Source organism: Arachis ipaensis, chromosome B8 (genome assembly GCF_059453495.1).
Source record: "Arachis ipaensis isolate K30076 ecotype BB chromosome B8, ASM5945349v1, whole genome shotgun sequence".
Classification (NCBI taxonomy): Eukaryota; Viridiplantae; Streptophyta; class Magnoliopsida; order Fabales; family Fabaceae; genus Arachis; species Arachis ipaensis.
In genome coordinates this window covers 7,395,649-7,467,433 of record NC_142443.1, presented here as the reverse complement: position 1 = coordinate 7,467,433, position 71,785 = coordinate 7,395,649, and the positions used below count along the sequence as shown (strand labels likewise).

Below are 71,785 nucleotides of genomic sequence, written 5' to 3'. Positions count from 1 at the left end.
CTAAATTATAAAAAAAAATATAATATATATTAATTAAAATCAACAGTTGAAATACCGAGAATACCAATATTTACAGTACACTAAAAATTTTTCCCATCATTTAACTAGTTGAGCTACTAGTGTGTATGTCAGCCAAAGAAAAAAAAAATCAAATGAAAATAGTGGCAATCAAAGGAATGGCATTTGAATGATACTGAAAAGACCATTATATTTAGTAAGTAATTTTTCTTTTTGCAATTCTAAAAATATTTTATTATTTATACACCTGTTTAATTTAAAAGCTGAAAAGTGAATAAATAAAATTGAATATAAATCACTATCTAATTAAATAGTGACAAAATGTGACATCCACACAAAAACATTATATATAACTTTGAGTATTTTAGTTTCTTAGTTAATAACTTTTTTAAATTTTAGAATAATAAAATTATTTTGTACTATTTACAAAAATGATATTCTAATAAAAAATAATTAAATACCAATAGAGAAAATTTCATTTATAAATAGTAGATTACTTTCTCATAATAATAATTGTCTGTTATATTTTTTAGATTCATTAACAACTTAATTAAAGAGACATTATTATATGAAGAATATATAATACTGTCTTTTACACATGGGAAAGGGAACATTACTATATTGCATTGTTAATGATGGTGATGCTGTATGCTTTTTGGTTTTGTTCTTTTCCTTAAAACGTTTGACAGATGCTGTGTGCATACCCATACCAAACCTTTTTTTACAACTTAGCTTCTCCTCGAACCATGATGTTTAATTTCTCCCTAGGACTATTTTCTGTCTAGGTTCAATGAACATGACACTTCTTTTTCTTTTTTCTTTTTTCATATTTTCTAACTTTATGGTTATATAAGACCAATGCTCTTTTTTCTTTTCTCAGTGAGGAAAGGAGCTGAATTAGATCTTGAAGGGACAAGTGCCAACCCACTTTGTTTCTGAACTCATGAAGACATGAACTTGGCTATGTTTTTAGCCTTCATCATCTGCTTCATTCTCTGAGTGAGTTCATTGGTATGCTTCTTTATTTTTTTCTTCTTATTCATGTTGTTGATTCATTCCATATATAATTTTATTATGGATTATGTATTCTCTTCTTTTCGGTTCTTATTTTTCATCTAAATAAAAAGATATGAACTGAAAATATAAATTTTAAGTGGCTTATTTTTATGCTAATTATCACTAAGAAATGGCTTAGATCTCTTAATCAAAGGACTACTTTTGAACCTGTGAAATTCCAAAGCTACAAACTTTTGTATGTTGGCATTGATGGGTAAACTCTAACTTTGATTGATCCGATCCAATACATGTTTTATTTATAGGTTTTCAAATAAAGTGACCCATGATTATTCTATCAATCAATAATCAACTTTGACAGCTATATTAGCTGCATCCTTCCGAAACTCATCATAACCAATACAAATGGCTTATTTGTTATTAGTTGTTGTTGCTTTCAGATACTTTTTTATGCTCCTTTTCAATTTCTGTGATTCTATGAATATTCCTCTTGTATGCCAAATTTCAACACTATTAGATTCATATTTTAAGGGTTTTTTTTTTTCCCTTTTATCTTTTTGAACCTCTCTCTATTTGTGGTTATTTTAATTTGGAGAATAATTACTCTGAAAATTCAATTTTGGAACTAATGAAATAATAAAGCAGCACATAAGCCAGGAGATAGTTTCATAATAACCACTCGGTGTGGTATTTTTGGATCTAAAACATATTAATTAAGATGCTTAGTCATTGGTGGGTTTTAGATTTTGTGTACGGAGATGCCATTGACTAATGTTGTTTTCACATCTGAAAACTGATTATTTATCATGAAAGTAGCCAATGAAATTGCTCAAAACATAAGAAATCAAAATATAGAATATAGGAGTAGTACGGAAGAACAACCTTATCTTCAAATTGGAACTGGAAATCAAAGCCTTCTCCAATCACTGGTGCCGATCCTCATAAGTTTTGAAAAATGCTAAATTTGGGTAATTAAAAGAAGAGTTTAATTTTAATATACTCATAGAATAAAACATTTTATATAGACGTCTTTTGGATGATTATTTATTCGATCGATATAAATAATAGTTATTTTTTTTAATGTAACGTTATATAATTGAATATACTTATAAAACTACTTTGTATTAATACGGCATCAAAATTAAATTTAAAAAAATAATAATAACTAAAAATTTCTTATGCAAGTTAGGAACTAGATAGATTTTGACACGTAGCATAGTGGTTGCTAGTTGCTACCTTGCTAGCACTATACTACTACAACATAATATTAGAATGTTTTAAATGTATATGACATATTGGTGTTTTAGTAATCTTAACTGTCAATTTTAATTAATATTTATATATTTTTTTATAATTAAAATCAACAAATAAAATTATTAGAACACCGATGTACCTGACATACTTAAAATTCTTCTAAATATTTAACTAAAAAGTTGTAAATAACTTATAAAATTGTCGGGCCAACTTTCCAATAGAATATCTTCAACTGAAAATGGATGTATATTATATGCTTCTTAAGGCAGAGAAAGTATAACTTTATAAAGAATTTGCAGTTCCAAATATGATTGCGACATATCAAGGGTTATTTTAGTAGATGATTCTTGGATATATCTTGATTCGAATTCCAATCTACTTAAAATTTTGTTGAAGAAATTGTTATTAGGTTTTAAAATAATTTTTCTATTTTTATTTTTAATATTTTGTTTTCAATATTTAAAAAAAATGAAAAAAATAAAATTGTTTTATGTGTTTACCTTTTTTCTTAATAAAATTTAAGAAATAAAGATCTTTTGTGCAATATATATTGTACAGGAGGCTATGGCAGCAGAGAATGGCACAGTTGATGATAAGGAGATGATCATGACCACCAAGAACTTGGGATCTTCCATCTCATCAAATTCATTCACAACAATGATATATATGGTGCAGCTCCTGTTTGTGTTGTTGGATTTGACAACACATTTATATGGTTATGAACTGATCAAGTCATGGGATCAAGAAAATATTATAGACCCTCTTGTACTGGACAAGGATCTCAAATCCAACAATTGATGATTCCTTGTTGCTTATGAGATCCTATATATGTTCTTGTACTGCTCCTCATCAAGAGAGTTCCCCTTCTCAACTTCAAAATATTGGACACTGTTTTAATTATATTAATTAATTAATCGTTTTCTTAGCATTAAGCCTCTTTTTGAACGAATTCCACCCTTGTCGTAATACTAGTTAGTACACTACATGAGTTGCTATGCCGCATATATAATGTAATAAATTGAAGTTTATTAATGTTCTTTCTTGCATAACAGTTTCCTAGATTTGAATTCCTTAAGCAATTTTAATAATATGATGAGTTATTATTTTTATGATGCGGTTAGTGATAAGTTATTAATTTTAAGGGTCTTACTATATATCTAAGTATTTTTATCAACTAAATCTAATTAAATTTGTCTAAAATCAACAAAAACCGCTTAGTGAAATCACACTTATTTTTGTTTACGTGAAAAATAGTATCAAAATTTCTTAACTATAACACAATTTTTTTAATTTTAACACCTAAATTTCCTAAGGTTCTAAAGTTTCTTTTAACATTTTTTTTTGTTTATTGTTAAAAAGGATAAATAAAAAAAATGAAAGAACAAAGTTGCATAATTATTCCTTCTTTTTATTTGGTTTTTTTAATTCTTCGTAGAGGGTGAAACAATAAGAATTATAAGAGTGTGAAACAAGAAAATTATGAAAATAATAAGAAAAAGGAAGAAAATGAGTTGTTTGAAAAAAATATAAAAAAAAAATAGTACCAAAATTTTTTAACTGTGACTTAAAATTTTCTTAATTTTAAAATCGAAATCTCTTAGACGTGACACATAAAACAGAATGCTACAGTTTTTTTTTATTCTTTTTTGGAAGACGACGACGACATTAAAGAAGAATCGTGTAAACGCATAAAATAGAATGATGCATATTTTTCTTATTCTATTTTGAAAGAAGAAGAAGATGACGATGATATTAAAGGAGGAGGAGAAAGAGGAGGAGGTGGATGGTGATTATAATAATGAAAAAGGAAGAAGAGGAGGTGGAGAAAGAAGGAATGATGATGATGACGACGACGATGACGATGAGAAAGAAAAAGAAGAAAAGGAAGAAAAAGAATAACATACAAAAAAAATGCTTACTAAATGCTAACTTGGTTGGACTTGTTAAAAAAAAGATTTAGTTGTCTAATATTTCTATAATTTTAAATGAAAAGTTTTTTTTTCTATATTATAATACATACATGTAAAGTTAAGATATAATTGTGAAAAAAAAATCAAAATCAATTTGGATACAAAGTGATTAAATTGTCACTTTATAAAAGTAATAGAAGTTTGAAAAATGATCATTGGTCAAAGTTGTTCAAATAAATTAAGAAAAATCAAATCATAAATAGTTAAAGGAGTTTGAACATGCATGGTAGTAACAAAAGAATTTGAATACAACATCTTTAGAAAGTTGAACTTTGATGGAGCGAGCAATTTGTTCTTTGGTTATGAGTATTCAAATTAGAGTTGATGAGTTCATATACATATGATTGGTGGTTTGGTTGCATTCAAATTAAAAATTTACTGTTTGAATATAATTTGAGTGTTCACATACATATATATTGCAACAAGTTGAAACTTGCATATTACATGGATATGGTGATCGATGGATATTTTGTTACTAATTTTGTTCACATTAGCTGACTATATAAATGCTAAAGATTTGGTACCTTAAAGATGTGCAACTTCATAATGTAAGACAAGAAAGTTAAAAGGATATCTGTGTTAAAATTTAGTATCTATTTTGTTATTGTTTACTTCTGATTAGTTTGTGTTTGATCATCACTTTAGTATCTTATTAAGTGATGAAATTATGTATGTTAATTCTCTTGTGGCAATTTTATTTTTCTAACATCTTTATATGGTTTTTTTATATAAATAAATATGAAAAAAAATTTATTTACCAAAATACACAGCAGGAGAAATATTTTTCCAAATACGCAGGGCCAATTCAGGGGGACGCCCGCGAAATGGAGTTGCACTCCAATCCAGATCCGGCGGCCACGAAATGGGCCTAAAAAGCAGCAGGAGGCATGCAGCTCCCCAAGTCGCTCCTGGCATGCACGAAATGAACCATCTCAGCCCTGGCGCACACGAGTTAGACCACCTCAGGGGCAGCGGCAGCGAATTCTTTGTCTTGCAAGGTTCAAGTTTCCAAATCTGGGTCTTGCTCATTTGTCCTCGTCTGCCTGAGTTGCGAATTCTTTGTTCCTCTCAGGGTCTTCAATTTTCTGGGGTTCTACTGGTTTGAGGCTTTTGAGAAGATAGTTATGGAGGTTGGGTGAAATGAGTGGTGGAGGGTGGTTTTGGAAATGGGTTCCCCCTTTTAATGAATACATTGTTAGCACACTGTTATCACTTGTAGCTTCATGATTGTTAGGTTAGGGTTTCTAGTAGCTGCTCCAATTGCAACCTTTAAAATTCAGCAGCTGAATTTGAATAACTCCAAATCAGGTATTTTGTGAGTTTTAGTGTTTTACCTGTTTATTTGTTTGAGAATTTTTTATAATTATACATACTAATCATTGTACAGAGGTTTTTTCTACTTGTTTCATATTATGTTCAATCCTATAGTATAACCTTGGTCTTTATGTTAAACTCCATTATCAATATGCCACAGAACATGGCCAAGCAAGGATTAGAGAACATCAAAATTTTGCTTTATGGCTATATAGTGAAACAGGAACTTTCTCCTGAACTTTGTGGTATGATTTGACATTGTTGCAGAGGGAGGAGGAGGAGAAGAGGAGGTTAAGTTAATTAGCAATATAATCAATCAGTATAATAATTTTGAAGATGATATTCTACCTAAATTTGAACGTTTTCTATCTGGGGAGGTTGAGTTTTCTTGAGTACTATGGTTTGAAGGAGCAAGAATCAATTGCAGATTTACAAAGGCAGATACAAAATAAGATGGTGGAAATAGATATGCTTAATGTAACCATTGATTCCTTGTTGGAAGAGAGGAAGAAGCTACAGAGCTTCAGCCAAGGACGAACTTGAGGTGGCTAGAAGCAAGATCAATTCGCAGACCATCGTGTGCGCCACAAACGAAATAGCCAATTTGCGGACGCCGCCGACGAGATGGACCCAATTCGCTGCCGCTACCCCTGAGGTGGTCCAACTTGTGTGCGCCAGGGCTGAGATGGTCCATTTCGTGCATGCTAGGAGCGACTTGGGGAGCTGCATGCTTTCTGCTGCTTTTCAGGTCCATTTCGTGGCCGCCGGATCCGGATTGGAGTACAACTCCATTTCGCGGGCGTCCCTCCTAAATTGGCCCTGCGTATTTGGGAAAATATTTCTACTGCTGCGTATTTTGGTAAATAAAGTTTTTTTCATATTTATTTATATCAAAAAGCCTCCTTATATTCATTCAATATTATAAAGGTTTTATATGTTTGACACATCAATTATGTAAAATGTTTCTTATTAAACTTATTATCAAAATATCATTCTTTTCAAACTATTATTTAAGTTTAATTTTATTCTTATAGCTAATTTTTTTCGTATCTGATGTAACTAAGACAATTAGACTTAGCTTCTAACTATTCTTTCTTTGTTAAAATATGTTTACCTCCAAGGTGTGCTTGTATTTTGTCGGATGACTTGGAGGATTGACATGCACCAAGAGCACCACCACCTGCGGCCTAAGTGGGAAACGAAGAACCATGGAGAGGAGGGATGGGCGGAAATGGAGCTAGATTAACTTTGAGGGAGGAGAAAAAAATATATATAATTAACAAAAATTAAAATAAAAATTTTAAGGGAGACTAAACTAAAATTTATGTATAATTTGTAAGAAAAATTTGATGGTTGAAAAAAGTCATTGTCCTCTTGTGATGTATGAGGCTCCGCCTCTGGAGATAGGTGAGGGCTAAGGTCAGAGGTGGACGGAAGTTGAAGGGTCAAAGTAGTTTGCACTTTGCACCACCTAATAAGCTAAGGCTAGCTGTACCACTGATGGATGGTGAATATAAGGATGGTGGCAACGATTGTGGTGATGAAGAAAAATAATAGCTCCGTAATAAGTCTAATTATAGATCAGGCTGCAATTAAGAAAATTGGGCCAACTCACGAAATTGAATCAGTGCAAACAGCAGAGCACAAACCAATGAGAACCAGAAAAATTTCATCTTGGATGAAGGACTTTGTTAGTAAGTGAAAAATAGGGTGCAAAACAAGGGATTATTTCTCAAGGCTGAGCTGGAGAATTAGTTAGAGGGATTTTATAGAGGAGAGGAATCAATTATATTACGTAAGAAATGTATTTGTGATATTGTTCATAAGGAGTTTATCCTTGACTTGAAAAGAGAATTATCTTTGACACTCACTCTTCCATCTATTTCCATTTCCATTCAGTAATAATCATAATCTATACACTTCTACAGCCTTAATAATTACATTTCTACATTACTCTGCATTAGTCATTGGTTGTCTATCTTTGTTGCTCTCGTTGAGAGGGAACATGGCCTCCGATGAACTTTGGCAATAGGAAATCGCTGCTCTGCAACGGAATCATGTGGAGGTCGCAAGTCACGTCTCCATGACGGCATCGCATATGGACAGACTGGAGGGTTTGGTGAGAGAAATTCGAAGCATGCTGTCTGAAGCACTCAAACTGAAGCAAGTAACCCCGATCTGTGATGAAGGCTCTTCACATCTTCGACACCAACAACAATTCTACCAACCTAGAGGTACAAAAGTTAATTTACCCATTTTTTTATGGTGATAGTAATGTGAATGAATGAGTTTTTAAAGTAAAAGAGTATTTTGAATGGTTTGTGGTACTTGAGGAGATGAGATTAAGAATAATTTCCTTCTGTTTGTCAGAAACTGCCTATGCCTAATATCGTTGGAGGGTCAATAATAACATTGCATATACTTGGGAGTCTTTTTTGGATGCATTACTTGTCAGGTTTGGACGGAACCAGTACTATGATCCCAAGGCTACCCTCAAAGAGTTGAAGCAAACAGGTACCATAGAAGAGTATTAAGGACAGTTTGAAGATCTTACCAATTAGGTTACTAGACTCAGTGAGGATTGGGTGGTGTCATTATTCATTGTTGGCCTTCAAGAGTACCTGAAATGCAAAATTATTATTAGCTAAGCCGATATCGTATATTCATGCAGTTTCATTAGCAAAGCAGTTTCATTAGCAAAGATATATGAGCAGAAGTATACAGCCAATTCAAATCCAAAATCTATCAGCCACACATCACCAAACCTCATCAAACCTATCCAAACTACTCCAATAATCCCTCCTTAAATCGATACCTGACAAACAAGCGATCCAACCTTAGTCCCATGTCTTTCTCCCACACACAGCCAAACACTAATACTAGAAATCCCACATCAAACCCCCTTTTAAGAAATTGTCAGTTGCTGAAATTAAGATGAAGAGAGACAAGGGCCTCTGTTACTACTGTGAGAAAAAGTGGTCACCAGGACGTAAATGTAAAATTTTTTGTTACTTGTTGATTGGAGAGGAAGAAATGCACGAGATCCTTAAAGAACCTGAACCTAAATTGATTCAAACTTTGGGTGCAGAGATGCCGGTTGTAGTGTATGTCGTGCAACCAGAAATTAGTTTGAACGCCGTGGTAGGTCAATACCAGCCTACCACCTTTCGCGTGAAGGGCACGTACAATGGGCAGCCGGTTATGGTGTTGATTGACGAGGAAGTTTCTATAATTTTGTGAAAGCAAGTGTGGCGGAGAAACTCCACTTTCCGATTCAGCAGACCACGCCACTTCAGGTACTAGTAGGCAATGGAGATGTAATTGGTTGTAAGGCGTATTGCGAGAATATTCCCTTGGTAGCAGAGGGGTACTAATTCTCCATTAACACTTTTGTGTTGGATCTTCAAGGGGCTGATATAGTTCTCAGAGTTCAGTGGCTGATGTGCCTCGGCTATGTTACCACACATTATGGATTGCTTACTATGGAATTTGTGGTGAATAACATCACGGTAAAGCTACAGGGTGAACGGTTGCTTCAAGCTGACACTATGAGTAACAAACTATTTCAAAAGATGCTTTCGTAGGAGGTTGTCACCACTCTGCCATCTTAAGGTGGTGACAGAGGATAAGGAAGGAGACACTCCGGTGCAGCAAAAAATACAACGAGTTTTAGAAGAGTTCGAAAAGGTTTTTGATGAACCAACTCAGCTGCCACCCAACCGGGACATAGACCATGCTATCACCCTACTGCCAGGGTCACAACCAGTGTGTGTTCGACCCTATCGGTACCCTTATTTTCAGAAGGAGAAAATTAAACATTTGGTAGCAGAGATGCTAGAGGCGGGAGTAATCCGAGAGAGTCAAAGTGCATTTTACAGCCCTGTTTTACTAGTTAAGAAGAAGGATGGGAGCTGGAGATTCTGTGTCGATTATAGAGCATTAAACGCTATTACTATTCTGGAAAAATTTTCCATTCGGGCCATTGATGAGATACTTGATGAACTCTTTGGTGCAGAATACTTCTCTAAGATTGATTTGAGATCCGGTTACCACCAAATCCGAATGAATGAGGATTCGGTTCACATGACGGCTTTTCACACCCACCAAGGGCATTATGAGTTTGTAGTCATGCCCTTCGGTCTCACTAATGCCCCTTCAACATTTTAGGCTACTATGAATAAGGTTTTTCAGCCTTATTTGAGAAAGTTTGTTGCTATTTTTTTATGATATTCTTGTCTATAGCAAGACTTGGGAGGACCACTTGCACCATCTCAGACTGACCTTTACTGTCTTATCCCAGCACCAGCTGTTTGCTAAGAGATCAAAGTGCCTCTTTGGTCAAAAGCAAGTGGAGTATTTAAGTCATGTTGTTGGGGCAGATGGAGTGAAGGTTGACCCGTCTAAAATAGAAGCAATTCAAGTATGGCCAATGCCAAGTTCTCTCAAACAACTTAGGTGCTTTCTTAGATTAACGGGGTATTATTGCAAGTTTGTGGCTAAGTATGTCCAAATTGCTCATCCCTCGACTGAGTTACTTAAGAAAAATAATTTCCATTGGGGCGAAGAGGCGAATAGAGCTTTCGAGCAGTTGAAGGGTGCAATGATTCATACCCCAGTCCTAGCGTTACCAAATTTTTCTAGGCCTTTTCTGGTAGAGATAGATGTATCCCATAAGGGCATTAGTACAGTGTTAATGTAGAATGGACATCCCCTAGCCTATTTTAGTAAGAAACTGACATAGAAAATGAGTCTTGCTTCAGCTTATATCAAGAAGCTTTATACAATTACGCAATCTGTGGCTAAGTGGCGCCACTATTTATTGGGAAAGAAGTTTATTATCAAAATTGACCATCAAGGGTTAAAGGAACTAATGTCGAAGGTGGTTTTAACGCTAGAACAACAATACTACTTGGCAAAGTTGTTGGGCTATGAGTTTGATATTGAATACAGGGCTGGCAGATTGAATCAGGTTGCTGATGCTCTCTCCCATCACCCTAATTCAGAGTCTCAATTCGTATTTTGTAGCTTCATTATGGTTTAAACGGATCTGATGGATTCTCTCAAAAGGGCTAATGCTCACTGCCCTACCATACTACAATTACATCAGCAACTTAAAGAGGGCAAGCTTAGCACGGATTATGGGGAACGGGATGGACTGCTCCTATATCAGGGAAGGCTCTAGGTTCCTGATTATAATGGGTTACAAGAATTACTCCTACATGAGTTTCACAAGTCAATACGTGGAGGTCATGGCGGACTACTCAAAATGTATAAATCAATGGCGAAATTATTCTTTTGGCCTAGAATGCAGACTGCTATCCAAAAATTTGTTGAACAATGCTGGGATTGTCAAATTACCAAGTATGTTCCTGCACGTCTCCATGGACTATTACAACCACTTCCAGTGCTAGAACATCCGTGGGTGGAGATCTCTCTCGATTTCACTGTGCAATTACTAAAATCTGCTGGGTATACTGCGATATTAGTGGTGGTGGATAGATTTATTAAGGTGGGACATTTTACTGCTCTTAAACCAAGATTTACAGTGAAGGATACAGCCAAGGCATTCATCAATTATGTGGTCAAGTTATATGGATTTTCGGTTACTATGGTTTTGGATAGAGACCCTATTTTCCAAAGCAAGTTTTGGAAAATCTTGTTCGAGTTTAGTGGTACCAAGCTTAGCTATAGCACTGCCTATCATCCACAGAGTGACGGTCAGACTGAGGTAGTCAATCGCACATTGGAGCAATATCTCAGAGTCTTCACGCACTCTTATCCGAATTAGTGGTCCTCTTTTCTCACCTGGGCTGAACTCTGTTACAACAGCTCTTACCACTCCTCTCTTACTATGTCACCACATGAGACACTCTATGGGTTTCCGATGAGAACCCTGCCTGGATACTATCCAGGGGCCACCAAAGTCCTTGCCGTGGATGAATTTTTGAGGGTGCGCAAAGCACTACATCGGAAATTGCGTTATTCCCTTCAACGTGCACAAGGAAAAATGAAGAAATAAGTGAATTAACACCGCTGGGAGAAAAGCTTCGATATTGAGGATTGGGTTTTGTTGAAAGTTCTCCTAAGAAATTCCTAACCCACAATACCCACAATAAATTGCAGAAGTGTTTCTATGGTCCATTCCAGGTCACCCGATGTTCCATGTCGCGGTGTTGAAGCAGTTCCACGGGGATCCTCCAGTTGAGCCAATCACGGTGCCATATCTCCAATCGTCGCTGCAACTGCGTCCAATCGCCATCTTCGATAGTCGTTCCATGGCTTTTGATGAGGGTGTGCAAACTCAAGTCTTGGTGGATTGGGAAGGGGCTTCCAAGGACGAGACCATGTGGGAAGACTTGGAGGAGTTGACGAGGTTATTTCCTGAGATCAACCTTGAGGACAAGGTTGTGTTGGAGGATGGGCTAGTTGATAGCTCCACAATAAACTCAATTATCGATCAGGCTCCAATTGAGGAAATTGGGTCAACTCATGAAATTGAACCAGTACAAACAGTAGAGCCCAAACCAATGAGAACCAGAAAAGCCCCATCTTGGATGAAGGACTTTGTTAGTAAGTAAAAAATAGGGTGCAAAACAGGGAATTATTTCTCAAGGCTGAGTTGAAGAATTAGTTAAAGGAGTTTTATAGAGGAGAGGAATCAATTCTGTTGCGTAAGAAATATATTTGTAATATTGTTTGCACGGAGTTCATCCCTGACTCGAAAAGGAAATTATCTTTGACATTCACTCTTCCATCTATTTCCATTTCCATTCAATAATAATCATAATCTATACACTTCTTCTACAGCCTTAATAATTATATTTCTACATTATTCTGCATTAACTATTGGTTGTCTATCAAAAAATAACTATTTATATAGTTAACCACAAATAAATACTAATATGATTCTCAAATATTTTTATTTATTTCGAAGGAATTGTTGAAATTGAAGATATTTAGATTGTTAGACAACTTGTTAGTTGGGTCCTATATATATGTCTATAAAAAATATTTGATAATAAAAAAATTAATAAAAGTAGTCAAATTTGTTTTATTTAACATTCATTAATTTAATAATAATTAATAAATATTAAATAAGACAAGTTCTTTTTATTTTTTATTTTTCTAGTATTATTGTATTCCTATATATCCTATAAAAATCCTTTAAAAGAAGGTTCATTAAGTACTGGATTTTTCACATAGCAGCTCTTAGGTTCATTCAAATTTTTCATGCGTGCCTTATTACAAGAACATCCCGTTTGTATCTCACTTCTTTATCATCTTTTTTTCAGTTTATCTTACATTACATGTACACACACCAGTGCATATTATTTGACTTACTATCACACATATGTATCGAGACAAACAATTTTCTGATATACTCATTGCAATCTACATGTGGTCATTTCAAATTTAAAAATCAGTGAGTCTTTATCATATAATATGATATAATAATAAATTCTATATATTTATTTTTTCCTCTATTAAATATTAGGTATACTTTATATAATAAATTGGAATTAGAATTAGAATTAGATTAGATACTATATTATATAATATTATAGGAAATATATTACATATATTATATGATTATTATATGATTATATAATAATAATAATAACATTATACGAATGATGATGATGATGTGAAACCTAATGCACAATAATAATGATTAATTCTATGCTTATATATGTTGACCCATTAGCTTATAAGGCAGAATTTGAGCCTAACTCAAGTATTAATTTTATCCCATTATTTAAGTTATATAGATAGAATTTAATAATTTGGTAGGGATAAGATTAAGAAACTATGTTAGAATTAATTACTAGAGTTTTGATCTAAATTTAGCATAGAGTTGGTATGTAATTAAGCTTTTAAAACTTCTAATTAAAAGTTTAATTTGTGTTAGTGTGTGCAATGAAAGTTATGTGGAAAAAAATAACAAGTTATCAATACTTTAAGATACAGAATTATTAATTAATATTGATTACTATTTATTTATATAAAGCATGGCCATGTAACCTTTTATCGTAGCATCACCATCAGTACAATTTATCATGATATCATCGTACCGTATATCACAAATAACTGTAAGTAGCTACATATACAATATAATAGAGATAAGAGATCACCCAAGTTTGTAAATACTTCGATATCCGTCTCACTTTTGAAATATCACTCCGAAGGACTTTGTTTCTGGGTTGGCTTCCTTCCAATAAGGTTTTCTTCTCACTACAAAAAAATATGATTAAAATGGCACTAATATTAAGGCGGTTTAATATAACCGCCGTATTATTCCCTCGTTTCACCATTTTTCTCTCATGCCATAATGCCTATGTTAAAAGTGCTACATTTTGGCATTTGTTGTACCCGCCACTCTCTCCATTTATTTTATTATTTTATTAATAAAACTAAAAGAGCAGATGAGAGTGAGAGAAAGTGATGCTTTTAAACATATGAGAGTGAGAATACGAAACCCTAACAATCGCGCTACCATTCATCTCCACAGCGAAGCCATTGTTGCCTCCGATTGAGCTTTTGTAACTTGGTTCTTTGGTCTCGATCTGATGTTTGTCACCGCCATAAGCGATGTCGTTGTTGCTGGCCTCCGATTGTGCTTCTGCGATTTGGTGTTTCTTCTTTGTGAATCACTAATTACTAATTCGATCTACTTCATCTTCTTATTTGAATTTTTCTAATTAGATGTTCATATTTTTTGATCTGGTTCATGTCTATAAAGCTGACGAATTTGTTGCTAATATATTCCCAGTCGCAGATTTTTAGTTTTGTAACTGATTTTTCATTTGATTATTAGATCTCTGTTTGTAACTGATATTTTGTAACTGATTGCTAATATTTTTCATTTGATTTTTAGTTTCGTAACTGATATTTCGTAACTGATTGTGATATTTGAATTATTAGATCCATTTTCTAATTCTCAGTTTTTGTTTCAATGTATCGATTAGCTTCCAAGCTAGCCTCCTCCATCACTTCATCGACCTCAAGGAGCGTTGTATAAACAATTACACTCTCCTTCTCCATTCTTCTTTCTTCCGTTTATACGAATTACAATCTTCATTTTTGTTTGTGTTGCTGGAACAGATACGCTGCAGGGTTATTTCAAGTAGAAACTATACGAGCAAAGACATCAACTTTGGCGTTGGAGCTCGTGTTGCAATTCTTCAGGGTATTCTTGAGTTTGTTTGGGATTGAATAATGAAATTGACATGATTAGTGTGAAAATTTACTTTATTTAGTTATTTTTTTAATGTTGTTTTTTGGTTGGTTGAATTAGGGTCGTAATGTGATTATTGAGAAAAGTTATGGGAACCCAAGGATCACAAATGATGGTGTGACAGTAGCTAAGAGTATCAAATTTCAGGATAAGGCTAAGAACATTGGTGCTGATCTTGTTAAGCAGGTTGCCAAGGCTACCAACGCTGCTGCTAGAGCTGGTGAATTTACTTTTCATTAAGGATTTGTGTTTTCTTTGATGATATTGCTTTAGTATGAATTCTAGCTGAAGCAATTTTGAACTCAGAAGGAATTATTTTCGATCATGAGGCATCAAGTTATTTATTTATTTTTAAAATAAATGTCAGAATGTATTTTCCATGATTGTTCAAGTATCAAAAAATTTTAAGGTATTTTTCCATGTTGTTCATAACTTAGATCTATTTATCTAACAAGTATATATTTCTTATGTGATTCCAGGTACAACTTGTGCAGGCAATACTGACAGAAGGTTGCAAATCGATTATAGCTGGTGTAAATGTCATGGATTTGCGTAATGGAATAAATAAGGCAGTTGATGCTGTAATTACTGATTTAAAAAGCAGGGCAGTAATGATAAGCACACCTGAAGAGATAACCCAGGTACAAGCGTCTTTCAAAAAAAATTCCTCTTTCTGAATGAATTTTTGCTTAAAATATTATGAAGTATACTCTTATATACAAACTGAAGTATACTCTTAAAATATTATGGAATTTTTGCTTTCTTTGGAAACAGATAATTCTTGAGATTATGTTTGTAGAGCAACTAGAATTACTATTGTGGCTGAAAAAGAAAATTAAGATGCATGTTTGTACTCTGAGTTCAAGAGTATGTTCTTCCTTCTTAGACTGAGATCTTTTCTTAAGCATAAAGTGTTCTAATTGTTCTTGTTTCATGGTTGACAGTGTATTATTTTGGTAGGGAGAATGAGTTATGTTACCAAATACTAGTGAGTTCCTTCTTGTATATATCTATCTAGCCAGTTTTATTCATGATTGTATTCTTACTATGATCTGTCTTTCATCTTCTTCTTTTTCAACTCTATATCTGTCTAGCTAGCTAGCTACATTTGATTTATTATTAATATTGTACCCATTCTAATAATAATATATATAATACACATTCTCATGTCCATTTACCTTACATTTTGCAAGATCTTTTTACCCAACATAAATTATCTCTTTGTTAGGACTAGGGTGTGTTTGATTTTATACAAACTGAGGTCCGTGGTTTAATCTTGAACTATGCCACATGGTTTCTGGCATTTTCTCTGTCTCATGAATAAATGTTTGTGTTCTCTGCTGACATTAAACCATTATAAGAGTCAAACAATGGACGCAAGGTCAAGATAGGAGTTGGAGTTGGAGTCTCAGTTGGCGTATTATGTGGCCTTCTCTTAGCATTCTGTTTGATATGGAAAAGACGAAAAAGGGCCACTCTGAAAGGTAAGAGTTCTCTGCTTTTCTTGAGCATAAAGTAACTTCTTGAATTATTATAATTAAGATTAATTAATAACTTGTCTTAAGATCATGTAGAGACTAATGCAGCATTAAAGGATCAGTCCATGGAAGAACAAGAGGAAGATCCAGAGGTTCCATTATATGACCTAACAGTTATAGCTTCTTCCACTGATAACTTTTCACACAAAAATAAGCTTGGAGAAGGTGGTTTTGGACCTGTGTTTAAGGTAATTAGACATATGAAGCCACTTTTCTTTTTAACAATCTTAGAATAACAAATGAAATTCTCTTGTGTCTCTTACAATATTTGAAATTGATAAATGGCAGGGAACATTAGAAAATGGGCAAAGAATTGCAGTTAAGAGACTTTCAGCTAGTTCCGGACAAGGGATCAAGGAATTTAAAAATGAAATTGCCTTGATAGCCAAACTTCAGCATCGTAATCTTGTAAAGCTTTGGTTTCTAATTTTGTGTTTTTCTAACTGGTTGTCAACTGTCAAGAAGGCTTAGGGTGTTCGTTAGTGGGTACCTTCTTGAAATCACTTGTGAATGCATCCCTGGTTGCCAAGAAGGTTTTCTCTCTCTCTCTCTCTCTCACTCTCAAACACACACACACTCTACTTTCTCTCTCTAAATATTGTTTTGTTTATGAATGTGCATATGTGTTATGTGAGGGTTAGTCTTTTTTTATATACATATTTAAATTGTATGTTAAATATATGTGAATGCTTTTTTGGATCTATATAGTCTTTTTGTAATTATATACTTCTTTGTATAATTTTTTCAAGAATTCCATCAGAACAAAATCTTCCAACTAAAATGAAGGTATTTCAATCACATAGGCTGATCTGCACATAGACTGTAAGAAGTTTTTTAAATTGCAATCACATAGGCTGATCTGCACATTTAGCTGTTTATGACATTTAGCTCCGAGCCACCAGGTGCTCATATCCTTTTGTGAATTTATAGTGATACCATTCTTTGCAGGATGACATCAGTTCAGGAGCAAATTTGTTAGCTTCAGTTGAAATCCTTGTGTCTGGAGTATGCTTCTTGAAAGATTTTGTGAAAGATTTTGTGAAAGATTTTGTGTTTCCATCGTTGTAAATTCCTTGATTCTTCATAAGCATCAAGTGGAGTTTTTGTGTGTGCTTTTTTCTGCAGCCTATTGACAAATAATCTCTACTTGATTCTGGGATATTTTGCTGTCTCATTCATGTTCTAAATGCCCTTCTAAATCCTGATGTAACTAGTCAACGAGCAAATACTGCTATTGATGATGAAGAGCAGTTGGTATTGCAAAAAGATTATAATGGTGATATTGGGGAAGGGCGCCGACTTGAGGTTCCTTTCTCTCCGTACTATATATATTTTATGCGTGTTTTGTGTTTCAATGCACGAATGGGTGGTATCTAATCATGTTTTAAAGATTTGAATTTTTCTTGTGTGTGACAAACTTAGGCCTAGCAGCCTTTGTTAATTTGTTGAACAATGATTTGGGCACTAAATTCTAATTGCTATTGCAGCACAAGGCATAATCACTGTATTGCAGTAGTTCGTATAGCAGTTCCTTTATCTATAGAGCATTAAGCATAAAATATAATAATACTGATAATGGATTATTGGGGACAAAAATAAAAGAAAAGTTATTATTAATTACCCGGCAGCATTACAGTGAGGGTAGCACTTGCTTGATCTTCATTCCATTCATAAAATGGTTCAAAATCTTGATAAACATGGTTAGGTGCTACTGATGATTGTGCCATCTTTTATTTTTTTATGATAATTTTTGCTATTAGATTGTTATGTAATTATGTTATTATTATCTCTTATGTTGGAGAATGAAATGAAAGCTCTAAGAATCGTTACTTATAAACACTTGAATAAATGGATATAATGTAGATTCCTCTGATCCATTTTTTTTAATAATTATTATTACTTTCTTTTCTTACAATCCTTGCGTGACTTTTTGTATTGGAGATGCTAAAACCTCTGAAATAAAATTGGTTAGCTTGTTTTCTTAGGTAAAAGAAACATTTGTCGTATATTATTTTTTATTTGTGCACAATCTCACTTAATTTCAGTTTTGAGATATCTTATATATAAACAAATACTGATGAATCAATTTAGGTTCTGATTCTTTTTAGTTATTTTTAATATTGAATTGTCATTACTAATTTTTTTTGGTACTTTTCCTTGGCAGATTACTGATAATAACTTGGAACAAAGATTTTACAAGGATTTACGTAATGAAAACTTGGCTTCAGTGAACATTGTCTTGTGTATATATAAAAAATTGTTATAGTTGTAAATTTATAGTTAGAAAATCATGTTATATTTGATACTTTGTATACGAATTATTATTTTTTATTTCCAATACTAAAAAATCATATATTATGTTTAATACTTTGTTTATGAGTTATATAATATTTTGTTTATGAATTATGATTTTTTGTTATTGTGAAATTTTAATAAAAAAATTATTTGTGTAACGCGATAAAAATGACTGTAAAAATTGCCTTTTAAACGATAAAAATTGTCACTTTTATCCGGTAAAAAGGGCAGTTTGTAGCTGCCATTTTAAACAGCATGAAATGTCATTTTAATTCGGTAAAAATGGCGGTTTCAAATGCCATTTTAACTAATAAAAATGCCTTGTCAGGGTAAAAATGGCGGTTCAAAATGCCGTTTTATCCTGGTAAAAACGGCGGTTTCAAACGCCATTTTAACCAACCAAAAATGTCACTCTACTAAGGTAAAAATGGCGGTTCATAAATGCCGTTTTAACCAGCAAAAACCGCCGTTTTATCCTGGAAATAACGGCGGTTTGAACCGCCGTTTTAACCAACAAGAAAATGCCATTTTATCTGGAAATAATGGCGGTTTGAACCGCCGTTTTAACCCAACTCAAAAACCGCCGTTTTATCCAGGTAATTGTGGCGGTTTTTCGAAAACCGCCGTAATAACCAAATGGCGCTTCAAATTATGGCGGTTTTTCTTGAGCGCCATTCAAGGTAATAATGGCGGTTCAAACCGCCGTAATAACCCTAAAAAACCGCCGTAATTACCAAGTTTTTTTGTAGTGTCTCCGGTCTTTCTTCTCCAGGAAATTATTAACATTGATGATAATATAACTTTTTTTTAAACATTTCTTATATTCTTTTGAGCTAATTTATATTTAATATTCTTTTGATTTTAAACTATTCTTTTATTGTGATGACAACCAATTAGTTATTCGAATTTCATTTGTTGACCATACCATACATTGAGTTTCTGACAACATGGATAGCCTCAACTCTTACTATCAAGGACGATACTTTTATATGGAGGTCAACCCCAACTTAGTATGTAGCTACCTCAGTGAATAGACAAAATTTTCATTTTTTGTATCAAGCTTATTTTGACTAGCATCATATTGTATCATACATTTAACGCTTGATACCTTCTCTTTTGAAGGAGATGGGTGAAATTCCTTCGACATTCTATAGGAGATTTAAGGATGCACTACCAAACTTGATGACATTTTATGATTCTACTAGCAATGAAGTTGATGTGGTCATTGAGAAGTTCATTGAACTGCTATAATTGTTACCGGCTACAATAACCTTGCCGCGATTTATGGCCTCAAAGAATGGAAGTTGGTTGAGTGTCTGCTACGTTGGCCAAGACAAATTCCTCATTGTTGAAGTGAAGGACCACAACATGCGAACCAAAGAGCTGTGCACCCACCGTTGAAGCTGAGTGTGGACATCAAATCATCAATACCTGTTTCGGGGAATCATAGAACTATCTGATGATGAGACTAATGCGACTCCGCGGCTTGAAACTTCTGAACCTATCCAAGTTTCACATATAGTATACCAATAACCTGATGTAGCTATGGATAATTCCAAGTGGGATGATGCCATTGACCAACTCCAACATCTTCCAGAATCTGTGTTGAATCTATTGACCTGCATTGACCCTTCCACATATTATGGTCTCGAACCTTACTTTAATAACTTGGAACCCATTGTCAACAACGAGGATCAACATGACCAATTGGATCCAACAAGACCATTAATTTTGCTTCCTGCATTCCTGGCATCTCCATTTTTAGATGTCCCACAGACAAAAAATATATCCTCTGCAGTGACCAAGGAAACAGGTGATAATTGTAACATTAGTGCTGATATTGTTTCAACTAAAAATGCAGGGTTTCCAAATGGTCACAGCCCTCCACCACCGAATCCTAACAATGGCCTTTCGCCACCATGTTTTCCAATCATGCAAGACTTTTATTCGGTTGTCAGGGTGATATCTGAGTACTAGTCAAAACACTATTCTATGGTATGTCTCTGCAATTCATAAATATTATACTTGCTCATATTGAATGAAGTCAATTTCCTTGCATCTAAGTATCTAATAGCCCACCATTTTATACCACTTTCATTTGGCAGCTACTTTCATATGCTTTCTCTTTGCTTGCGTTTCCTTCGAGGCCTGATTTTGTTCGCGTTAGAGGGTTACACAAGCCACCAATCATCATGAAACTTCGATGGAGGAGCCTTAAGTCATCAGAAGCCTTTCTTACCAGGGGTTGGAGAAAATTTTCAGTCGACCATGACCTAAAGTGTGGAAGTGTAGTTCGTTTCTGCATTCCCATTAATAAAAAAATTAAAAGTATTTTAATCAACCAATTATGTGAAATTGAATTTAGCAAGTACATATGCAGCATGATAAGAATCGTAAGAATTTTTGTTATTTCAATGTACAATAAACTGATGATTTTTGCATCGAGGATTCAAAATGTTATTACATTTCACATGTAGTATAGCCTTAAATTAATTACATGTGGTAAGAATTATGTGCAGATAAGTTCATCGTAAACACAAAATATTTTGGTCATGAAGTTTTGCTTATGAGGTAAAAATGGAAGCAAACATAGAATTTGACAGAAAAAAATCCTGAATTTAAATTTGAAAAAATGCTAAGATTGTAGAGTTGCTAAGTTGGATATTTTTTGTAGAACTAAATGAAACAAAACAAAACATTAATTGTTTGTTAACATTTATGATTTGTGACACTAATTAGCATAGCATGGGATAATCAAATAGTGTTTGGTGTAATGCTTTCACTGAAATAAGTTATTGATTGCTAAAATACGTCGTAATTGATTATTAGATTGGAAATTTTTTTTCACGAGATTGCATATTGTATTCATTATTTTAATTTTTTAGCCTGAAATTTTAACAACATATTTTAGTTTATATTTTTAAATATTATTAATTAATTATTTGTTAAGAATAATAAATTCTACTATTTTTTAATTTTTTAATATATTACAATTAAAATAATACAAAAATAAAAAAATATCCATTTTGGTCTTTAAAATTTTTTTGAAGGACCATGAGAATCTAGCACAAAAAAAACTCTTTCTGGCCGTTCATCTTTAACTCAAAATTTTTTTGAAGGACCATGAGAATCTAGCAAAAAAAAAAAAACTCTTTTCGGTCGTTAATCTTTAACTTTGTGAGACTAATTAGTCCATCCATCAACGATCTCTTTTAAGTTAACAGAATATATCTATATACGTGGCACGTTAATCAGTTAATCTGTCCACTAAGCACCAACTAGGATTGACAGTTTTTTGTTGAGGGTCTTATTGTCTTTTGGTATAATTGTTAGAAATCGTTTAGAGTTTTTTCTCTATTTTTTGTTATCCTTTTCATATGCATTGGCTAAATCTATGGGTAAAACACAAAAACAAAACAAATAGAAGTCAATATTACATGAATGTCCTAAATGCAATAACATTACATAGCTGTCTTGTTTGTATTTATATGTTATATTCGATTTACACCTTCTTAAAATAAATTGAATCAATAAGATTCAAATTAGTATAGAAAGTTGTAAATCGAAATATACAGCTTCGATTTAGTAGGGTTAAAACGTTGAAATTAGCTAGCACATAGTAAATCAAAACAATAGACTTCAATTTAGGCCCATAAAAACAAGTGACTTTGATTTACAGTCCCTAGTAAATCGAATAGAATAGCTTCGATTTAGAGGTTACGTACATCATAGCTAAATCGAATGAAGTAGGTTCGATTTACTATATATACACCTATATATACAATTCGAATTCATTTGTTTCGAATTACAATTCACAATCTCCTCCACCCTCAAAACGCACCCTAGAAAGAAAAGTTAGGTAACACCACAAGATTCAAAACTATGAAAATGGAGAATGTAAGAATCGCGACTAATTAACCGCCTAATTAGTTAATTAATATTGCCCAAAATAGAGTCCAAAAATTTAGAGTGAGAATTTGAGGATTTAAATATGATTTTTGGACTCAGTAGATTTTTCTGAGTCAAAAAAATATATTTTCGACGAAAAACCAAGAAAAAAAAACCCCGAACCAGCAGCCGAACCGATTTAAGTCTGCTTGGTACTGTGCGAGAAAAGTTTAAAATAATCAAAAACCTTAGGAAAATATTTAAAGTCGAAAACCGGGTGTTAATTTAAAGGTTTAGCCCAAAGTTGGGTTAAACAGGCTAAAAACACTAACAGGTTGGACCGGGCCCAAGTTGGACCCAAATCTAACATATATATAAACTTAAATGAATCCAAATGAGTTCATTTACACCTCCATTACACAAACACACAGCTGCATGAGAAGAGAGAAAGGAGAAGAGAAAACATTATTTACTTCTCACTTCAATCCATCATATCTCGAGCTACAGTGCTCCGATTCGCGAGCCATCGGCAGCTACGCGAAGCTCTCTCTGAGCCCGTCATTTCTATCTAAGCATTGTGGTAAGTTTCTCGAGTTTCCTTGCCCAGTTTTCGTGCCCTTGTGAAATTCAAATTTTTGAGTTTGGTCTTGAGTGAAATCTTGTGTTTTGGGTGTTTAGGTACACTCTAGCCCTTGATGGATATTGGTTTTGGCTTCCAAAACTGTTGGGCAAGGTAAGAGCTCTTGAAACCCTTGTGAGATTATGATTAAATTGAGCCCTAGGTTGATTAGTGATGATTTGTGTGTATATAGCTTGATTATTGTGAGTTTGGAAGCTATTGGAACTTGTTGGTGCTTGTTGAAGTGGAATTGGAGGCTTGCTTGTGGTTGAAAGTATAGATTGTGCTCAATTTTGAGTTTTGGCATATTGAGAATCGGCCAAGGTATGGTTTCGGTTTTCTCTATGTAGTATATAATATTCATGGACACTTAGGCTAGTGACCCATAGGATAGGTTTGAATTAAAATGGTTGTTGAGTTGTTGAATGTTGAGGTATGATGATTTATGATGAATTGATGAGCTTTGGTTATGTTGATGAAAGTGTTGTATGGTATTTGATGATTTGGAATGATTGTTAAATGGTTATATTGATGTTGGTAGTTTGATATGGGAGATTGATAAATTAATGATAGAATGATGATTGGTGAGTGTATTGGTGGGAAAATTGTTGTAATGTACTATGTTTGATAATTGAGATTGAGAATGATGAAGTGTGATGGAAAAATTAGCGTGAATAATGAATGGTGACCAAAAAGTGTAGATTGTGTTGTAATTGGAGGATTGGTATTGTTTTGGTTGGATGTAGTTTGTGAAAGTTGGTAAATTGAGATTTTGTAAGTGTTGGTAAAAGTTAGTTTTTGGTGAACTTTGAATGATCATAACTTATGCCTCAATTTTCAAAATTGGTTGAGATTTGTTTAGAATTAAAATTCATTGAAAACTCTTTACATCGATATAAAGTTTGTAAAATTTGGATTTATGTAGAGGAAGTTATGATCATTCAAAGTTGGTGTTGAAAATCTAAAATTCTGCAAAGTTGCATAATTTTGTGATTGCTGGTATGTGCACACACACAGCCTTGTGTGCACGCACAACCCTGCAAAATTTTGAACATATGTGCACGTACAGACCTGTGCGTACGCACAGGCAGGGAAGGGCTTTCTGTTTACAACGCTAGCACAGCTTGTGCGCGCACATACCCAATGAGGATTTACAACCTGTGTACATGCACAAGTTGGGAAGGGTAGTGTGTTGAGGGCGCTAGCACACTTTGTGCGAGCAACAGACCTTGAAAATTTTGGCACCTGTGCGTACGCACGCCTCTATGCATACGCACACTTTTAAAAATCTTCATGGACGTGCGCGCGCACACTCCTGTGCGTACGCACATGCCCTGTTTCTCAAACTTAAACTTTTCAACTATTTCACCTTCTCAACAAGATTGTAAGCTTCTATGACACCATTTTAAGAGTTTTGGGTATGAGAACATGGGAAATAAATTAAGAATTTTAGTTGATATTACTATGAAAAATTAGCAAACGGAGGCTTAGGTTTCGGGTGTACTGAGGATGGGTTTGATGGCGTGTACAGGATGATTGGTATATGAGATACAAACTAATGAACTGCTGAGTTCAGAATGGAAATGTTGATTGACAGTAGTTGGAATGAGTCGAGGACTCGGAAATGAAAATATTGATGTGACAGTGGTTGAGATGAGTCGAGGACTCGAATGTGCAATGATGAATCATTGATGTATTGAAAATATTTTCTAAAAAACCACTGAACTACTGTTTTGTATTGAGATTATGAGACGCTATGCACCTGGCAGGGACGGTGGTTAATCCCGCCTGTCGAGGTAACGGCAGCAGCGTAAGGACGGTGGTTAATCCCGCTTACGTTGAGATGTGAGGTCTGAGGCAAGAGTATCCCGCTCACATCCCTTCGGATCAATAGAATGTGTAGGCACAAAATCCTAGACAGTGATCCGAGCACTATATCTCGGTCCCAATGATGATTCCGAAGGGCAACATCTCCATGGAGGTGTGTCGGGTTGGCAGTTGAACCGACAATGTGATATCACAACCAATAAGACAGGCATTCATCATGTGCATTTTCTATCTGTTTGTTTGCTTTGTCGACTTGTGATTGTATGCCTAATTGAATAACATGCCTATTTGCTTACTTGAATTACTTGTCTTATATGCTTCTACTTGTATTGTAATTAATTGTGATTTCTACTGGGATTGAGGAGGTTCGGAAGGCGGTGGCGATGGGATCGCATGGAGAATAGGTTGGTGAAGGCTGTAGGACAGCAGTGTTTAGTTAGGATAGAAATCCCCTAAGATAGAGTACCTTGTTTAATTATGTTAAGATTTATATAATTATGCTTTATCGTTTTAGTATGCCTAAGATGAATCTTGTGATGGATATGAAGTCTAGGATTGCCTTTGGCGTCCCGGGGTCTTATATCCTACATCACTGGACACTGTTACCATACTGAGAACCTCCGGTTCTCATACCATATTTCTATTGTATTTTTCAGATGCAGGTCGCAACCCACCTCGGTGAGTTACTTGGATGGTGACATAAGCGGAGGATCCTATTACTCTTAGAGTCTTTTGATTTATTTTGTTTATATATCTCTCACTTTTGTACCTTTGCTTTTGCCTAGAGGCTTGTATTGAGAGAGAAATATTTGTATAAGCTATTTTAAACTTCAGATTCTGTTTGTCTGTATATATGACTAGACGGCTTAAACTCCGCGAGCCGTGGCTAGATTTTTATGATATTATACTCTTATCTCTTATTATACTATATCTATATCTTGTGCTTTAAGTTAGTAGCTCCGTTAGCACGTTTTGTACTTTTCAAATCCTGATTTTGAGCTATATCATTCATCGGGCTTCTAGATTATATTAATTCTTCCTATATATTATATGTATGAGCTTAGAACTATCGTAACCTTTGATTGACCTTGGCTTTACGACGCAAGGTAAAGTTTAGGCTAATTAGGGTGTTACAGAGAACGACCTGGATCGTATCTATCGGTTGGACAGAGTTGCCTATATTACTGGTGGTATCAATGAAGAGGTTAGTGAATGAAATTTTTTTTCAAGATAGATTAGAAATGTTAGTAATATTAAGTCTCTTAGAGTATATGATTATAAACGTTAGTTAGAAATTATAATTTTTAAACTATAAATATTGGTTAGAGTAGTGATTTAGTAATTTGTTAGAATTTTGAAACTACAAATGCTACTTAGAATAGTTTTATAAATAACTGTTAGTTAGAATAGTGATTAAATATTCTGTTAGGATTTATAAGTTTTAAATGTTAGATTAACTAGTGACTAAAAGTTTAGTTAGAATTTAATTTAGGTTAAGTGTTAATGATAATAGTGATTTAGGGCTCGTCTTCAACACTGCAACATTACATGGCATCGTTGCCTATACACTCAGTACCCATCTCGACAACTCATTATATGACTCTTTTCAATCTCTACAAATCTGCGAAACAGCCTTCTGCTTAGCCAACTAAATCCTTCTCTAAGTCGGTTTAAATTCAAAATATGTCTCTACCGTATTCTGTAGTTCCTTGATTGACACGGCAGCATCAGCTCTTATCATAGGCAGTATGAAAGTAGATATAACATGATAATTAAGCTTCTTGTGATCACTAGATATCGATGTGGCCAGACATGTATGAGCTCCATTATACCGTCTTACCTCCCAAGTACCCTTCCGTTGGCAACGAGTGATTCGAATCAACCATGTGCAACCGTTGCTAAAACTCTTTACACTTTCTATGGTACTTGACCTGATTAGATTCTAGCACTCTGTACTCAACTCTGCGGCAGATGCTATAAGCCTTCATGCTTAAGACAACTTCCTCTTTATCTTAAAACTGCTGACCAACTTAGAACTTAGCTAGACTTCCGGTATCCTTTGTATCTTTGGCTCCAAATTCAGATGCTACATCCGGTAACTCATGTTGTGTCATGGCCTCCAAGTCTAAATGGTGGGCTCCACATCATCATCATCATTCCGTAGTACATCTTCAACACCATCAGCTGGTTCTCCACCATCTCCGAAAACCAAAATCATATCAGGAGTATCGGCCATCGCAATAGCAAGCTGATCGAAAAGGTCCATTATCACCTATATGTCCATCACCATTGCGGTTTAGATCAACCGCGAAAGATGGAGATGCCACCAAAATTGTCTCACGTGCAATGACAGGCACAGATGAAGAGACACCAACAAGCATTGAACTAGAGGCTCCTAGCATCGCTAAAGATTGAGGATTGCGGTTCGATTCTCCTGAACTACAAACCACATCTCCAAACTTGGCCAATAGCTCATGGATCCTCACCTCGGAAAACTGACGACGACAACAGTGAAACAAAACTTGTAAATCTTCGTCATTGTATATCACAAAGGAGTCATACTTCACACCATCTCGTACAACAGAAATAGAAATTCTATAAAATAACTTCTCCACCGTTTCATGTCATGCAGAACCAATTTTTGAATTATAGTATTCTAAAACTCAACAAAATTCGTAAAAGGTTTGATAAATATACTCAACGGATTTTTATTAGTAAATTTATTCCCTATCACGTTTTTTTCCTCAATTGTTCCTATATAGTGCACAAGAACTAAAAAACTATATTCCCACGAGTCATTGTAAGTCATACTTTGATAAGGATTTAACTTTCTGCTCGTATTTATATAGGTCAGTCTCATAGCTAATTCAAATATATTAGCTTCGATTTATTACCATTGGCCCCATATATATATATATATATATATATATATATATATATATATATATATATTAAATTCATTAGCTTCAATTTATATCATATTGTGTCTCATATAGTAAATCAAACCTATTAACTTCGATTTATATAATGCAATATACTATTCTAGTAAATCGAATCTATCTATTTCGATTTACATAGAGAAAGGGTAAATCAAGTTCATTAGCTTCGATTTACATAGTTTCATTAACAAAATTGGACATACATGTAACGTTTCTTCTTTTAGGATTATCATATAATTTTAAATGCCATTTCATTTGTTCATGTCATTTACCTTAAATTTATTGTCTAAAAACTGAGAAATATTAGTGATTTTTTATTTTTTTTACTTATAAAAATTAAATAGAAGATATACATATTATGATATTAATAAGAATAACATTGCTGATTGTTGTTATCAGTCTTATCTATTTGTTATTAATTATTCTAAAATATTAAATTTAAATCTTTAATGTTATATCTACATAGTTAGTTAACATAAATATTTTTATTTGTTGTATCTATTTTAGATAAAATATTATATCAATTTTTTATTATCTATTATAAAATAGAATATGCACTTCTTCTAATAATAATAATGAGTTTATGTGAATTATAATGATTAATTTAAATTGGGTATACTTAAGATTTAATATAATCTTAATAGTGTAATATCTTAATAATTCTTTTAAACAACAACAAAAAATTAAAAAATATATCTTTCGTTCAATTTTTATAAATAAAAAATTAAAAAAATAATATTTTTTTATTTTTACACACTAAATTTAGTCAATATAAAAAAAACAACAAATAAAAAAATTCATAAATAACTCATGACAAATTGACAATTATTTCTAAAAAATTACAAGACTTCTAATAAAAAATTTGTTAATTTTAGTTAATATTTAATAAACAAATTAATAATTTAACTTGTTATGTAAATATATTTTATTAACCTAAAAAAATATTAACATAAAAACAAACTAATTTTACGAAAATAAAAATAAAAAAATTATTAAGAGCCTCCTTGTGTTTTAGAATAATCACGAGGCGGGTTTTTTTTTCTCAAAAAAATTTAAGAGCTTAGGTTAGGTGATCCATTAAATAAGCGTGTGAAATGAAGTAAATATATGGTACGGTCATTGTCACAGAGATTTGTCGCCCCAATGACTGCACATGGACCTATGCTTAATTTAATTTAACACCAATCAATAAGTCTAATAAATAAGAAAAAATATATTAATATTTCCTCTTATTTTGATTCCAATGTGCAATGTGCAATGTGCAATGTGCATATATTATTTTTTAGGGAAAGAAATCCGAATTTGGAGTTACTATAATCATATGCATGCTATACTAGTGCAAGTTATATACAATCAAGCTGGTGCGTCCACTTATATCCATTTAAAAGCAGGTATACTATATTTAATATAAATTAAGGAAAAGTCTAAGAAGCTAGCAATTTTTGTGTTTTCTGGCCAGCACTTAACCATCAAAACAAAAACGAATGATTTTCCATCATTAGATGTAATCTCACACCATTAAAAACACTATTAATGGCCAATTGATGGTTACAAAACACCAAAATTGCTGGCTCCCTAGCATTCCTCATAAATTAAAATTGAGAAATCAAGCTAAACATTTGATTAGATTCGCAGAAGCATCCAATTCCTTAGTTCCAATATTTTTAAGCTCTCCCTATCATTTTTTTTTTCTCTTTTCTTTCTTTCCCTTGTTATATATTTGAAAGAACAAAAGTTCTGCATATATGTACATCCATCCAAAACAAAGCATGTGCCTTTCCGTCATTCCTTGTCTGTGGCATATATATCATCATTGCATCGTTATAGGAATTTTACAGTTTTCGTTATACGCGAAATCTTTTATAAAAGCCAAATAAATAAATAATAAACAAATATACTTACTTGAAGTATATATTGTTCATTATGTTAGGAATATTTTCAATTGTGATTTGATTTTCTCTTGTATATTAATTATTAACAAATATGTGAAAGCGTAACCTTAATCAAAATGGTAATTATTTTAGTGATTTTAAATTGATATATTTGATTTCCTTTTCTTAAGGAATTAGTCTAATAAATATCAATAAAAAAATGTTTTATTTTTCTGATCATATTACTTATATACAAAAAAAAAAAAATATTAGTTGAGTTACTATGTTTTTAGATAAAAAAGTAATCATTGTCAGGATTTATGCATTATTATTTCTTATCTTGGTTGCAGGTTTGATATCAATTTCAATATTGTTGAGGATGAACATGGGTGCAATACAAGGGTCAATAATTTAGGTGTAGAACTGACACTCTTTTTAAGAATATTGAAATGGTGGATACAGCTCATATATCATAGATTACATTGCATGACACAGGCACAACACAACAGTCTCTGAGTCTGAGACTGAGTCTCAATAAACATAACCATCAACTAGCCCTGCTTCATTATTTCAGTACATTACTTCTCTGCTCAAAAACAAGCTAACACTCACCGACACCGCTTGCTTCTTTTCTCTTCTTCTTTGGAGAAAAGCTCTAGGCTCCAAAGCAAAAGGGAAAAAGAGAAGTGTTATTATTTTAAGCAAAAGAAAAGTGCTTGCTTGGTTTGTTTTGTTTTGTTTGTTGGTTTCAATTACTTCAAAGTTGAGAAAGTGTTACATTATCTTAGTGAGAGAGGTTTTCAGAGAGAGAGAGAAAAAATGGGTTGCTTCATGAGAGTGTGGTGTCTCTTGTTAGTGGTGCAGATTCTTGTGACATGTTCAATTGGTGAAGATCCTTATAGGTTCTACACTTGGAATGTTACCTATGGAGATATTTATCCTCTTGGTGTTAAACAACAGGTACCCTTTTTTCATTTTTCTTCTTTATTTATGTATTATTGCAAGTCTTTGTTTTGTTTTTGTTAGTTTAAGAATGTTGTTCATCGTTTGTTACATGAATGAAATGGCAGGGGATATTGATAAATGGGCAGTTCCCAGGGCCGCAGATTGAATCTGTCACTAATGATAATTTGATCATCAATGTCTACAATAGCTTAGATGAACCTTACCTTATCTCTTGGTAACTTTTCTTCTTTAATCCATTCTTGATAACCAGATATGGATAACTAGTCTTCTAAATTATTTTGTTGGTATTATTGTAATTACTTATTGATGCAAATTATTGTGATTACCTTGAGAGAGTACATTTGCAAAGTTAGTGTGAAAATGATGCCCGTTTTGGACAAAAAAGAAAAATGTGTCATTGTTTGTTGATTAGGTGATTAGGTGAACATGCCATATGACGTGGCCCCATTTAGTACTAGATCTAGCAAGTGAAATTCAATTTTAATAACTGCTAAAACTATCTATCTTACTTATCTGATTTATGGTAATTGATTGATTCCTCGTATGCAAACACCAGTTCTTTAACCTGATTGAAATATAAAATTGTTGAAAATAATTTGCACTTGTGATGCCAAAATGGATAAACTATTTTTCTTTCTCTTGTAGATTAGAGAAAATAACTTAAGAAATTAAAACTAAATGGTGCTGTGCATTGATGCACATCATCATGAACTTAGGCTGCGTTTATTTACATGAGACAGGGATACAGAGACACAAATACATTAAATTAGTATATTTTGTATTTATCTTGACAGAAAGGACAAAGAGATACTAACAAGAGACATTAACAATGGACACTCGTATATTAAGATGGTGTGATATTTGTATATAGGAATGGAGTGCAGCAGAGAAGGAATTCATGGCAGGATGGAGTGTATGGTACCAATTGTCCAATCCCACCAGGAAGCAACTTTACTTATGTTCTTCAAGTAAAGGATCAGATTGGCAGCTACTTCTACTTCCCATCCCTCGCATTCCACAAGGCGGCCGGCGGCTACGGCGGCTTCAAAATTAATAGTCGCTCTGTCATTCCGGTACCGTTTGATCCTCCAGCCGGGGATTTCACCGTATTGGCAGGAGACTGGTACAAGAGAAATCACACTGTAAGCAGCTTTAACGCATCAAGTTAAAACAGATAAAAAAAAAGTCTTCGATGTAATGTTATATCTGTATTGACTCTTGCAGGATTTGAGAGCAATTTTAGACGGCGGAAGCGACCTTCCTTTCCCTGACGGTCTTATCATAAATGGTCGCGGTTCCAATGGATACACCTTTACAGTTGATCAAGGTATAAAAACTATTTCTCCAAAAGTTTAAGCTGACAGAAAGAAGACTTGACATAAAGAAACTGATTGGTTTACTTGTTTGGCAGGAAAAACTTACAGATTCAGGATATCAAACGTGGGGATTGGGACTTCCATCAATTTCAGAATCCAAGGGCATAAGATGCTGCTAGTTGAGGTGGAAGGCATTCACACTCTTCAGAACACGTATGACTCGCTTGACATCCATTTGGGGCAGAGTATGTCGGTGTTGGTAACTGCCGATCAACCACCTCAAGACTACTACATCGTTGTCACCTCTCGATTCACCTCTCAAGTCTTGAACGCTACCTCCATTTTCCGGTACAGCAACTCGGCCGGAACTGTTGCCGGTCCTGCCACTATTGGACTAACAACTCAAATTGATTGGTCTCTGGAACAAGCTCGGTCTCTGAGGCGAAATCTGACAGCAAGTGGACCAAGGCCTAATCCACAAGGATCTTATCATTATGGTTTGATAAACACAACCCGCACAATTAGGCTTCAAAATTCTGCACCAGTTATCAATGGGAAGCAGAGATATGCTGTGAACAGTGTTTCGTTCATCCCCGCCGATACGCCACTGAAGCTGGCGGATTACTTCAAGATCTCAGGGGTGTTCAGCCTCGGAAGCATCCCGGATAATCCCACAGGCGGCGGGGGTTACCTCCAGACCTCTGTCATGGCTGCTGATTTTCGCGGCTATGTGGAGGTTGTGTTTGAGAATCCTGAAGACAATGTGCAATCTTGGCATATTGATGGCCACAACTTCTTTGTTGTAGGGTAAGTCCAACTAACTTCATTTTCTCTGTTTCTGCTGCAAATACGATTTATATTCTCTTCTTTATAATAACAGTACTAATAATTACTAATATACAACATTCAGAATGGATGGAGGTCAGTGGTCAGCTGCAAGCAGATTAAATTACAATTTGAGGGACACAATTTCTAGATGCACAGTTCAGGTATATCATGGTAAAAATTATGTATAGGCGATTATGCACAATTTTATAATTCAAATTTTTGTGATTATGTATAGGTGTATCCCAAATCATGGAGTGCAGTATACATACCTTTGGACAACGTAGGAATGTGGAATGTGAGGTCAGAGAATTGGGCTCGTCAATATTTGGGGCAGCAATTTTACCTTCGTGTGTATTCTCCTGCAAATTCATGGAGGGATGAGTACCCTATACCAAGTAATGCTTTGCTCTGTGGCCGGGCTATAGGCCATAGCCACCCTTAATAATATCTAAGATCAGTCAACAACAAATTATTCATTTCCATTCAAGGCTTAGCTCAAGCCTTATTTCTTTGGTACCATCTTATATCTATGTTGCTATGCTATGATTGCTCTCTCTTACTCATTGTAAAATCTGCGGCAGCCAGGACATTAGTATTTTTGTTGAATTATATATAATCAATGGATGTGTTTATATACTTCTTTGATAAATTCTTCGTCAAATTATAGATCCCAAAACGAAACAAACTTGTTGAAATATTGCAATTTACTTCACTAGTTCACTTCATCGCCTCAATCCCCCTGCCCCACCCCAAAATCTTAACAAATTATCTTTTAGTCAACCAAAATATTAGTTCATCAGCTCATGATATGATTATTATAGAATAATACTTTACCATAATTTCAAACTTAAGAAAAGTTTGTGCGTGTCTGAGTGATCGAGATAGATTGATCCAATCAATTTGAGTTGATTGAGTAGTCATCACTTAAATTGAGGGTTTAAATTATATTTTTTTGTCAATTTAGCTAGATAAACAACAAAGATTGAGAGTTTAAATTATATTTTTTTGTCAATTTAGCTAGATAAACAACAAAGATTGTGAATAATGTGAACGATAAACTACATTTAACTCACTAAACACGAATAAACTTAATTAATTTAAAATTAAAATTTTAAAATTAAAATTAACTTTCTTTTTTTAACCTATTCTTTAGGTTGTTTAGAAAAAATATTGTTCTTTTATACTTTTTCTTTGTATATATAATCTATTTATTAGAGCAACAAATCTTTAAATGGAATTCAAATACGCTTCAAATTAGACTTTGACTTTTTGAGAACTAAAAGATACCGTAAAAAAATACATTATTTTTTTTATCAATTCTAACTATAATAAATTATTTTATAATGAATTATATTAAATTTCAAATTAATTATATTATTATACACGTTTTTGTTTCATAATTTTTTTTTCTACTCAACAAGAACATTAATGATGTTAGATTTTTTCTACTCATTTTTTTTAATTTTTATTAAAATATTTTCTTTTTCTTCAAAACTGATGGATAGGTGTATATATGAATATCTCTATCTCTATGTGATACACTAGAATAACAATAATAATTTAATAAATTTTCATGAATCATAAAAGAAAACATTTACAGATAAACTTGTTTAGATAGAGCAAAAAAATTATTTAAAAATCTAAATATCGCTACAAATTATAAAGGAGAACACTACTTAAGGTAAAACTTGCCTATATCAAGCAAAGAATTATTGGAAAAATCTAAATATTTCTACAAATGTATGAAAATAGAATTATTTATTTGCTGAAAATCCGTCATGATAATTAACTATTTTCCCATAGGCCCCATGAATTGTTAATTTTATTTTCAGATTCATGAATCATCAACATTGTTAAAATGACTATTGTCACCATAAATTTTAGAAAGTTAGATTTAACAGTGTTTGTATAATTTTCTGAAGTGTTTGAGAATGTTCTAGATGGTTCCGAAATGTTCTAGAATGTCCTAGAAGATCCCGGAATACTCTAGAAGGTTCTAGAAGACTCTGGAAGCTCATAGAGTATTCTAGAAGAGTGTGAATGTATATAGGAGTATAAAGAGTAGTATGAAAGAATCTAGAAGTATTTAGAAAGTTGTGGTATGATGGATATTTGTAATGAAGGTTCTAGATAATTAATCTGGACCGTTGATTAGATTTAATCCTAACCATCCATTAAGGAGGTGGATGGCTATAAATAAGAGGTGAGAGTTAGTGTGAGATATGTGTGAATCATTTGTAATAAACACTTGAGTAATAAAGTGTTCTTTCCAACAAAACATCCTTTCTCTTGTGTTCTCTTGTGTTCTCTTGTGTTCTTAGCTTTCTTGCTAAATACTGAGGGTTAGGCTGACTTGGTCTTAGCTCAAGAGGTTGAGTAAGTCCGAGTGTCGGCACGGTAGCGTTGGAGTGTGTCCAAGGCCGTGACAGTTTTGGCATCAGAGCGAAGTTCGAGAGGGAGCACAAGTCGCTTGTGGGTATGACTTCTAGTACCACCATGGAGCATGTTGAGTCTCAAAGGGGAAGGAATGCTAGTCCTTCTCAATGAGGAGGCAAGAAGGTCCGTTCTTCATGTGAGCCTAGAGGTAAGGACTCTAATTTCTTAGAAGAGATAATTTCTGTGTTGGAGAATGTTCTATCCTCTATGGATGAGCGTTTCCAAAGGATAGAACATGATAAGGAGACCCTCGAGGCTCACATGTTAGGAGAACTAGATGCTTTCAAAGAAAGCATGCTCCAAATTGAAGAAAAGCTTGAGAATTCCTTAAAGCTATTTGAGGAAGTTTGAATTTGGTTCGAAGAGGCAGAATCTCGACCAACCATTATAAGGGAGACGACAAAGATTGATCTCCCCAAGCCAAAGGAGTTCAAGGGCGTAAGAGACGCTCGCGAGGTGGAGAACTTCCTATAGCAAATGGAGAGGTACTTCGAAGGCCAAGGGGTGGTTGAAGAAGCAATAAAGCTATGCACTGCAGCTCTCTACCTTTCTGATAATGCTACTTTGTGGTGGAGGAGAAAGTGCGTAGATATGGAAAATGGTACATGCAACATAGCCACATGGGAAGATTTCAAAAGGGAGTTGAAAAGACAATTCTTCCCTGAGAATGTGGTTTACGAAGCAAGGAAGAAGTTGAGGGAGTTGAAGCACAAGAGTACAATTAGCGACTACGTAAAGGAGTTCACTACTCTCACTCTTCAAATCCCCAACTTAGCATCAGATGATGCATTGTTCTTCTTCATTGATGGACTCCAACCTTGGGCAAAACAAGAACTACAAAGAAGGAATGTTAAGGATGTCGATGAGGCCATCGTGGTGGCCGAATCACTCACTGAGTATCATAGAGGAGACTCCAAATCCAAGTCTTCCTCCAAGCCTAGTTCTGTTAAAGGTGGGGGAGACAAGGGGAAGAGTTTCTCAACCAAGAAGGAAAGAAAATACTCTTCAAAGAAAGAGTACGAGGAAAAGAAGAAGGCTTTCGTGCCCAAAGGAAGATGTTTCGTGTGCAAGAGACCACACCAAATGAAGGACTGTCCCAAGCTAGAGACTCTGGCATCTATCGCCGAGGAATGAGAGGCTCAATCACAAGTGACTGAATGTGTTGGATCTGTCCAACTCATGAATGCTGTGAAGGGAAAAAAGGCAAGCACTGCAGAAAAGAAAGGCTTGATGTATGTCAAAGCCTTTATCAATGAAAACCCTGTCATGGCTATGATCGACATTGGTGCTACACACAATTTTATCACGCCTGATGAAGCAAAGATACTTGGGTTGAAGATCACCGAAAAGAATGGTTGGTTCAAACCCGTGAATACCAAGGGTGAACCCCTTAAGGGAGAAGCAAAAGAGGTTGAGATGACTCTTGGTTCTTGGAAGGGCCTCGTGGATTTCTCAATAGCACCCATGGACGATTTTAAAATATTCATCGGGCTCGATTTGCAAAGGAAGGCAAATATAATACCTATGTCATACTATGACATAGTATGCGTCATGGAGAAAGGGTCTCCATGTATGGTCCCTACAATCTCTAAAGTTGGAGGACCACCGATGCTTTCTGCTATGCAACTCAAGAAAGGGTTTAAGAAGGGAGAGATTACATATTTGGCCTTATTACAAGAGGAGTCAACACTTGAAAGAGAAGACATTCCTCCCGAAATCAAGAAAGTCCTTGAAGAAAATAAGGATGTGATGTCTCCCGAGTTGCCAAAATACTACCACCTAGGAGGAAGGTGGACCACAAAATTGAATTGGAGTCAGGAGCAAAGCCACCTGCCTCAACACCTTATAGGATGGCACCGCCAGAACTTGAGGAGTTGAAGAAACAACTCAAGGATTCGCTAGATGCTAGGTTCATCCGTCCATCGAAGGCACCTTATGGCGCACCAGTCTTGTTCCAAAAGAAGCATGATGGTTCATTAAGACTTATGCATCGACTATCGAGCACTTAACAAGGTAACCATCAAGAATAAATACCCCATTCCTCTGATAGCCGATTTGTTTGATCAACTTGGTAGAGCCAAATGGTTCTCAAAACTAGATTTGAGGTCAGGATATCACCCAGTGAGAATTGCTGATGGTGATGAGCCTAAGATCACGTGTGTCACGAGGTATGGATCGTATGAGTGGTTGGTGATGCCTTTTGGCTTGACCAACGCTACTGCGACCTTCTGTACCTTGATGAACGAGATCTTTCGACCTTACCTTGATTAGTTTGTAGTGGTCTACTTGGATGATATTGTTGTCTATAGTAATACCTTGGAGGAACATGTAGAACACTTACGAACCGTGTTTAAGATCTTGCGAGAGAATAGCCTATATGTGAAGAAGGAAAAGTATTCCTTTGCACGGGATGAAGTCCACTTCTTGGGACACATCATTAAAGATGGAACTCTCTGCATGGATCAAAGAAAGGTGAAGGCTATCAAAGAATGGGAGCCGCCAAATAAGGTATTTGAATTGAGGTCATTCCTTGGGTTGGCTAATTACTATCGGAGGTTTATCAAGGGATACTCCACCAAGGCTGCACCATTAACTGATATTCTCAAGAAGAATCACTCTTGGGAATGGTCAAAAGAGTGTCAAAAGGCCTTTGATGAGTTGAAGGCTGCTATCACAGAAGGACCAGTACTAGCACTACCCGACTACTCAAAGGTATTTGAAGTCCACGCTGATGCTTCTGACTACGCTATTGGAGGGTTTCTGATGCAACAAGGACATCCTATTGCCTTTGAGAATCGCAAATTGAATGATACAGAGAGGCGATACACTGTCCAAGAGAAGGAGATGACCGCGGTGGTGCATTGTCTGAGAACTTGGCGTCACTACTTGCTTGGTTCACACTTCATCGTCAAGACAGACAATGTGGCTACAAGCTACTTCCAAACTCAAAAGAAGTTAAGCCCTAAACAAGCTAGGTGGCAAGATTTCTTAGCTGAGTTTGATTTTGAATTTGAATACAAGTCAGGCAAGACTAATGTGGTAGCAGATGCGCTGAGTCTCAAGGCTGAGTTGGCGGCCATTTCTATTGTTAAAGGAGATATTGTGCATTCCATCAAGAAAAGGTTGCATCACGATCCATTAGCAAAGAAGTTGGTGGAGTTGGCTAGAGAAGGTAAGACAAAAAGATTTTGGTTAGAAAACGACCTTCTCTACACAAAAGGGAGAAGACTATACGTTCCTAAGTGGGAAAATCTGAGAAAAAAGTTGGTAAGAGAATGCCACGACACCAAGTGGGCTGGTCACCAAGGTCAGCGAAGGACCTTAGCACTTATTGAATCTTCTTATTATTGGCCTTAAATGAGAGATGAAGTGGAGGGCTATGTGAAGACTTGCCTTGTGTGCCAACAAGATAATATTGAAAACAAGACACCAAGCGGGTTGTTGGAACCTCTGCCTCCATCAGAGCGACCATGGGAAAGTGTCTCTCTAGATTTTATCTCTGCCTTATCGAAGTCCGAGGGGTTTGGATCTATTCTCGTGGTAGTGGATCCATTTTCGAAGTATGCTACCTTTATACCTGTCCCTACTGATTGCACTGCAGAGGAAGCAGTACGACTATTTTTCAAGAATGTGGTGAAGTATTGGGGATTGCCTAAGAGCATCATTAGTGATCGAGATCCACACTTCACAGGACGACTATGGACAGAGCTGTTCAAACTCCTTGGATCGGAGCTTCATTTTTCAATAAGCTTCCATCCTCAAACCGATGGGCAGACTGAGAGAGTGAATGCCTTACTCGAGTATTACTTAAGGCATTTCGTAAGCGCTAATCAGAAGGATTGGACAAAACTCCTCGACATTGCCCAGTTCTCATAAAATTTGCAAATGAATGAGTCTACAAGGAAGAGTCCGTTCGAGATTGTGACTGGACAACAACCGCTTACACCTCACTCTCTTTCTTCCTCTTACTCAGGGAAGAGCCCTGGAGCTTATCATATGATTAAGTCTTGGGAAGAACAAGCAGATGTCACTCGTTCTTACCTCGACAAAGCTGCAAAGAGGATGAAGAAATGGGCAGATAAGAAGAGGAGGCATGCAAGATATCAAGTGGGAGACAAGGTAATGATTAAACTTCTTCCACAACAATTCAAAGCCCTTTGCAAGGTTCATAAGGGCTTAATCCGCAAATACGAAGGGCCATTTGAGATCATTGGACGTGTTGGGGAGGTTGCTTACAAAGTACAACTCCTCCCTCTATGAAGATCCACTCGGTCTTCCATGTGAGTATGCTTAAACCATATCATGAAGACCAAGATGAACCGAGTAGAGGTGACTCGAGTCCTGCTCCGCCTGTGGTGATTAGATCCTTTGATAAAGAAATCGAAGAGATCTTAGTTAATCGTGTCGTGCGACGAAGATGGGTACCACCAAGTATTCAATACTTAATCAAGTGGAAAGGGCTCCCAATAACTGAAGCTAGTTGGGAAGCTCGTGAAGATCTATGGCAATTCCAAGAACACCTAGAGCGCTATCATGAACAGAACGCAACGAGGACGTTTGCGCATTAGGCGGGGAAGAATGTAACGGTAAATTTTAGAAGGTTAGATTTAACAGTATTTGTATAATTTTCTGGTGTTTGAGAATGCTCTAGATGGTTCCGGAATATTCTAAAATGTCCTAGAAGGTCCCGGAATACTCTAGAAGGTTCTAGAAGACTCTGGAAGGTCATAGAGTATTCTAAAAGAGTGTGGATGTATATATGAGTATAAAGAGTAGTATGGAAGAATCTATAAGTATTTAGAAAGTTGTGGTATGATGGATATTTGTAATGAATGTTCTAGATAATTAATCTGGACTGTTGATTAGGTTTAATCCTAACCATCCATTAAGGAGGTGGATGACTATAAATAGGAGGTAAGAGTTAGTGTGAGATATGTGTGAATCATTTGTAATAAACACTTGAGTAATAAAGTGTTCTTTCCAACAAAACTTCATTTCTCTTGTGTTCTCTTGTATTCTTAGCTTTCTTGTTAAATACTGAGAGTTGGGTTGACTTAGTCTTAACTCAAGAGGTTGAATAAGTTCGAGTGCCGACACAGTAACGTTGGAGTGTGTCCAAAACTGTGACACTATGCTCAAAAAAGCATTTTTAAAATAATTTTTAAATTGTTTAATGAAGTGCGATTTTGTTAAAAACCAGTCTTAAAATAGTAGATTTATTTATTTGTCAACGACAAAAAATATTAGCATAAAATAATTTGAAACTAAAATTTTTAAATAAATATGATCTACTATCACGGTTATCTACTGTCAAAACAACGATTATCTACTGGCATTTCTAAGTTTTATTGAATTTCAATTGGGCAACAATGTAAAATTGATTTATGCATAAAATATTTCTCATTACAAAATGAAAAACATGGAGCTTAAAAGAGTAATTAATTAAGCAATTAATTTATTAAAATACCAGGGCAATAAAGAGAAAAGTCATGCACTGTCACACAATTTGAATGTCATACTCAAATATGGCAATTATTGAAACTCGGAAGAGGTTGGGAGATATAAAAGCGATGATGCATCAAAACGACGCCATACGAGACACATAACGATAAACCAACAGACCCTAACCGTTGAGAACGCAGACCCTCATTCACAACGTGTGCCCCCATTGAAAGTCAAATAAATCATTGGCTCAGAGCGCGCCAACTCAAACTCTCTTTGGTAGTCCTTACCGCAGTGGAACCGAACTCCTTACGCTTGGCCAGTGGCCACTTAGTAGTAGTTAAAAAAAGGGCACTTACTTAGTTCCCGCCGTTTAAGTGACAGAAACCGAAACGCTGCCAGCATTCTCTGTGCACAAAGTGGGCGTTCTTTTTTCACTGCTCAAATCGTTTTCTCCCTCTATTGATCGTTTGAAAATTCTTCAAATCCGAAACCCTAATTCTCTCCGTCGCGTTCGTTAATGGTGCTTCATCCTCGTCCACGCCGTTCCAATGGTACAGTTTCCTATATTCTTTATCTCTCGCGATTTTCGTTTTTCTATTTCGTATCATTTCTTTCCACTGTGTGTGGTTTGAATTTAGATTTTCGAATTGCGACTGTCTTATTTGCTGAGAAAAGTGCCTGGATGATGGGAGAAAGTGACCGAATAAAGTGAATGTTCCGAACTTTTGACGTCATTTTCTCTTGCCTTTCTTCTTTGTTCGTTTCTTGAATATGTATCGTGTCTTTTTTGTTTTGTTTCTTTTTTGCTTTGTTTCACGCGGAATGTGCGTTATTTATTTTCTTGGTAAATAATTTTGGCGATGGAAAGTTTGAAAACGAGAACATTAAAGGTGCTTGATGTTAACGTTTTTTTTTTTTTTTTTTTGTTGAACCAGCAAGCTTTGTTGCTGTTAAATGGTTTGATTGGTTTCGTAACACTGATTGGTTGTCATTGTTGTGTGTGAATTGGTAAAACAGGGAACGACCAGCAGCCTGTAGCTGAAGCTGATGGCCGAGGCACCAGTGTTAACTATGCAGATATTCACACCATATCTTCTGATTCTGATTCTGATTCTGATTCTGATTCTATTGTATATTCAAATTCTAGTTACGAAGGTATATTGTCTTCGTCTGGTTAAATCAGTGAATGTTTTCATTTTATGATATGGGCTGCTTGGTTTTCGAATGTGAACTTCCTCTATTTTGAAGCAAAATGACGCCACTTAAATGTTTGAGGATCTTTACACATGAATTTCCAAGAGATGGTGTGTACCTCTGCATAAGGTTATGGTTTAACCTTTGACAATGGAATTGAATACAGTGTGAATGAAACCAGAGTAAAGTTTCCAAGGAATTTATTTCCTGGAATCTTTTGAACAAAAAACGGAGACTTTACATACTGCAATGAGATATTAATCCTGATAGCTTGTCTTAAACAATAAATAAAATTTCATGCAGGATTGCTAGATAACTTCAATCAAGAACCAGGGTCAAGTAGTAGCAGTTGTGACACTTCTGATTATTATGAGCATGGAAAAAGGCAAAAGCCAAAGTTCAGTAATGCAAGAAGTTCTGACGTGAAAAATAGAGGACCAAATGATGTTGATAGAGTGGTGGACAATGCAGATATGAATGAATGCTCAATGATTCAGCAGGAATCAGTTCCCCATGATTTGACTGGAACTAAAAAGAAGAAAAATAGAAAAAAAGGAAAAGGGAAAAAGCCAAAGCTGCTATGGCAAGTATGGGAAAATAACCAAGAAAGATGGATTGATGAGAATTTATCGGAAGATGCTGACTTAGATAATCAGAATGAAGTATTGACAGAAACTGCTGAGGCATCTTCTGATCTGACTATGCCTTTACTTAGGTACCAAAAGGAATGGTTAGCCTGGGCTTTGAAACAGGAAAATTCTGATACTAGAGGTGGCATCCTTGCAGATGAAATGGGAATGGGAAAGACTATTCAAGCAATAGCACTTGTCCTTGCCAAACGTGAATTGATGCAAAGTAGTTCTGCACCAGCTGAACCCATACTATCGCATTCACCTTCTTTATCTGGAATCTTGCCTGCGGTCAAAGGAACACTTGTCATTTGTCCTGTTGTCGCTGTTACTCAGTGGGTTAATGAGATTGATCGGTTTACCATCGAAGGAAGCACCAAGGTGCTCGTTTATCATGGGGCAGGGAGAGGGAAGAGTATTGAACAGTTCTTGGATTATGATTTTGTGATAACTACGTACTCTACTGTTGAGTCTGAGTACAGGAAGTTTATGATGCCTCCTAAGGAAAAACAATCAAGGCAAGTTAAGAAGAAAACAGAAGTCACTAGAGGGATGGACAAAGAAGGTGTGAGTAAGATGTCTTGTAGTGAAAAGAAACTGAGCATGGACGCAGAAGATGCAAATGCTACACACAGGGGTATGTCACTTCTTCATGCTGTTAAATGGCTGCGGATTATATTGGACGAGGTCAGTTGTGTTGCAAATTGTATTGTGTTATGCTTTAGAGCTCCTGGTAATTTTTCTTTTAAAATCTATCGAGACATTTTATATCCTTCTGTTGTTTCTAATTTCTCTGTTCTTGACTATTACCGACTTATTCTTTGATAGAAAATGAAAAATGAAGAAAATATGGTTATGGCTTGAAGCCGTAATGCAAAATTTTTCAATTTCGTAACGTCACTTTTATATAGAATATAATTTGACATTTGTTGCCAGCACTAACTGTAATCTTGATTGCAATGTACTGAACTTCACTTAGGCTTGACTCTGCTATTTTATTGACTTTTTTTAATATGTAAATAATAGGCTCACTACATAAAGTCCAGACATAGTAACACAGCAAAAGCAGTTCTTGCTTTAGAGTCTTCCTACAAATGGGCTTTAAGTGGCACTCCCATTCAGAACCGTGTTGGAGAGCTGTACTCTCTTGTAAGTTTGCGGTCCTTTTTTTGTTATAAAAGTTCGGTGATCAAGTTTATGTTTTGAAGATATTATAATTTCTTAATTGCAATGCCATGTATACAGGTACGGTTCCTGCAAATAACTCCGTATTCATTTTACTTGTGCAAGGACTGTGATTGCAGGACCCTTGATCACAGGTGTGTATAGTGGTTAGACTTATATGTGGTTATCTGGATTTATTACTAAAAGATCAACTATGTTTGTTATCCTGATGCCTTTGTACAGCTCCATACAATGTCCAGACTGCAGCCACAGTTCAGTTAGACATTTCTCTTGGTGGAATAAAGTAAGTTCTGCATTTCATTAGTCTGTGTTGTGCTCACCATATTAAAGGATAAGACTGACAGAAAACAAGTCCATGATTTTGTAGAAAGTGTTTCAGTAGAAAGTTGACATGTTCTGTATTATTTACTTTTAATCTTGATTAGTATGTTTCCACACCAATTCAATCCTCTCTAAGTAGCTATGGGCGGGGTAAAAGAGCTATGATCTTGCTTAAACACAAAGTTCTGAAGAACATACTACTAAGGCGCACTAAAATAGGCAGGGCTGCTGATCTTGCACTTCCTCCTAGAATTGTAAGTTGTTTTATCACGGGGTTAACTCTTGAATTTTTACCATTGATAGGCAGTAAGTTTATTTCTTCATGGTCTCTCTTTGCAGGTCTCACTGAGAAGGGATTGTCTGGATATAAAAGAGCAAGACTATTATGAGTCATTATACAATGAAAGTCAGGCACAATTTAATACGTGAGTCACATTCTTCTTCTCTTCGTCTCAGTAAAATTCTTCTTTTAAAATAGGATATTTCCTTCTATTTTAATCCAGAATACAGTTCCAAAAGTCCTAACTCCTAACCAAATATTTTCATTTTTTGTTTGCCTATGTAATCTCGGCTTAGTTTTGTTGGTATGCTTTCTCCATTTCAGGTATGTCGAATCTAATACACTGATGAATAATTATGCTCATATATTTGATCTTCTCACACGGCTGCGTCAGGTGAACAACTACTCTACGAAAGCAAAAATAATGTTTCTTTTGATCACTGTGATGCATGTTACGTATTCCCTATTTTGTATGTAGAAGAATGATATGGTTTATGATCATGCCATACTATAATATTCTCTATGTTGAATCACAGAGATCTTTTAAATTTCTCTAACTGTTTTGACTTTTTCCAATCATTCTAATCAGCATTTAACTTAAAAACCTTTGTAAGGTACACTTCTAGAACATCACAAGATAACATTTAGTCAATTTTTTTTGCAAAAAATCTCGATAATATGTAAAAAGGACAATGTGCTGTGATATTGCATTAAGTATTTTAATCTGCGAATGACTTGTGTGAAATATCTTATCAAAAATCAGTTCTACGTTATTAAAGTATAATTAATCATTTATTTGAAAGAATAATTAATGTATGGTTACTCATTTTGAAAAAAATAAATGTTATATGCTTTTCGTTTTTTGCCTCAGACCTTATATTTAATGTGGAATATTGGGAATCTTCTCTTGGTCTTTGTTGAAAAATTACGGATACATTTAGTATTAATATTGCATAAATGTTCAGGCTGTTGATCATCCATACCTTGTGGTATATTCTCAAGCTGCGGCACGACAAGGTGGCCATGTGGCTAGTAATGCTACTGCTGAACAAGCATGTGGCCTTTGTCGTGAACCAGTGGAAGATCCTGTGGTAAGTTTGTCTTTTCTTCTAAGTATTCTTAAGGTTCTTATCATTTTATTTTTCTGAACTCGTTCTGTATTTAGAAGAGTAACTATTGCTAATTTTAGTGTGTGGATGGTACTTGTCACCATTTTAGGTTACCTCTTGTGAGCATAGATTTTGCAAGACATGCTTTATAGATTTCTCTACTGCTTTGGGACAAGTATCATGCCCTTCATGCTCTCAATTACCTACTGTTGATTTAACTTCCCACAAGGATGTTGGGTACCAGGCAAATAAAACCACTATTAAGGGATCCAGATCCTCAAGCATTTTAGACAGAATTCAGCTTGAGAACTTTCAGACAAGTACTAAAATAGAGGCTTTGGTATGTAATGTTTTCTTTTCAAATTTCAGTTAGCATCGGCTTTGTTGTATCAATGTTTTGGTTTCATGTTCTAGAACTCGAATATTAGGATATAAGGTAACCTTCAGACTGTTAAGGGTTGTACAAGTAATGCTGGCCTGCCAGGTGGTTTCATATGATGAATATGATGGTGATTGATGAGAAGTGACAATCTGAAAGGGCTGAATTGGTTTGTGCTGCTGAGGAAAATTCAATTGTAGCATGCTTGTTAGTTGTTACTTTTGTTAGAATAAGATTTGGTTTGGTTATATGCTTTTTTGCTTTGAGAAAATTGTTTGTGCATATGTCTACTGAAAGATCAATCTACTGAAAGTAATGGTCATTAAGTTTCTTATGTTGCCTGGGAAGGGAAGGAGAAAGTGTGAAAGGCTAGTTTGCCAGGAGGCAGAAAGAATGCTTATATAGTTGCTGGATAAACAATTAGTGTTCAATCTTAATTTGACTGCTTTATGCTTACCTTTTACAATCTTATATTATATTGACCCGGAATAAGTTGAATGGTTGCAGCGAGAAGAAATAAGATCTATGGTCGAAAGGGATGGTTCTGCCAAAGGGATTGTTTTTAGTCAGTTCACATCATTCTTGGATCTAATAAACTTCTCTTTGAATAAGGTGAATTTAATTGTTTCCTTCTGTTTATTAGTGAAAATACATCAGAGGATGATAACATGATGTGTTAATTACAGTCTGGGGTATCTTGTGTTCAATTGAATGGAAATATGACAATGAGTGCCCGAGATGCTGCCATTAAGAGGTTTACCAATGATCCAGACTGCAGGATTTTTCTCACGAGCCTGAAGGCCGGAGGCGTTGCACTCAATTTGACTGTAGCATCACATGTGAGCTATTCCTCATTTTGATATCCCCCTTTGTGATGTTTTACATGGTTGACATTGTGCGTTGTAGTTCTACCTTCCTTATTCTTTTCTTTTAAAATAGTTCTTTAAATTATCTTGTAATTGATGGATGTGGCATTTTTGTTCTGTTGGATTTTGGACTTTCTCTAGGGTCATTTTATCCTCTTCGTCTTTGCTAAACCTATGTTAATTTGTGGCTTAATTGGGCATGATCAGGTTTTCCTTATGGATCCTTGGTGGAACCCAGCTGCGGAGCGTCAGGCTCAAGACAGAATTCACCGAATAGGACAATTTAAACCTATAAGGTATTGCTCCTTGCGCTTAATTTTTCCCAATCAGAAAATGTAAAAATGAATGAAATACAGATAGGGTTGGTGTCGTCCTCTTCTGAATGGTCTCTGACATCCATTTTCATGTATAGAATTGTGAGATTTATAATTGAGAACACTGTTGAGGAGAGGATTTTGAATCTGCAACAGAAGAAGGAACTAGTGTTTGAAGGGTAAGTGTGATGTAAAACGGTGTAGAAGTTTCTTCATTTTGTAACATACTATCTCTAATTTTTTCTCCCTCTGTTAACAGGATTATAGGTGGCTCTTCTGATGCTCTGGGAAAACTGACGGAGGGAGACTTGAAATTTCTATTTGGTACATAGGTAGGTGTCGGCTTCTAATTTGGTAGGAGGATTTGTTGAAGGCCTTCCTGCTATCCATTTTGCAGAACTAATTTTTAGGTAGAAAAATTCTGAGACCCCACAATTATGCCATGCATTCTGTGGCAACCCGATTATTTTTGAAAGTTTATGGTGGCAATGTAAATGCATTAGCTGTAAATACACATGATAGGGTATACATATTTCTCCGCTGTGCCTTTTGCCTCTGCCCATGTAAATGCGGCAGTGTGCCGTCGAATGTCAGTGGGGATTTTGAAGCTCTGAATATTCTAATTCAATCTTCCCCGCGGAATAACGGGGCCCCAATTGTAATAATTTTCAGAATTTCAACATAAAGCATATTCACGCCAGAAGATTTTTTGTTATCCCCATGAGTCCGTTATTTGCGTCAGATATTACAGACTAAAGAGATCCTGATTTAGTTCATTGTTTGAATGGTTTGATTATCCTTTTGCTTTTCAATATAATTGTTTTTTTATTTTATTTTGTTTTGTCAAACCCTGTGTGGGAGAAAATTTGCCATGTGTGGCTTCAATTTGTTTTATTTTATTATCCCCACTCCTTGCGTACATAGTTAACTCCGCATCTTTTCCTATGCGGACAGTTAGACAGTTAGACTTAGATCAAACCAGAGAAAATGCATAGCATGCCGACTGCGAAAGGAAAATGGTCGTTCTATATTGGTCCAAATAATAATAAAGAAGAAAGGAGAGAGTTGGGACTTTGGACTTTGGAGGGCAGGAACTGGGAAGATAGGTATTAGTCTATTAGGTTGCCAGCGAAGAGTCGGAGATTAAATGATAAAAATTGAGACAGATAGGAAAATTGAGAAACAATTAAGTTTTAATATTATATTTAGTATAAAATATAAAAAATTAAATTATTTTTTAATATATTATTTAATTTAAAATAAATATAAAAATAAAATAAAAATATTTACTTAATATTTATAATTATTATAAAAAAATTAAAATTTTAGTTTTTATCTTTAAAAATTTAATTTTTTGTGTATTTATTATTTAGAAGTAACGAAAGAATTAAAATTTTGTATTTTAAAATTAAAATTTTAGTTTAATTTCTAATTATCAAATATAATACCGAATTTCAATCTTTTAATCTCAGTTCTAATATCTGAAAACAAATACAAAATTAAGAATGTAATAAGAAATTAAAATTTTATATTTTAAAACTAAAATTTTAGTTCAATTCCTAATTATTAAATATAATACCAAATTTCAAATTTCAAATGTCAGTTTTAATATCTAGAAACAAACACGAAATTAAGAATGTACTGCAACTATGCAAGTAGTTTTGAAACTAGTTACTACTAGTCAACAACACAACACATTCAAACCCCCACTCATCCAGAGTTCAAGACAACCCAAAGAGAAACCCACACTCATCTAATAATTATTTATTTATATTATATATTATATTTTTATATAAAAATATTAAAAAAATAAAAATATCAAAAAATTTATTTTTTATACTATAAAATACTAAAATTTAATTTTGATGTATCAACTATATAAAACAGTTTTATAAATATATCTAATTATATAATAATACATTATCAAAAATAATTTTTTGATACATTAACTGCGTAAATAGTATTTAAAAGAATGAATATAATTAAATAAGTATGTAAAATTTTTTATACTGTATCAAAATTAAATTCAAAATAATATACATAAAAAGATTTAGTTAACTTGTATCTTAAATTATTATTAGTAAAGTTTTTAAGTAATTTTTTTAATGAATACAAAATAAATATATTAAAGATTTAATTTTTTTATATCTTTAATAAAAACTTTTTTATTTTATAATTTTAATATGTCGTTTTAGGATATAAGTTAGCTAAATATTACATAAAAAATAATAACAAAAACATTTTTTGTATTTTTATTTTATGATATTAAAAACCCATCAACACAAGGCGAGTGTACCGTGTACCATTATGGGAGCTACCTTTTTCCGTGACTTTATGCAACCCACTTTTATATATATAAAAAAATAATTGATAAAAATAAAAAATATATCATAATTATAAAAATATATAAAAAATACAAACACTGTTTCTTTTTATTTATAACTTACAATAGTTGATATTCTAAATAAAAAAGTTTTATTTATACTATTAAAAAATTCTTACATGCTATTTATTTATTTTTCTATTTTCTCTTTTATTTTATTAATTCGAGGAACAACACTTATATTAACAAAGTTTTTAATCATAAAATCTATAGTTATTAATGCTACAAGTTGAATAAGGACTTATTTAATTTTATCACACTAATTTTTTTTTTTAATGTTGATTTAAAAGAGACAGAAAAAATTCAATATTTAAACATTTGAATATTTGACGCGTGTTTTTTCTTAATTCCGCATATTATAGTAGAATTTGCTTCTCTGACTTGTTAATAATTGAGAATCTACTCGTTGCCAAATTCAATTGATCCTCAGAATCCGAAATTGGAAGTTTTCTAGGGTTTTAACAGAACAAAACAGAGAAGATGTTACACCTTCTATATGGAGTGATATTGGGAGAGGCAATTGTGATACTGAGCTTTCTGTTCAAGTCCCCACTGAGGAAGGTTGTTATCGTCACCCTTGATCGTCTCAAGCGCGGTAGGGGTCCCGTTGTTGTGAAGACGGTGGCGGGTACCGTGGCTGTGGTGCTAGCCTCCTCTCTCTACAGCATATCTGAGATCAGGAGCCGCATGTTTGATCTTGAAGCTGGCGTCATCAACCCCACCGACCAAGTCCTCTTGTCAAAACACATTCTAGAAGCTTCTCTCATGGGTATTCCTATTTATTCTATGCTCTCTCACTGAATTTAGTCTTTTGATTTTTTTTACTGGGGAATTGAATTATGAAACGGGTATTTTGTGGGTATGGTTTAGTGTTAGAATTACAATCTAGCTAAAACGTATTCTGATTGTTTGTTTCTTGAGCGGAACAATTTGCCAATTTGGGATAGCCAAAAATTTGCATATGTTGATTGCTGTTGAATTTTGGTTCTATACTTCTGTGTAGATATTATTGAATCATTCAGTGTTTTTTTCAGTTTCCATTGGTTGTTTTGCTTTAGTTGGTGGTATTCTTCCCTGAATGAATTGCTGGATCCAGGGTTCAGTTAAATTTAAATAATAAAGCTCCACCCTTACAGGAGTGACTTCTGATGTCTTGGTGTTATGTTAGACTGCGTTTAGTTTTGAGAACATGATAAGATAAGATAGTGAGAACAGGTCACAAAGGACAAAGACACAAACATCAGTGTTTTTGTGTTTTGTTAAACTGAATATAAAATAAAACAAATAATAAAAGATATAATTATGAAAATTTGATAGTGATAATAAAGAAAAAATAAAAAGATAAGTTGTTTCTGTGTTTTTTATGTAAAAAAACAAAAAAAAAAAAACACAAAATATACTAATTCTGTGTCTCAGGATATAAGGTCTCTGTCTATGTCTCACTTGTGAAACACGATTTTGTGTCTTTGTGTTTATGTTTTAGTGTCCTATCTTTATAAACAAACGCAGTCCTAGTGATGGATACCAAAAGTAGCCCTCGGTTTAGTTGATGATTTTTAGTGTAAATGATGTGTGCAGGGTTTGTGCTGTTCCTCGCTCTAATGATAGACAGATTGCACCATTACATTCGAGAGCTTCGTGTACTTAGGAAGGCCATGGAGGCTGCAAAGAAACAGAATCGGAGTTTTGAGGAAGGTAAAACTGCCCGTGCAGAGGAACAAAAGGCATTGATGGAAGAAATTGCCACAATGAGACTCGAAGTAAAGCAATTGGAATCCGAATGCGAGGCGAAAAGAAGCAGGGTGAAGGCCTTGGAAGGTGAGGTAGTGGCTCTTAAGAAGCAATCTGAGGGTCTACTTTTGGAATATGATCGCCTCTTGGAAGATAATCAGAATATTCGGAGTCAGTTGGAAGGTACTTCTTCCCATGTTGATAACAAAAAGAGCATGTGAATGTGAATGTCCAAATATGAATGCCGCAAAGCAATTTTTCTCCTTTTGATTTGGCTGCTTCCTTTTGTAAGGTGCATGCTATTTATATAGGGAACTAGAATACTTGAGTACAGTATAAATGTATTCAAAATTTTGTTTATAAATCATGGTATGTCATGCGTTTTTTAGCGGAAGTAAGAGTTTGAAAGGAACTTATAAAGTAATTAACATTAAAGGAAGTATATTGTGAAAACGAATGGAGACTAGTCTGCAATTTACAATTCTTTCCTCTAGTAATAGTAATTCATAAGAGTCTTTTGTCTGTTTGTAACTCTGGTTTCAAAAACAGAAAAACAAATGTGAAGCAGCATAGTTAAAATATTGTGCCTAATAGATAGGGTGATTAAAAACTATTCTAGTTCAATTCTAACTCATATTGAACTGGTTTTGAAAAGTTAAAATTCATGCTAACTCGTATGCCACTGTGGTCAGTGAAAGTTTTCATTTCATTAGTTTCTTGCTTAGCCATCTATTCCACTGTTCAAATCACTTTTGTGTTGACATATACAGGCAGAAATAAAATAAGGGCTTTGGATTATAGGCCTATAAGACCCAACATATATTAGTTTTGATTGGGCATAATAAGTGGGCCAAATTGAATATAAACTGACCCTCACATTGTTGCCCTTTTAACTACCAAAAACAATATTGATGCTCTTTTTAAGCAAAGAAATTAATAACAGCTGAGGTTTGGCACAGATAGAGAGGATTTGTAGGTTTCTTGTCAAGCTGTACCAGAATTCAAATCTCATAAGTGGAAAATAGGATCCTTTCTAGTTTTAGTGTGGGTGAGTGTAATAAGACCAAAAAGAAAAGTAAAGAAATTAATAGTAAACACGTGGTATTATAATTTCTGTGTAGCAGGTAAGAAGGGTGATTGAGAATTTGGGATTTGGATCTTCTAAAGTTTAAATTTTACTTTAGAGAGTAAAGTGTGATCTTCTATTCTTGAATAGTTTCTCTTTCATATTTATTCTTGGTCTCACCTATGAAATCAATGGTGAGAGATCACACTTTACTCTCTAAAGTGAAATTCAAAATTTAGAGGATCTAAATCCGAGAATTTGAGATGGATAAAGACATAACTTGAAAATACTATGCGAGTTCTCTACTGTGACAATGTTGGTTGATGGTTTTTGGATAATTTGAATCAGATGGTGGTTAATTTTTTTGGATATTGGATAAGAATTGGTGTAATCCTTCAATATTGGAAGTTATGGTGTTTTACAAAATTCTGGGGATATAGAATTTGCAAAATAGGAATTGTCAGATCAAAATTTTTTTAATTTATAAAGACAATACACAGTCTGCGCATTGTAAATATACAGACTGCGTATTGTAAATACACAGACTGCGTATTGTAAATACACAGACTGCGTATTGTCAATGCAATACGTATTCTGCCTGCATTACGTATTCTGCATATTGTACTTACACAGAACAGCACCCCAAAACACTGTAAAACTCTATTTTTTTGTAACATCAACGTAAAACTCTATTCACTCTTCCATATTAAAATAAAAAATCCCCTACTTCACTTAGTTTTTCTTTATCAATTACTCAAAATCGTGTTATTTTGTGGTACCTATAGTCATAGGAATTCGATGATCAGAGTTGATGAGAATTTGTCATATAAATTACATTAGTTTGTATCTAGTTTCTGTCATTCTGTGTAGCCTTGCTCACCTCCCTATAACTATTTCTTCCTTTTATGGTTTTTTACTCATAAAAATAAATCAAGGTAATGCTAACCCATTTTAGGGGGCTTATGCCACGTTATTATACTTCCTTTTTGGCCGTTTTAGGACAAATAATAATAATAATAATAATAATAATAATAATAATAATAATCCCTTCTCAGATAAAGATAATAATAGTTGACGAAAAACGGAGAATAATAATAATAATAATAATAATAATAATAATAATAATAATAATAATAATAATAATAATTCCTTTTCAGATAAAGATAAAAGAAAAGGACAAATAGGTCTCTAACCATTGAAAAATACTTTTAAGTCCTGACCTTCACAAAACTTGGACGGATCAGTCCCTGACGGAGGCATTTGGACGGAGGAACTGATCCGTCCAAGTTTTATGAAGGTCAGAGACTTAAAAGTATTTTTCAATGGTCAAGAACAAAAATGTCTGCGGGACAAAAGGTGAGAAACCTATTTGCCCTTTTCTCTAAAGATAATAATAGTCGATGAAAAACGGACAATAATAATAATAATAATAAAAAAGTTGACCAAATTACTAATGATAATAATAGTTAATATTGGATTTCCTTTGGTAAAGTATGTAGGTTTGACCAAAGATAAATGTAAATCATGCATGAGACTTCAACATAGATCGTTCATTTAAAAAAAAAAAATAATTTACCATTTGGCTGGGTATGCCATTGTGTTTTTTATGGCTACAAATTTATAAGGTTGAAGCATGCTTAAAGCAGATTCTACCTATTGTTCTCGGCACCTCTATGTCCATGCGGTTCAAAATTGTTCTCTTTTCTTTTACTTTTTCTATTGGGTAACCTCTCTAGCAAATAGCCACATATTCATTTCTGGCACACGCACCTATAACTACAAATCTAGAATTCCCATATCCATATCCATATCCATATGTGACAATCAACATAAGAATCCTAATCATTTACAGAAAAATAAATAAAACTTGAGCTTATTTGTATGGATGTGCTTAAAAGTACAAATACAACTTCAATTCTCAACAATTTGAGCCCAAAGTTGGGCATAGATGCTCTTCCCAAGAGGGGCATCACAATAGTGTCAATATTATAGTCTTATAGTCTTATAGAAGCCTTGGGTAATAAGATTAAAAATACAAGAATTCGAATTTTGAAAGTGCCTTGATTGACCAAACTAACATTCACAAATTTTAAATCGTGGCCAACTACAACAACTGTATCTATTCTCTAACCACACAAAGATCAAAAGTTTGATTTATATTTCAATTGACTAGCGGGGGTTGACCAAATCACACTACCCCAAAGTTTTTCAACTTGTCCTATTCGCATTATCATAATTTATATTATTATTATTATTAGCATTATCTTGGTGTATTGGAATTGACAGAAAACCCACCAAACGTAATATTTGATGCATATTCGCTTTGCTTTAAAAGCTGGGACCTGTTGTGTAATGCAGGTTTGGTAAGAGAAGGAGGCACAAATTCATGAGTAGATTTACCTTCTAACTAATTGGAAGGTTTGGAGATTAATTATAGACCCACCATTCACCAAGTGCCAGTGCCTAGGGCTGATAAATAGTGTCCTCACGATGGCTAAAGAGAAAATAGAACCACCAATGGGAACAAATATTGGGACATTGCACTAACCTTGGTTCCCTATGTTTTAATGTCACATTGAATCAACCAACACAAATAAAGAATATTAGGTTTGTGTGTGTTAATTCTCATGTATAGTATGCTATAAAGCTAACCCAATTGTGTGGCCTGCCCCTGCCCACCATATTCTATTTCTCTCGCTTATTATTATTATTACCATTTAACTATTTCACCCAACTGAAAAACTTTCATTTATATACTACCAATAGAAATGCTCTATATCAAAAATAATTGGAAGATAAAAATATAAATTAAAACCCCAAATTAGGGGGTGGCAACGGGACGGGTTTTTTGTTCTACCCGACTCAACCCGCCACACCTTACAATAACCCGCATAAAACTCTACCCGCAAGTAGTAAATAATTGAACCCTAACCCGCCCCGCAGTACCCACCCCGCCCCTATAATTATTAAAATCTAATAAATAAAATTAAATTTTTAAATATGATACAATAGTATCAATCATTTTACTAATTATTTTACATATATCACACATATTATATATTATATATATACTGGGGCGAGTAGGGCGGGTATTACCTAAACCCGACCCCGTCCCACCCCATCCAAGAACCCGTCCTGCTCAAAATCTGCCCCGGTGCGGGTTGGATAATTACCCGCCCCGAACGAATAGGGACGAGGTGGGTATCTGCGAGTTCGGATGATGTTGTCATCCCTATCCCAAATGAGATATACAAAAGATAATTGTTAGACTATGACTCAACTACTCTGCTTAAGTTATCATTTAAAAAAAGGGAATTTAATCGGATGATGATGTAATTGTTTTTTGTTTTTCACATCAACACTATATATATTATTTGCATGAGTTTGTGTAAGGGGTTCATTTTTTTCGATTCATCAATTTTTTTAAATTATTCTGTATCTTAAATTTTAAAGTATTCAAAAAAAATAAGGGTTAAAAATTTATCTTATAATAGAAAGTTGACTAATTAAAAATATATTTTCTAATCTCTGTAGTCATTCTATTTGCACATAAAAGAATGTCTATCAGACACTAATTCTATTATTATTAAATTAAACTATGAACCTTACTTTCTCTGCACTTACTATTATTAGATAAAAAAGCATTTAACTGTGAAAACACTTTTATCGTTTTTCGTTATTAATGTGTGTATATATTATATTGAATTTTGCACGGTGTGAAGTGTGAAGGAGATTAAACCCAACATGGCCACCAAACAAAATAAAGAGTTAGGCATGTAGCCGTGAAAGGCCGTAGAACATTAACTGCAACACCTATTAAAATCTAATAGCACGTTGAGAATTAAAAAAAGGAAGAAGTTCAATTCAATGTGTAATTGAATTACTATAAAATATCTAATGTCAAAGGATGCATTTTCTGAAAATTGACACTATTTACTACAACCCTAACATCCCTACATTTAAAATCCTCATAAAAACAACTATTAATTCTACAATTACTATTAATAACATTATCATCGTCATTATTATTATTATTATTACTTTTCTCCACCTCACACCAACAATCACTAGCTGAACTTGAAGCTATCATTGATCCACCAATGCAAGAACAAGAACTCTCGTTATTGTTATTCCCTCTAGTTGTGATCCAATTCTCACTTTCCCAATTCCAATTGGGGTCACCAGAACACAGAGCCAGCTTCTTGATCCTATCAGAAGCGGAATGCACACAACATGTTTGAACAAAATCCCCAGCAATGGGGCATTCTGATTCCTCCACAGAATTCCAAAATCCTTGATCAAGAATACTAGTAGGAGACCATGATGAACTATTGGATTCCCCAAGAACACAATCACCATCTTTGGAACTGAATTCCCCAAGAAATGGATGATTCAGCAATTGGCTAGCACTCCATCTTTCTCTTGGATTCCTCCTAAGACACTTCTCCAAGAAATCCTTTGCTTCTTCAGAAAGAAACCCCGGAATCTCAGGAACCTCACCGGAATATCCAACATGGTACAGCATTGAAACAGGGTCCTTAACTTTAGGCCATGGTGAACAACCAGTGGCCATCTCAATCACAGTGCATCCAATTCCCCAAACATCACAAGGGTACCCCTGCTCCTCCCCCCGAGCCGCCTCCGGCGACATGAAAGCCGGGGTGCCAGCCAGTGGCACCCGGGCTGACTCATTTAGGCTCTTTGCTAATCCGAAGTCAGCAATTTTGACACAGTTACCTTCACCAACAAGGATGTTACTACCCTTTATGTCACAATGCACCAACTCTCTTGAGTGCAAGTATTCTAGCCCCTTTAGAACTTGCTTTGTGTAGTGTGCAATCGCCGGCTCCAGGAGGCGGCCACCGTGGTTAGAGAGTGTTCCATGGGGCATATACTCCATGAAGAGGTTGAACATGAGCTTGCTTTTCTCTTTTGTGATATCAAAGCCTTTGTAGGTTACTATGTGTGGTGAAGAGAGTGAGGACAAGATTTTTTGTTCTCTTTGGAGGTGTTGTGATTGTGAGAGCTCTGCTGACTTGACGGCACAGACGGCGGCAGAGGTGGTGGTGCCAGCTAGGCATACGGTGGCTGAGGAGCCTTGGCCTATGATTTGGCCTCTAATCCACTCCATCTGTTTTGTGTTTTTTAATTGAGAACAAAAATATTGAAGAGTGGATTTAGAGGCTCTGTTTTTGGTGCAGAGTGCTGCAGAGTCTTTGGTAATGTTATTGCAGCCTTTATATATAGTAAGAGAGATTGGAAGGCACTTTGAGTTTTCTAGTTAAGAGGGTCCTTTTATTGGTTGGTTTACTAAATTGGTTATTTGGTTGGCACTTTCTTTTTCTCTCTCTACACTTAGAAATATTTTTAATTTATTTTAAAAGAAAATGAAATTTTAGATGTTCCTAGAGCCACAACAAATTATATGAAATATTATACTTTAAATTAATTGTCTTTTGTAAAGACATGTAATCATATGGCATCATATGAATACAAAGAAATCTTTAAGTTTTATCTGTTAGAAGTACTGATCTTGGACTATTATTTTCACATAATATTCTATCTGAATTATTTGTATTATATATTTTTTTATTATTTTATTATTCTATTTTTATTATTAAATTTATATTTAACATTGTGTGATATGAAATTTCAGTTTCAATTCTATTTTTTTTACATGTGATTTTGTTTTTATATAACTTGTAATTTTCTTGTGTCGTTGTTAAAGTAACTTCTTCACTCCAATAAAAGAGGAGGGAGTTTTAGTAAGAATAACAAAAATAAAAAATAATAACAAAACATATATAACACACATTTTATATTTATTTTTTATTTTTATTTATTATATTGTACATAATAAAACACCAAATATTAATTATACAATAATTTTTTTGGCATTATCATCAAAATTATTGTGAATTAGAATTTTATTACTATTTATCACATATAAGAACACCCTTATTCACTTGGAGCTAATAAGAGAACAAATAAAGAATCAATTATCTAATCAATTGTAATTTTAGTGATTAGATTGTGTAAAATTAATATTCAATATTAAAAGGTATTTGTTATCATCGTTATTTTAATATTTATTTTTTTGTGTAAAAAAATTATATTTTAAATTATTTATCCAAATACTATAATTTTAAAATAAATATTTCTATAATTAAAAATTTAAGTACAAAATAACTTATTTATAAACTATTATTAATAAAAAATTTTATATTTTAAATTATTTTTTTAAAAAAACTATTTAAATTATTTATCCAAACACTAGTTTATATTATTTGACATGTATCATTCAAGAATGATATATTTTATCCATAGCACTAGTATTTGTATAATTAACTAACCTTCAATTAATTTTGTTTGAACCTGATCAATTCATTTTTATTATAGCTAAAATTCTGAGTAATTTTTTATTAAAAAATTTGTTAAATGCATTGTTTAATATTTTAAAACTAGAAGCTTTTGAGTAAAAAAATGTCCAATGGGCTAAAAATTTCAAAAGAAATTTAATATTGTAAATCTTAATCAATGCTTCTAGTAAAAATTATTTTGAAAAAAAAGAGAGTGAATTATTTAAAGCATCTCAGTCTTGGTATCTCATTAATAACATTAAAAAAAGAATTTGGAAAAAAAAATCAAATGTTACATTAAGTACACTAAATAACACAACTCGGGAATTGTAATTTTTTTTTTCTTGTTCCTTTTATATTAGGTTACTATCCCTTGGAGTGAGAGCATAAGACGTGCTCAAATATGAGTGGCTAAGGGCTTTAGTCGGTAATGGCTTGGATAATGTGCACGTGTACAAGTTATAAGCTTTTAAGCCTTTTGAGTGTGAAAACAGTGAATTAATTCAGATTTAGATTTGAATTTAGTTTGGTGCAATTTAAGGGGTTAGTGAGGTTAGAATTTTGGTTAGGTGAGTTTAGATGGACAATCAATAGGGTTGGATTCCTTGCTTTGTATTGCATACTTAGCTAGACTCAGAAAAAAATTAATATAGGGTGGGTTGAACCACCAAAATAGTTCAACTTCAGTATCTATTGTTTTATCTTTTTCTTTATGTTTTTTAATGGAACTTGATGCTAATGTGTGAACACATATTAAGCTTGACAAATTACAAGTCTTTATGGTTGAGCAAAGAGTATTAGTCAACTAATGAAGGGGTATGGTTTCGTTACAAGTCAAAATCCATTAAGAGAAAATATTCATTTCATTGCCTTGTTCGGTGTAACTTAATTATTATGCTTAATTTTGATCTTCCTCCACTAACAATAACATTAGTGGTTTCTATCTTTCTATTATAATTTATAGAACATTTAACAATCTTTAATTTTGGTTGGCATGATGGTTGTTTTCACATATTTGACTAGGTGATATTTGATTTGGATCAAAATTTTTTAAATTGAGGAAATAGTTTTTTTTTTTCGGTTGACTCTAGTTGTAAATAATTTGATCCTTATCTTTGAAATAGTTTCCTTTCTCTAATTATTTAAATTGTAAACATATCTAATTCTTTTTTCTAACGATAAAATATAATTTTAGTTAAATTTTAATTTTATTCTTAATATTTAAATATTATATTTTTACCTCAAATATTTTATTTTGTTTTATTTTTGTTTTCCAATTATTATTATTATTATTATTATTATTATTATTATTATTATTATTGTCACTATTTAAAAATAACTATAATAAAAAAATAGCGTTGGAAAAAAAATTTATATTTGACTAAATAATTAGAATAAGAGGAAATAAAATATTTGAAATAAAAAATTATATTTCAAAAATAAAATTAAAACTGAATTAAAATATTAAAAATCAAAACAGTATTTTATTTTATTTTTTCTAATGATTTAAATTGTAAGCATATCTAGTTTCCCTTTCCAATGATTTAAATTATAAGCATTTTTTTTCTTTTTAATTTCTTTTAAATGAACGAAGCTTCGCAACAAATATTGGCATATACGATGATAAAGTATAGAATGTCTTTCAAAGTACATGAGCAAATATCTCTAGGGATGATATTTTTTGGGGTGTGACATGTGATGAATGGATATTTTTGCAGCTTTCAAAAAGTGAAAGGGTCATAATACACAATGAAAAGTGAGAATAGTCGAAAAATTTGGATTGGTCAATTTAATACTAAACTAACACCATTTTCCATTTCCCACTGATTTGCAATTATAATTGCTCATAAAAATAAAGTGAAACGTACTTCAAGCCTATAAGTTGTTGAAAAACTTTATCAAGCTTTTGTTCCTAGTAAGCAGAAAAAGTTTAATCCAAAAGTGCCAAATGTCATTTTACTCCATGCCCTACTTCTAGAAACTCAATCCAACATACATTAGTTAAGTCCAAAATCAACCGTTATAATGGGGGATTATTATCTCCCAAGTAAAGTAATCATTATCATTTTAGAAGTGGACACAAAACAGTAAAATGAGTACCCTCAGTTTTTATTTTAAGGCAAAGATACTTTCCATAGCTAGTAAAAAATGGTCTCATATGAAAAAAAAAAATATGAGTTTTTTTTTTTTCTTTTTGCCAATATGAGTTTTTTTATGATAATTTATACATATATATTTGTAATGAGTCCCAAAAGCTTCAGCTGATGGAAAAATGTAACACTAATGGTTATATCTTTAATACTTTCTAAATCTCCATTGTACACATTGTACAAATATTCTATTGGCTCCTCATACTTTTCCATTTGTAATATAGCTCAAGAGTTTAAGAACAAGTTTTAATTCTAATTCTAGTATAATAATTACAATGAATTTTTTCTGGTGACTTAAATAAATTAAAACAAAGAAAAACAAAGCAAACAAAATAAAGAAACTATTTAAATAGAGGGACAGTCTCATTTAAAACTACTCTTCAATTCTTCCAAAGGTGAAGAAAGCTCCATATAAGAAAGTTGTAATTTTATCGTCATTTTTGCCCGTGTGTTTGCATTTTTCATAATTAAACGAAAGTCAACACACCAATTCCAATGCATAATATCTTTTATTTTGAGCACCAATGAATCAATAAACCCAAAACTATCTTGGTGATTAGCAACAAGATTAAACGCTTCTACACAATCCGTCTCACAAATACATCTCGTTGACCCACATTTCAGGCTAAGAGATATTCTCTCCAAATAACAAACAATTCCCCTTGAAAAATACTATTATTCTCAATCATTCTCAAACACCCCCATTTGCCAATTCCTATTACAATCTTGAATAACACAAACAAAACCAACACTATCACCCGAACCAGGATAACTAACATCACAATTAATCTTAAAAGTACTAATAATGGATGGAGAATTCCAAAAACCATTTAAAATAGAGAGAAAGAACATACGTTGTAATTAAAAAATATTCTTAAGTTCATTTTCTAAAATTAATACCAAACAAATCACTTATCTAAATTCCCATATATTATAATATTTTTATGTGTTATTAATATATGTCTTAAAAGTACTCTTTGGAAAACTAAAAACAAAAAATAAAATTTCTTTAATAAAGAAAGTAAAACTTAGATTTTAACGTATTAAAGCTTCAATTTTTTTTCCCTCCGCTTAGTACCTTTTTTTAAAACACTTGTTAGCATAACTTAGTTCTCCTTTTTTGAAGAACAATTTAACCCATGACTTGAATTGAGTATGGAGCGCGAACTATGATATAGAAGAGATGATGATTGGACGATTGAATATGATTTTTGCTTTACTAATCAATTATAATGTTACAAATTAAAAAGGTGTCATTTCAAAAACAATCGAAAATCATTAGAATTCCAAAGGGGTGGGTGTACTTTTGACATTAATTCACTAACAACATTCTTTAACTTCACGAAACCAATTATACCTTTGATGGGTTTGGAAACACAGGTGTCCAACCTTAGGCGTGAAATCAACGTTAGCTCTCACACTCACTCACACTACTATCATCTCATACAACATTAGAAATACGTTATTACATATATAATATAATATTAATATTAAATTAATATAATTAACGAACTTAATCGGGCATCCTACGTTACAAAATGGGATTTGGTGGTGTGAAGTAGAAGCTATATATAACGAGAAAGGTTGAAAATACTTTAAAAAGTGCTTAGAGGTTGTAAGTTGTAACTGATTTCGATTAAAGTAGCTGCATGCTAACAAATCAGAGAAAAATAATTAAGCAGGTGGGAGTGGGGAAGTTGAAAATTTGAAAATAGAAAATAGGGGGATGAACAGTTATGTGTTATTTATTATTTACGCTGCAAATTAAAAGCATAATGAGATGAAATATTAATTCTCTACAGTTACCCAATAACTGTCCAGCTACACCAGTTGGTTGGAACAGTGCAACTTACTATCATATCTTATTTCAAAATATCGTTTAATTTTAATACTATTTCATATGATCATTTAATTATATCTATTTTTATGACATATTTATATAATTATTATAAAAAATTATTATTTTTACTGATATAATAATATATAATTTTATGTATGTGTAAAAATATTTTATTCTGTATTATATATATTTTTTTTAAATGCAAGGTTTATATATGCATGTAAATTGTGCACTTATGACTTGCCCAAAATACCATTAGAGGCAACTTTAATTTAGCAAGGAATAATAGACTAATAGCAAAAATGTATTACACGTCCATTTTGTACAATATTATAACTAAGGGTTCGTTCGAAAAAATCTCAAAAGTTATTTTTTTTTGAATTTTTAACTTATAAAAAATAGTAGTATTAATATTTGGTATAATTTTTAAAATTAAATTATATTTTTTTTAAAATTATTTAAGTATTTATAAAAAAATAACTTCTTTTATAATAAATTTTTTTATTATATTTCTTTTAAAATAAATATTTTTAGAATTAAAAAATAAAATACAAAATAATTTATTTATAAACTACTTTTAATATAAATATTTATTATTTAAATTATTTTTAAAAAAAATTAATTACACTGTTTACCTAAACTAAGTGTAAGTATTTTTTCTCAAACTATGAGATTACTATAATGATAAAAAATTGAGGAAATAAAATGAATATAAAAGTAAACAATAAACCAAAATTGTTTACATCATAAGATGATGGATAAGACTTAATATTGATCAAAGTGATGAATTAAGTGCAAATGTAAATGACGTGAGTTGGAAGGTAAAAATGGTGTTGGAGAAGCAAGAATGCTTAGGTCACACGCAAGTCACGTGGTCCTATTCTCGCTATTTGTATGTGTGTGTGAAAAGGATTTTCGCATATTCATGGCAGAAAAAAGAACAAATAATGGGTCCCACATGAACACGTAGCTCGTAACACGTGTTAATTAATAGCACGTTTTTTTATATACGTCTGTGAGGACTCCAGCGTTCCACGTCACCATGTGCCTCCAAAATGCTCCAATGCAATATAGTACTTGCAGCTTATTAGCTAATTAAGATCTTCTGTTAATACAAGTGTGGATATCCATTTATGCTCCGATAAATTTTTCGAATGACCAAGAGATTTTTAATAAAAAATATTCATTTCGGTTCTTGTCTTTTAATATTAGGGATTAATTAATTTTTAATTAATAATTTTTTTAAAATATATTTATATGATACGTTAATTATTAATATATTTTTTACTTAATTTTTATAAATAAAAATAGTTTAAAAATTATTAATATTTTTTATTTTACACAATAAATTTAGTTAATATATTTAAAAAATTATAAAAATATTAAAAAAAATTACACTATCTTAATAATTATCTAAAATATAATAAGATTCTAAAAAAAAAGTCTATCAATCATAGTTGACTTTTAATGGATAAATTAATAGTTTAACATATTACGTAAGTTTATTCTATTAATACAAAGAAAAAATATTAATAAATAAACCAATCAATTTCACAAAAATAAAAATTAAAGATCAAAAAAAATATTTTTTTTTATTAAAAATCTCATTATGTCTGGAAGCAATTGTCAAGAACTATTTATAATTTTTTTTTCTTAATATAATTAATATTATATTCATAGTTATCAAATTTGATTCGATTTGATCCGTCGAACTAAAATTTCAATCACCCAATTACCAATTTACTTAGATCATTACTTAAATCGATTAAATAATTAGTTCGATTAAATTTGATCAAATTCAATAAAAATTAATTAAAATAAATAAATCAATTTGATCAAATTCAGTAAAACTTGATCAAACTAGACAAAGTTATTATTTGTTATACATAATTTTTTTATTAAATATATTATATAAATAAAATTAATTATATTTACAAATTAAAAAATTTATTAATTATAATATATTTTTATTTCTATGATTATAATTTTTTTAAATATTTAAATAATATAATAAATATAAACTAATTGATAAATTATTAAAATTTAAAAATAATAATTAATTTAGTACAAAATAAAATTAAAAAATATTTATTATGAAAATAAAAAAATAAATTAAATTTTATATAATTATTACCAAATCAACCGATTTCATCTATTATTTATCAGTTAAATATATAAATTTTTTCTTAAATAAATATTAATACTTGTAGTATAAGTAGGGATGGAAATAAGGGCAAAAAACGGAATTAAGCCAATAGGGGGAAGATATTACACAAATTAGCCAAACTGAAAATTGCTTCACGAATGAGCTAAAGCATATTACTATATAATTCGAATCAGTATAGTTCAAACTACAATAACACATAATTTGAACCAGGGTAGCTCGAATTAGGATGTAACACTTGATGAATGTAATTCGAACCAGCATGGTTCGAACTAGATTAGAGAGTAATTCGAACTAGACTTGTTCGAATTAGGTAGTTGCATGCTTCACAAAGTAATTCGAACCTACTTGGTTCGAATTAGTATAAGTTTTCCTCAAGTAGTAATTTGAACTGGGCTGGTTCAAATTACACGTTTTGCAGCTATAAAAGGAGTTTGAATCAGCCCCACACGAATCACTTTTGCATCCTCATACCCCACCAAATCCCAGAGAAAACGACCTGAGTTCGATCCGACAAAGACTTGAACGGAGTACTCAGCCGATGGGGGACGATCCAGCAAGGTTATATCGGTTGGACGGAGTTGCTCATATAGCCGGGGTCATCAACGACGAGGTTAGTACATAAAAAACTTTGTGCTAGGGGTATATCTGAGTTAGTGGTTTTGCATGCGGTTTTAGTGGCAGTTTATGTTAGCGGTTAATCGTAGTGGTATTGCTAGTGGTTTAGTTGAGAGGTCTTGCATGCGGGTTAGATGGTGGTTTAGTTGGTGGTTTATGTTAGTTGTTTTATGTTAGTGGTTTATGTTAGTTGTTGTTTTATGTTAGCTGTTTTATGTTAGTGGTTTATGTTAGTTGTTGTTTTATGTTAGCTGTTTTATGTTAGTGATTTATGTTAGTTGTTTTATGTTAGTGATTTAGTTGGTGGTTTATGTTAGTGGTTTATGTTAGTTGTTTTATGTTAGCTGTTTTATGCTAGCGGTTTATGTTAGTTATTTTTTGTTAGTGGTTTAGTTGTGTGGTTTATGATAGTTGTTTTGCATGTGGTTTTCGTTAATGGATTTTTATGCGGTTTATAATAGTGGTTTATTCATGTGCTTTTGTTGGCGGTTTAGGTTAGGTGTTTTTAGTATTGGTTTTGTTAGTACTTTTGTATGCGGTTTTGTTTATGATTTACTTTGGGGGTTTATTTTGGTGGTATTGGAAGTGGTTGACTATGTGCTTTTGTAAGCGGTTCGTGATAGTGGTTTTGCATGTGTTTGACATAAGTGGATTTCTTTGTTGTTTATGTTAGCGGTTTGAGCATGTGATTTTCAAAGTGGTTTGATATATTGGTTTTGCATGTAGATTCTGTTAGCGGTTTCCTTTAGTGGTTTATGGTGTTGGTTATTTTTGTCATTGGTTATCAAGTTGGTTCTAATAATGCGGTGCAAGTAATGCGCAGCCACAGCGATGCATCAGGAGCATGCGGCGGCAGCAGGGCATGCGACTCGATGAGAGATACGTTCCGTACTTGCAGATGGCCGGATTATACCATCTTGAGAGGCTGAACGATAGATGGTTCCGGTTAGATGAGGCCCTTGTCAGTGCCTTCGTTGAGCGCTGACGTCTGGAGACGCACACCTTCCATATGCCGTTCGGAGAGTGCACGATTACACTTCAGGACGTGGCGTACCAGTTGGGGTTGCCAGTGGACGGGCATTATGTCAGCGGCTGCCTCTCAGAGTTCCAGATATATATCCAGGGTGGTCGTCCAGCTTGGGTGTGGTTCCAGAAGTTGCTTGGAGTGATTCCTCCTCCGAGCCAGGTTCAGAAGTACGCAGTAAACTGCAGCTGGTTCCAAGAGACCTTTGGCGAGTGCCTCGAGGGAGCCGATGAGGAGACTGTGCGGCGATTTGCTCGTGCCTACATCATGATGTTGTTGGGCATGCAGCTGTTTGCCGACAAGTCCGGCAACCGCATTCACATCAGATGGCTTCCCTACGTAGGTAGGCTTGAGGAGATGGGTACCTACAGCTGGAGGTCTGCAGCATTGGCATGGTTGTACCGGTGCATGTGCCAAGTGGCGAACAGACATGTGGTCAAGTTAGCGGGCCCACTACAGCTACTTTAGTCCTGGATCTTCTGGCGATATCCTAGGTTTAGGCCTGCAGGGTATGACACGTTCAGCTGGTCGTTGGCCTCGAGGTACTTTATTCAGGCTTCTCTATTTCAATTTAACATAGCTAATTCCATGTTCATTAATAATGTATTACAAATCTCTCACACATTTAATTAGCCATAAGACACATGTGAGAAAGAACCAGTCGGAGTGATCTCTGCTATGGTAAACTCGGAGTTATCCCTGTCGTACAAAGTCACCGTGAAGCACTTCGCCGTCTTCAAGTTGGCCTCAATACACTTCACCAAGTGCTGACTGAATTCTTGTCCGGTTCCCAGCTGGGCCTCAGCCTCTTTCGCCTTGCGGACATAGAGTTCTGCAAGCCTTCCATATGTTGCCTTCACCAGCGAGCACACAGGGAGGTTTCTGACACCCTTGAGGATTGAGTTCACACACTCGGAGATATTCGTCGTCATGTGCCCGAATCTCTGCCCCTCATCACAGTGCTGAGTCCACAAGGAATACTCAATCCGGTTCGTCCACTCACACATCACCGGGTCTTCAGACCGTAGAATATCAAACCAGTAATCAAACTCAACCTCGGTCTTGGCATACGCTGCATTGATAAGAAGCCTCCGTGTGCCTTTGCCCTTGAAGGTAAAGGCAAAATTAGCAGCTACATGTCGTATGCAAAATGCACGGTATGCAGATGGAGGTAACCAACCTTCGTCGGGAGCCTCAAGCGCGGCCTTGATGCCGTTATGCCTGTCCGATATAACCAGCAGACCCGGCTGCGGTGTCACGTGCTGACGCAGGTGGGAGAGAAAGAATGACCATGACTCAGCATTCTCACCCTCAACTAGTGCGAATGCAACAGGTAGTATGTTGGAGTTCCCGTCCTGTGCAATCGCGATAAGCAACATTCCCCCATACTTGCCATACAGATGGGTGCCGTCAATACTAACCAGCGGCTTGCAATGACGAAATGCCTCGATGCACAGTGGAAACGTCCAGAACAGTCTGTGAAAATAAGCTTGAGACTCATCGAGTTGTCCACCAACTCGAACAAGGCTCGTCCTTAGGACTGCAACAGTACCAGGCATCGTCAACTAGACTCCCAACACCCACCTGGGGAGCTCGTTGTACGACTCATCCCAGTCACCATAGATGAGGGCAATAGCCTTCTGCTTCGCCAACCAGACCCTCCTGTACGTCGGCCTAAACCCAAAGTGTGCGGCCGTGACATTTAGGAGCACCTTGATGCTGACGGATGCATTAGCCCTAACCATTGGCATAATGAACGCCGATATCACATGATAATCCAAACTCCTGTGGTCACTCGAGATGGAGGTGGCAAGACAAGTATGAGGTCCATTGTACCGTTTGACCTCCCAAATGCCCTTGCGCTGCTGGAGACTCAGTCGAATCAACCATGTGCACCCATTCCCGAACTCAGAACACTTGCCCACATACAGGCGATAGTCAGACTCCACTACCTTGTACTGTACCCCTCAGCGGATGCTGTAAGTCTTCACACTTAACAGGGCCTCATCTTTATCCTGAAATTACTGACCAACCTGAAACTCTGTCAGACCAGCAGTCCCTTCCGCATCTCTAGCTCCAAATCCAACAGGCTGCCCAGAAACCCCCTCCTGCCTCATGGCATCCAAGTCCAAAGAGAAAAAATATGGTGGATACTGCTGTGTGCCAGAGCTAGAACCACCTCCCGCCCCTGCAGGCTCACTCGCTCCAATATCATCGCCACTATCATCATCAATCATATCCGGCTCGACGTCATCGTCCTCTGCATCACCCAACAATCCGTCTCCAACCCAAAGTGGTGTAGCGCACTGTAAAGAGGTCGGCAGAAATTTCCCTGTTCCGACCTCGTCGCTTACGCTGCCATTGAGATCAACAGCGAAAGAAGGGGAGGCGACAGGTTGGACCGGTGGCTCGTACGCAGGGACGGACGAAGAAGCAACGACAGGTCTAGAGCTAGAACCGGCTGTCGTGGCTAAAGTGGTGGTATTCCGGTTTGAACCCCCTGAGCTGGATACCACATCAACCAACTTTGCTAACAGTTCTGGTGTCCTCACCTCCGGAAACTGCCGGTGACAATGAAACATGACTTGCAAGTCCTCATCACTCCCGATCGTGAAACAATCATACTTCACGGTTTTCTGGAGCACCGTGATTGAAATGCGATACAAAAACTTCTTAACCCGCTTCGCACCTTCCAGACCAAGTTTCATCAGTACAGACCTAACAAGGTCATCATAGCTCGTCGTAGGCCTCACGATAATACAGAGAGGATCCTTATGGGTGAACTTCACACCGGAACGAGTTTTCCTCTTAATCGATCCTCTGTGGTGAACCAACACTACAAAACTCTCCTCACTAGCCATCTTACACCCTCTAATGAGAGCAACTCACGTTTACAACCATATATATACAGGTCTGGTGCTTACTAATTCGAACCAGCCTAGTTCGAAATATGGTTTGTGTAATTCGAACCAATCTGGTTCGAATTACTTTGGGCAGCTTCTTCTTGTATAATTCGAACTCACCTAGTTCGAATTATGTGTGTTTTTAGTTCGAACCATCTTGGTTCGAATTAGGGTGAATTTTTCCTAAACAATTCGAGCTACCCTGGTTCGAATTATGTGTTATTGTAGTTCGAACCATACTGATTCGAATTATATAGTAATATGCTTTGGCTCATTCGTGAAGTAATTTTCAGTTTGACTGATTTGTGTAATATTTTCTCCCTATTGACTTAATTTCGTTTTTGTCCTGGAAATAAAGAAGAAAAATAGAGGTAAATGCAATGTTATGATTGAGGTTTGAAGAATGAAAAAACTCAAAAAAGGTGTAAAGTGATGGGCAATGATGGACTTTGCCACTTTGGTTAGCCGACAAATTTAAATGTGCAGTACAAGACTTTATAGAATGACGCTTCTTCATGTTTATTTTGCTTTGACGTTCCGTTATGATTTATTCTTCTGGTGCCAAGTGTGCCAACTCCAGCTACTAAACAAAACAGAAAGAGTAATTTTCTAACTAAATTCTCTTAACAACACCATTTATGAAAAATAAAAAGAAAATTCTATTTTGGAAAATTTCAGTTCCAATTTTTTATTTGTAATTTGTCACTTGCTGAATGATGGTTCTTAAATTGCTTCAAAGAGGTAACTGTGTACCACTCTTTCTCGCACACGCCCACAAAGTAAAAGTGCCAATGATTATATATGGAGCGTAATAGATTCCAATTTACCATCATGCCCCTTCTTCACTCCTTTCTTCTTTCTATCCTTTTTCAGTAAGACGAAAAAAACACAAGGAAGGATTTCATCAGCAAACTTGGTGGCAGCTGAAATTTGGCATTACTACATAGTTGTTGATATTGAAGCATAGGGACCAATTTGTCTATTAACAATTTGTTTTTCATCCACATCATTAGACAAAACAGACAGTCCCCTCTAAATCAGTATTTTCTGTTGCCGTTTTGAGTCCTAACTCGACGAAAAGGTATAATTGTTACGCATTTTATAAGGGGGGATTTAAATGTATTTTTAAATTTCGAGGAACAAAAATATCTGTATTTAAAAAGATTAGAGACCTATTTGTTTTTTAATTCAAAAAAATATTTAATTTTACTAATCGTTATGTAAAAAATAATATAATCAAAATATATACTAAAATAACAGTTTACAACTATTTTTTATTGTTACTAATGTTAAATAACAAATGTGAAGACTGAAGAGTATAGCAAATTAGTTTTACATCGAAAAAAATAAAAAGAAATGAAAAATTTTTAAAATCAGAAATCCATTAATTTGATGTTAAAGTTTGAATTAGATGTGACGTCTTTTATCTCAATTAGTTACTCTTCGAAATCTTTTCGATAATCGCGACAAACGATTTTCATTATTAATAAACTGCTATATATAAATTTGCAATTACATAAAATGTCTTGTTATTACTTGAAACCTTATAACAAACAATATCCATAACCAAATTCTTCAAGTAACGAATTTCTTATACTTCAAGTTCTTTAATGTAAGTTAGTTAGTTAAATAGGACAGGATTGTACATTAGAGTAATGTTTTTAAATGTGAGTAAGCATCATTGTACTTATAGTGTTATGCCACACAATACTATATGATAATGCAATTCACGTCACGTCAATCTTTTTGCATAACTTGAAGTACAATTTACAACAAACTACTAATTAATCCGTCACTCGTCAATGAGATCTCTACTTTCAAGTTTCAACTTATCTTTATCCTTCCAATACTTCAAAATATTCATGGGATCCTAAGTAGAACATTGTCCTCCCTCTACGTACTCTTATAATTATTATAAATTATCATACCTTATTTTTATTGGTCACTAGGTACCCAAGTGTTACAAGTGACAAATAAAGCAATATATAGTACCCAATCTCTGCTTTCATTCCATGTTCTCTTTTACACTTTTTCCCCCCCAATAGTTCAAAACACTTGTTTTTCTTTTTTTAATCATAGAAAGAACATTGTGTAGGAGCCTCTTAAAATATTCGGACACACTAGTGTGACAAAATGGTCAATGGATCACATTCAAGGCCGAAAGCAAGAAAGGAAACAAAGAAACCCCCCAAAAATATTGGTTACCCAAACTTTTGCTTTTCAATTTTTCATTAAGGCCACAGTTTGCGTAAAGGTTCCAAAAGTGGGTCCACAAGATCCTTCTCTAGCCACTGGAAACGATTTTGGAAGTTCATTAGATCAGAGTTGGGGTTAGAACAATAGAACCTAAGGTTCGTTATGTCGTAGTGGAGAAGTTGATTGATCAAAATTTTCACCACTGCATAATATATATTAACCTTTCTAAGGTGTCACTTACTATTAGAATTTCATGCATCTTACTTATTCAATATAGATATAATAGTATTTAGAAGTATTT

General features: G+C 34.0%; 5 protein-coding genes and 2 long non-coding RNA genes across 11 annotated transcripts; 5 read left to right on the top strand and 2 right to left on the bottom strand.

Moving 5' to 3' along the window:
• Positions 1-896: 896 nt before the first annotated feature.
• LOC107614450 (uncharacterized) lies at positions 897-3,330 on the top strand. Its single transcript, XR_001614444.3, has 2 exons — positions 897-1,029; positions 2,845-3,330. It is a non-coding gene; the product is annotated as an uncharacterized LOC107614450 (long non-coding RNA).
• A 10,675-nt stretch (positions 3,331-14,005) lies between these two features.
• LOC107613425 (chaperonin CPN60-like 2, mitochondrial) lies at positions 14,006-18,708 on the top strand. 5 transcript variants are annotated; one of them, XM_088497166.1, is made up of 11 exons: positions 14,027-14,200; positions 14,537-14,583; positions 14,673-14,757; positions 14,866-15,025; positions 15,285-15,446; positions 15,750-15,793; positions 16,167-16,289; positions 16,371-16,531; positions 16,632-16,876; positions 17,292-17,648; positions 18,508-18,708. In XM_088497166.1, exons 6-9 carry the CDS (start codon positions 15,778-15,780, stop codon positions 16,812-16,814), a joined length of 483 nt encoding a protein of 160 aa, XP_088353292.1. In that variant the 5' UTR covers positions 14,027-14,200; positions 14,537-14,583; positions 14,673-14,757; positions 14,866-15,025; positions 15,285-15,446; positions 15,750-15,777; the 3' UTR covers positions 16,815-16,876; positions 17,292-17,648; positions 18,508-18,708. The 5 variants fall into 5 exon arrangements, with proteins under 5 accessions (XP_088353295.1, XP_088353294.1, XP_088353292.1 ...); XM_088497169.1 differs by having other exon boundaries at positions 14,006-14,757; positions 16,380-16,531; positions 17,469-17,648; XM_088497168.1 differs by having other exon boundaries at positions 14,006-14,757; positions 16,380-16,531.
• Positions 18,709-30,067: 11,359 nt separating this feature from the next.
• On the top strand, positions 30,068-33,528 carry LOC107613782 (L-ascorbate oxidase homolog). The gene is made up of 7 exons (XM_021108743.2): positions 30,068-30,742; positions 30,853-30,962; positions 31,620-31,890; positions 31,973-32,075; positions 32,160-32,871; positions 32,975-33,053; positions 33,128-33,528. The coding sequence occupies exons 1-7, from the start codon at positions 30,602-30,604 to the stop codon at positions 33,332-33,334; spliced, it is 1,623 nt and encodes a 540-aa protein (XP_020964402.1). The 5' UTR covers positions 30,068-30,601; the 3' UTR covers positions 33,335-33,528.
• Positions 31,351-32,310, bottom strand: LOC148547099 (uncharacterized). The gene is made up of 2 exons (XR_015896748.1): positions 32,171-32,310; positions 31,351-31,868 (listed from the first exon to the last, which is right to left on the bottom strand). It is a non-coding gene; the product is annotated as an uncharacterized LOC148547099 (long non-coding RNA).
• A 7,400-nt stretch (positions 33,529-40,928) lies between the features above and the next one.
• LOC107614449 (DNA repair protein RAD16-like) lies at positions 40,929-47,765 on the top strand. The gene is made up of 16 exons (XM_016316655.3): positions 40,929-41,324; positions 41,791-41,928; positions 42,271-43,283; positions 43,623-43,745; positions 43,842-43,915; positions 44,004-44,064; positions 44,207-44,356; positions 44,442-44,527; positions 44,707-44,776; positions 45,348-45,473; positions 45,601-45,831; positions 46,378-46,482; positions 46,557-46,709; positions 46,944-47,032; positions 47,149-47,229; positions 47,310-47,765. Exons 1-16 carry the CDS (start codon positions 41,291-41,293, stop codon positions 47,380-47,382), a joined length of 2,607 nt encoding a protein of 868 aa, XP_016172141.2. The 5' UTR covers positions 40,929-41,290; the 3' UTR covers positions 47,383-47,765.
• Positions 47,766-49,778: 2,013 nt separating this feature from the next.
• LOC107614104 (uncharacterized) lies at positions 49,779-51,554 on the top strand. Its single transcript, XM_016316338.3, has 2 exons — positions 49,779-50,202; positions 51,012-51,554. The coding sequence occupies exons 1-2, from the start codon at positions 49,914-49,916 to the stop codon at positions 51,383-51,385; spliced, it is 663 nt and encodes a 220-aa protein (XP_016171824.1). The 5' UTR covers positions 49,779-49,913; the 3' UTR covers positions 51,386-51,554.
• Positions 51,555-56,085: 4,531 nt separating this feature from the next.
• LOC107611904 (mitogen-activated protein kinase kinase kinase 18-like) lies at positions 56,086-57,465 on the bottom strand. The gene has a single exon (XM_016313776.3). It carries the CDS (start codon positions 57,359-57,361, stop codon positions 56,114-56,116), a length of 1,248 nt encoding a protein of 415 aa, XP_016169262.1. The 5' UTR covers positions 57,362-57,465; the 3' UTR covers positions 56,086-56,113.
• Positions 57,466-71,785: the final 14,320 nt, after the last annotated feature.

What these genes read in the sequence shown, in the direction of transcription:
- LOC107611904 (XM_016313776.3), bottom strand. Translation starts at nt 57,361, where the DNA reads ATGGAGTGGATTAGAGGCCAAATCATAGGCCAAGGCTCCTCAGCCACC.
- LOC107613782 (XM_021108743.2), top strand. Translation starts at nt 30,602, where the DNA reads ATGGGTTGCTTCATGAGAGTGTGGTGTCTCTTGTTAGTGGTGCAGATT. An exon ending in CTCTTGGTGTTAAACAACAG is followed by an intron (nt 30,743 to 30,852) that starts GTACCCTTTTTT and finishes ATGAAATGGCAG; the next exon opens with GGGATATTGATAAATGGGCA. An exon ending in GAACCTTACCTTATCTCTTG is followed by an intron (nt 30,963 to 31,619) that starts GTAACTTTTCTT and finishes ATTTGTATATAG; the next exon opens with GAATGGAGTGCAGCAGAGAA.
- LOC107614449 (XM_016316655.3), top strand. Translation starts at nt 41,291, where the DNA reads ATGGTGCTTCATCCTCGTCCACGCCGTTCCAATG. An exon ending in TGCGGATTATATTGGACGAG is followed by an intron (nt 43,284 to 43,622) that starts GTCAGTTGTGTT and finishes TGTAAATAATAG; the next exon opens with GCTCACTACATAAAGTCCAG. An exon ending in GGACAATTTAAACCTATAAG is followed by an intron (nt 47,033 to 47,148) that starts GTATTGCTCCTT and finishes TTTCATGTATAG; the next exon opens with AATTGTGAGATTTATAATTG.
- LOC107613425 (XM_088497166.1), top strand. An exon ending in AAAAAGGGCCACTCTGAAAG is followed by an intron (nt 16,290 to 16,370) that starts GTAAGAGTTCTC and finishes ACTTGTCTTAAG; the next exon opens with ATCATGTAGAGACTAATGCA. An exon ending in GTTTTGGACCTGTGTTTAAG is followed by an intron (nt 16,532 to 16,631) that starts GTAATTAGACAT and finishes GATAAATGGCAG; the next exon opens with GGAACATTAGAAAATGGGCA.
- LOC107614104 (XM_016316338.3), top strand. Translation starts at nt 49,914, where the DNA reads ATGTTACACCTTCTATATGGAGTGATATTGGGAGAGGCAATTGTGATA. An exon ending in TCTAGAAGCTTCTCTCATGG is followed by an intron (nt 50,203 to 51,011) that starts GTATTCCTATTT and finishes TGATGTGTGCAG; the next exon opens with GGTTTGTGCTGTTCCTCGCT.